Here is a 60,948-nt window from a genome sequence, read left to right as displayed (position 1 = left end):
ACCCCGTTGTCACCGCGCCGATACCAGGGCGCCTTGGAGACTAGAAGTCAGAGAGGCGAGACCTCTAGAGGACCCCGGCCGGCGTCGCCGGCGCGGATGCCGGCCTCTGCGACCTAGGAAATCCTGCAGAGCCCCCAACAGGCGAGCCCTGCCGAAAGAGCTCCAAAGCAAAATTCTCTGGCTTGCCCTGTGCCGCTTTCGCCGCTAGGAGACGCCTATAACCCACGTTTGTGGAGAGAGTTCCTCTTCCAAACACAACTGCTATTAAAAAAAAAAAAAAAAAGAAAGAAAAAAAAAGAAAGCAGCTCAAGTGTTACAGTGGATCAGTGGATGTAGTGATTATTTACAGGCAAATCTGGTCATCTCTCCACGTTCTCATCTCCACCTCTGGAAGTTCTCTGGCTCTCAGCGAACGTCCAAAGTGCTCAAACTTCATCAATATTTTGAGAGCACAAACCCTCTCCCCCAAACAATTTCTGGATCTGCATTGTCATTCAGCCGCATGTCTCTCACACGCAAACACGCGCGCACACGCGAGCGCACACAAGTGTTTCCGTACGTACAAATCAAACATTAGAAAATTACCGTCATTTAAAAATATGCTCCAAGATTCTGATGAGTCAGCTTGAAGACCTCAAAACATTTCATTTCAATCCTGCGGATCTAAAGAAAAATATGGGAGGGGGATGGGAGGAGTATAAAGTACAGATGCAATGCTGTTATTAATATTCAGATACACTATAATCTCTTTTTCATTGATCCACAGGTCCTTTTATAAACTGCCGTTCCATTCTCAGCCGCAGACGTGATGCTAAAATCATTTTAACTGCAGCGGTTTTCGCTCGGCTTTGGCCAGTCTTCAATTTAATGCAGCTGGAAAAGGATTAGCCATTTTTGCTGGCATCCTTCCCTTCTAACCGCTCAAAGGCAGGACCCATCTCCATGAAAGAGCCAAGGGGGCGGGGGGCTAGGGCAGTAGACACGCAGTCGCGGGACTCGCAGGGACATGCCTCAGTCTACAATCAAACCCAAGGCCACTCGCCCTCCTTAATTCCCTGCCAGGAAGGAATGGCAACGTACCTTGGGATCGGGGAAACGACTCTTCTTTTCCTGCAGGTTGTGACGGTGTTACTCACAGGTCATTCATTCAGGAAGCCCCAAGGGACCTTCTTATCTTGTGGCGTAAAAAGGAAACTGAACAAGGGGTGGTTTGGTTGAATAAACAACCTTCTACAGCCCATTAATTAACATAAAATTATGTTTAAAAAAACATTTTCTCGGAGAATTAACATTCAATCCACTCTTCAGCATTGAAGAGTTCGCGCTGTATTTTAACTTCATAAAAACTGGGTGCTTAGATGCGCCGCTTTCCCCCGGCGCCTCGGGAGTGAGCACTCAGCTCGTCAAGCGCATCCTTCGGGACCCAGAAGGGTATGTGGGAGGTGCTCGGTTGGGGCTTACACAGAGCGGTGCGCTGGACCAGGGAGGTTAGATACCAGCACTGTGAATGTGCAAGCGCGTTCGCAGATACCCGCAGCGGCACACACTCGAACCCCGCGTGTGCACGGCCCCTGGCCACGCACCACCCCCAACCCCGCCCCCGCCCGCATTCCCGGCCGCCTAGCTGTCCTCATCCAGCGGTCTTGACCCAAGCTGGGCAAGAATCGGTGCACCGGCCTAGTTTAGGGCGCGGGGGCGGCGGGGGGGGGGGGTCCTCCAACTGTCAGAAAAAGCAGAAAAAAGCCTGTGCGCGCCGCCGCTGCGCCGCGCTTGGCCGAATGAGGCGCAGAGATATTCCAGGCGCCTTGCGGCTCCCGGCGGAGCTCAGTGCCCGATGCCCGCGAGTCGGACGTTGAGCGGGTGGGCTTGAAGGCAGAGCTCTAATGAAACTCCTCAGTCATTGATCAAAGCGCTCACAGCTCAAACCAGGTCCCCAGGCAAATTAATCTATTTGGTAAGAATATTGTGGATATACGTTTAAAGGGAAAACGCAAGCCTAACACGACTGCACGTCTATAGGAGGTGCCAGCCCTCATCCCTGGGCGTGAATCCCCCGGCTTTTCAGGACCAATCTCCGCCCCATACTCCAACTGCTTCACCCCTTTCCACACGGCGCTTTCAGACCCTCACACTTAGTTTGACACGGGCCGTGTTATGTCTGTTTTTCAAATGTCCTGCCAATCTCGCCAGAGTCCCTTAATTAGTAACCTTTGCCAATTAGTGGCCCCTCTGCAACTTTTTCCTGTTTTCGGTGACTTACTTCCAAGATCAGTAGCAAGGAAAATACCTTAAAGGAAAAAGAATGTTAGCGTCATTGGAAACCCCGCTCCTGGGAGACGATACCGCTGCTGCTATTATGTTTTCGCATTTGCTGATGCAAACAGGGGAACCTCTTTATTCCCTTTCCATTACCTGCTGCTGGGGACTGGGAACTTTCCGCGGCAGAGTCCCCAGCTAGCGCCTCGGGACCTGCCGGGCTGTTCTCGCTCTCACACTCACACTCACCCAGGCAGCCGGGGCGCGGGTTCTATCCCGCCCGGCCCGGCTGCCTAGTGACGCGCCTGCTTGACGGCCAGTTTGGCCAATTAGCGGCGGCTCGGTGGGTGGTGCTCCTCAGCGATTGGTTGGCAGAATGAGGGCGCTGCGCAAAAACAGAGAAGCGAGGCGCTCGGAGCTCAGAAACTGCCAGCCGAGATCACAGTCTCTACGGCTGAGGCAGAGGAGGGAAGGACTGAAAGGAAGAGAGACAGGTTAGAGGGAAGAAGAGGCTTGGTAAGGAAATAGAGGAAAAGCAACTGCTCATCACACTTACAGAGAGGCAAACGGCGGTGGAGATGAGGACAGAGAGAGACAAGACTATGAAAGCCAAAAATCACAAATAGAACGAAAGAGAAAAAAATGCCAAGAAGAACATCCACCCGGAGAAATGAAGAGAATGAAAGTTTTATGCTGCAGAGCCATTCTGGGCTTTTCCGGCACAAAATTCTCTAGCTGTTTTTAAGCTCTTTTGCATTTGCCAGCCCATTTGCCAGCCGTTGACATTAAGAGGCATGTTCAGCGGTGCCAACAGCATCTCCTCTTCCTTCTCCTCTTCCTCTTCATCTTCCTCCTCCTCCTTCTCCTTCTTTTCCTCCTCCTTCTCCTCCCATCAGCAAGAAGACAAACCGAGGACAGTCTTTAAATATCGAAATTTCCTCCTTGGGATTTGCCAGCGCCGCGTTGCGCCAAGACTGTCGGAATAAAGGAGGCTGACTATTGTATTATTATTTTATTAATTGGTCATTGGGAAGATTACTGATGAGGAAAAGGGACGCCCGTCACCCTTCCTGCACTAAGATTGAAAAATGAGGCTGAATTGGGGGAAACCCTAAAATGAAGCGAAAGGAATAAGATTGTTAAGGACAGAAAGCCACAGGAGACCCCCACATAGCGCACTTTTATTTTTATTTTTTATTTGAGATTTCTTTTTTTCGTGGTGGTGGGGGAAGTGATTGGGTGGCTGACTGGCTGCGGGAAGCTGCTTCCTTTCCCTTTGGAGATGATTGTGCTATTATTCTTTGCCTTGCTCTGGATGGTGGAAGGAGTCTTTTCCCAGCTTCACTACACGGTGCAGGAGGAGCAGGAACATGGCACTTTTGTGGGGAATATCGCTGAAGATCTGGGCTTGGACATTACAAAACTTTCGGCTCGCGGCTTTCAAACGGCGCCCAACTCTCGGACCCCTTACTTGGACCTCAACCTGGAGACCGGGGTGCTGTACGTGAACGAAAAGATAGACCGCGAGCAAATCTGCAAGCAGAGCCCCTCCTGCGTCCTGCACCTGGAAGTCTTCCTGGAGAACCCCCTGGAGCTATTCCGGGTGGAGATCGAGGTGCTGGACATCAATGACAACCCCCCCTCCTTCCCGGAGCCGGACCTGACCGTGGAGATCTCTGAGAGCGCCACGCCGGGCACCCGCTTCCCCTTGGAGAGCGCATTCGACCCAGACGTGGGCACCAACTCCTTGCGCGACTACGAGATCACCCCCAACAGCTATTTCTCCCTGGACGTGCAGACCCAGGGGGATGGCAACCGATTCGCCGAGCTGGTGCTGGAGAAGCCGCTGGACCGAGAGCAGCAAGCGGTGCACCGCTACGTGCTGACCGCGGTGGACGGGGGAGGAGGGGGAGGAGGAGAAGGAGGCGGCGGCGGTGGGGGAGGGGGCCTGCTCCCCCAGCAGCAGCGCACCGGCACGGCCCTACTCACCATCCGAGTGCTGGACTCCAACGACAATGTGCCCGCCTTCGACCAACCCGTCTACACTGTGTCCCTGCCAGAGAACTCGCCGCCGGGCACGCTAGTGATCCAGCTTAACGCCACAGACCCAGATGAGGGCCAGAATGGCGAGGTCGTGTACTCCTTCAGCAGCCACATTTCGCCCCGGGCGCGGGAGCTCTTCGGACTCTCCCCTCGCACTGGACGGCTAGAGGTGAGCGGCGAGCTGGACTACGAAGAGAGCCCAGTGTACCAAGTGTACGTACAAGCCAAGGACCTGGGCCCCAACGCCGTGCCCGCGCACTGCAAGGTGATCGTGAGAGTGCTGGATGCTAACGACAACGCGCCTGAGATCAGCTTCAGCACCGTGAAGGAGGCGGTGAGCGAGGGCGCGGCGCCCGGCACAGTGGTGGCCTTGTTCAGCGTGACCGACCGCGACTCAGAAGAGAATGGGCAGGTGCAGTGCGAGCTGCTGGGGGATGTGCCGTTCCGCCTCAAGTCTTCCTTCAAAAACTACTATACCATTGTGACCGAGGCTCCTCTGGACCGAGAGGCGGGAGACTCCTACACCCTGACCGTGGTGGCTCGGGACCGGGGAGAGCCTGCGCTCTCCACCAGTAAGTCGATCCAGGTGCAAGTGTCAGATGTGAACGACAACGCACCGCGGTTCAGCCAGCCGGTCTACGACGTGTATGTGACCGAGAACAACGTGCCGGGCGCCTATATCTACGCGGTGAGCGCCACAGACCGTGATGAGGGCGCCAACGCCCAGCTAGCCTACTCTATCCTCGAGTGCCAGATCCAGGGCATGAGCGTCTTCACTTACGTGTCCATCAACTCAGAGAACGGCTACTTGTACGCCCTGCGCTCCTTCGACTACGAACAGCTCAAGGACTTCAGCTTCCAAGTGGAAGCCCGGGACGCGGGCAGCCCCCAGGCGCTGGCTGGCAACGCCACTGTCAACATCCTCATCGTGGATCAGAACGACAACGCCCCTGCCATCGTGGCGCCCCTTCCAGGGCGCAACGGGACTCCGGCACGCGAAGTGCTGCCCCGCTCGGCGGAGCCGGGTTACCTGCTGACCCGCGTGGCCGCGGTGGACGCGGACGATGGCGAGAATGCCCGGCTCACCTACAGCATTGTGCGGGGCAACGAAATGAACCTCTTCCGCATGGACTGGCGCACGGGAGAGCTCCGCACGGCACGCCGGGTGCCGGCCAAGCGCGACCCCCAGCGGCCTTATGAGCTGGTGATCGAGGTGCGCGACCACGGGCAGCCTCCCCTGTCCTCCACCGCCACCCTGGTGGTGCAGCTGGTGGATGGTGCTGTCGAGCCCCAGGGTGGGAGCGGGGGCGGTGGCGGGGGGTCAGGAGAGCACCAGCGCCCCAGCCGCTCCGGCGGCGGGGAGACCTCGCTGGACCTCACCCTCATCCTCATCATCGCGCTGGGCTCGGTGTCCTTCATCTTCCTCCTGGCCATGATAGTGCTTGCTGTGCGTTGCCAAAAAGAGAAGAAGCTCAACATCTACACGTGTCTGGCCAGCGACTGCTGCCTTTGCTGCTGCTGCTGTGGCGGTGGGGGCTCGACCTGCTGCGGCCGCCAAGCCCGGGCGCGCAAGAAGAAACTCAGCAAGTCGGACATCATGCTGGTGCAAAGCTCCAACGTACCCAGTAACCCGGCCCAAGTGCCGGTGGAGGAGTCCGGGGGCTTTGGCTCCCATCACCACAACCAGAATTACTGCTACCAGGTCTGCCTGACCCCTGAGTCCGCCAAGACCGACCTGATGTTCCTTAAGCCCTGCAGCCCTTCGCGGAGTACGGACACTGAGCACAACCCCTGCGGGGCTATCGTCACGGGTTACACAGACCAGCAGCCCGACATCATCTCCAACGGAAGCATTTTGTCCAACGAGGTAAGGCTGAAGCGAAAGGACCACCATCTCTCATCTCCTCCATCTGAAAGCCTCCTCTAGCTCAGCCCTTGTATCTCTGGTGCACTGTGTATTTATATTTAGGATATTAGTTTGTTTGTATTTTTATGGGGACAGGAATGGGGGAATCACCTCTCCTACCCCTTCGTGTGTAACTTAAACTTCGTGTTGTCCCTAATTTTCTGCGCTCCACCCCTTCACGTTTATTTTCATCGCCCCCTCTCCCCCCTTTGGTGCTTTGCCACCTTGGACCTTCCTTCTTTCCTCTGGCATCTTTCCTTTAAAATCCTAAGCCCCCTCTGAGTCCTTTCTCTGCTTAGAAACCTGGGGGTTAAGGGGGAAGTGCGCGGGGGGAGAGGAAAATGGGGTGGAGGGACTTTCTGGCTCTGCCAAAGGTCTTTTTCGCTTTGCATTTGTCCCAGGAGTTAATAAAGTTAACTGTTTTGCTTTGTTTATCAGTGCTTTCAGTCGCGTGTAAAAGTAAGCTATAGATTGTTTAACTTTGCACAGTTGTCTAAACTCGAATGCATGTTTTAGTGAATGAGTTATCAGATCCTTGTCCTCTGAACTCGGGTTCCAGAAAAGCCTTCAGTTCTGCTCTGGACAGCATTTACAGACGCTCTTGAAGCCGAACGCCCACACAGTGTGAATTTGAATGAAGTTGCTTTGGCACAAACCCCTGTAAGCGTAAACTAACGGAAGGCTTAAACAGTTGTTGTCTTAAATACACCTTTTAGCTAATAATCGCCTTCTTGCCACCGTTCTTGACAAATCACTGCTATTGGCTTTCTTCATCAAAGAATTTGCCTTGTCAATTCCGATTTCTTCTTATAAGATGAAGAAGTGGCGAAGTTGAAAGGAGGGAGGGAGCGGGAGAACAGTCGATTTATGTAAAAGAAAGTTTGGACCGGAAAAGGTGTGTGGGTGGTGGAGGCGGGAGGGGACTGCAGAGGCTATTGGGAGGGGAAAAGAATTGGGGCCAGGATGGGAGGGAGGATTATGAACTCCCTTCTTGGCAGGTTATTTAATTTATTTGAGTCTTAGATATTATTAATTGACTTTCATGAATATTTGTACAGCTCATTTGTATCTTAAGCACATTTTGAAAATAAACAACAAAATAATTCCATAAAACATCCAAACTTTTTGCTTATTGAGCGTGCTGTTTTTCTTGTGTCAACCAGTATGCACCTAAACACTTTTTTAGACCACTGAAAGAAAGACTGCAGCATATAACTAGGTTGACTCTAGTAGAGACAACAGTTTATGAGCCCCAGCTATGAGGTCATTTGCATTCTCTCCTTAAAACACATACACACACACACATTTAAAATTGGCCTTTTATTTCTGCAATTTTTTTAACCTTTACTGAAAATCTATATTGCAGTATCTCTACATATCTTCTTGCCTTTAGCCAGCAATCACTAGTCCAAGGTTTTAGGACAGCTTAGAAACTCATCAAAATGTACACAATTACTTAAGCTAGAATTCATTCTGAACATCAAAAGCAGACTGTCAGTTAAACCCTTAGCATTCAAATGCTCTTGATTTATTTATTTTTTTTCTAGACTAAACACCAGCGAGCAGAGCTCAGCTATCTAGTTGACAGACCTCGCCGAGTTAACAGGTATGGACTTTTTTTTCTAGTTTGGTGAATGGACAGTTTACTATCTACTAAAAGTGGGAATTAGGTATATCATTCAATATGAAAATAGAAACCGGATAAAATATTTCCAGTTAGCGCAGAACATAAATATTCATTATGTTGGGTTTCCTAGACAATAAAGTAAAAGTAAAAAATAGGGGTGTATTTCATTTATATATAACTACTAAATGTAGTTGAATAGTTTGTCGGTTTACACTCCTACACTGCTTCTGATAATCTTCCTGTTCCAGGTATATATATACATGCACACACACACACACACACCCCTCTTCTATGAAAATGATATAAACATATGCTTAGTTTCAATCATAAAATCCTGACTAAACTACATGCCTTAAGGACTCAAACTGACTTATTATGTTCAATTTTAGAAAGTTAGGCTTAAGGTTAAGAAAACAAGCTTTGCACAGAAAAGAGACACCTGAGAGCTTGAGGCATCTGCAGCACCATCGGTGACCATGTGGTGGCAGAAGAATGTTTTCTTTGTTTCTTCACCTTTTTTTATTCTAATCTTCACATTTTTGTACTTCTAGTTCTGCATTCCAAGAAGCCGACATGGTAAGCTCTAAGGACAGTGGTCATGGAGACAGTGAACAGGGAGATAGTGATCATGATGCTACCAACCGCGGCCAGTCAGCTGGTAAGTGTGATTGGAGTGCAATGCTGACTTTTATGGTGTTTTTTTTTTTAAATAAATCCTGAAAGGATGATGTTCTAGGTAATTTTTAATGTTAGTAAATCTACAGAAAAATGATGCCATCCTATGATGATAATTGTACACTCACAGAGGATTGTAAAAATGTAACGTTCCTTTGGAGAATGAAAGTTAGAAATTCATTGTGGCATCTGTTAGAATATGAAACATTCTTCCTTATATAATTTTTTTAATGGAATTATATTGCGTACAAAAAGTTGTGGATTTCTCATTTGGTCCAGTCCTCAGTCTTCAGTCAATTAAGGTATTATTAGACTTGTTTATGGATGAGGTAACTGAGGATAAATGGAATTGACTGACCTGCGCAAAGTCACAGAGGATAAGTGGATGACTGGAGACCAGAATCCAAATTTCTTGCCTTCCAGAGAGACATGCATTTTGCATGCCACCAAATAGTAAATGAGAGAAGGAATGGTGATTAAAAGTCATGAATAGGTTGAAAGCAGGATTCCCAATCCTGAGTTCTTAGGCTTCAGGACATTAGTAAGCATTTGATAATGTATATTTTCTGAAGCATCCTAGGTTTCCTCATATTTTCAACAGGATCCGTGACCTGTCAAAAGTTGAACTCTAGGTGTATTTGTATGTGGGCTTACTGTTAGTCACTGATCGGGGTTGTAACGGGATACATAGTTTTTACTTTGTTTTACTTTATTTTACTTTTTCCTATATAAATTTACTCATTGTGTTTCACGGGATCCTGATAACTCTAATTACTAACACTTAAAGAAAACACTTATAAGAAATGAAATATGTACCTTAAAATAATTTAAATCATTTCACAAGGTTTGGGTTTTCTTTCCATTTCATTCACATCCCAACTATGAAGGGTGCTTGTTGGAGATATATATATATATATTTTAACTTTTTCTTTTCCAGTTGAGTTTTGTGTTTATCTGACACATAAAGAAGTGCAAAGGCAAGTTCACTTTTGCAACTTCTGAAAATGCCCATTGTTGGACCATCTCTAGGTCCAAATTCATTCACTTAAGCTTTGAGCTTTATTTGGGTTAGTGGTGTAAGCACAGAGTGAGAGTCCTCCTCGATCCTCGAGAGCCCCCATTCCTGAACACACTCCGTGGACCTCTGAACGGTGCTGAGGCAGTGTGTCAAAGGGCAGTATCCGCCCCATGGTCGCCTGGCAGCGGTGGTGGCTGCAAGCCTCTCACTTGGCTAATCTGTGCTGTGTCTGAGGCTGCATTAGCCTTGGGAAACGCAGGCAGGAGGAGGAGGGAAAAAAGGCTGCTCAAGGGTCTCTTTATATTGCTGCAAGTCATTAATATGCAGACCTAATGAGACTTGAGAACTGCCAAGAATCCCCGGAGGTCCCTGCCCCTTGCGGGCCTTCATGCTAAGTGAACAGAGCATCTATTTAGTGTCTGGGAACCTGACAACAAACCAGATCTTGCCAGAAGTTTATATATGAGTACAAAGTCCCTTTCATTTTTGGCCTATATATGGCATATGATTTATTGTTATCTTTTAAAAGCTGTACACTTAGAATTGCTCATTCCTATTCTATTTTTCAGAGTTTGTAATTTAATAGTCAGCCTTTTAAAACTTTTGAAGCAAAATGTTTAATATTTAAGAAAAAAAAAGTGTATCCACGTCTGCTGCATGTTTCTTTGGGTGCATTTTATTTCTTTCCCACTCCCCCCCCACTTTGTTTTTTTCTGTAGCACTTCAATCTCAATGAACATTTCAATTAGTTTAGTCCCTCAGACATAATGAGACATAATAGCCTAACTGAAGAAAGAGAAATGAATAAACATCTGCAAAAAGTGCTAAATCTGGAAGATGGATAAGCGATATATTCTTATCAATGAGCCTTCCCAGGAGCTATTTTATTTCACAGGCACTCAGTGTTGCCATTTTGGTAATGTTCCTTTCAAAATATTTGAGATGTCAAAGCATATGAAAGGAAATTTTAAAAGCTAAATTGTGTTCCAGAAAACATTTAAAAGCAAGGCGGTTTTTATTTTTCTTATCAAAATGACATTTTTTTTCCATCTTTGAGTTCTTAAACATGTGAAAGTATTGCAGAACTAACAATCTGTGTATCCATTTTGTTGGCAGTTACAGGGCAGCCACACTTAATGGGCACAACAATGGCTGTTTTAGAACTGTAATAACACACTTGGATTAAGAAGTAATCATGCCTTTGTGTGCTGAATTGAAGTTGGATTTAATATGTTTTTCTGATTTTGTCATAAAAGTGATTTTGAAGTGGTTACTTTTTAAAGTGTAAAACCCTAAGTGGAGAGAATTAAGATGCATTTACTTAATGAGTTTTTTCAGTCCATTTGTGATGTTGTGTATTACAAACTTCAACACAAAGTACCTAGAATAGTTTCTAAAACTTAATCCTATTTCAAGTAAATAACATCTGCTTTATTTCCTTGCAAAACCAGATACTTAGGACCTTCCAATTTTGCAATATTTAGGAAATATTCTTCATAGCACATCCATTTCCAGGTTTAGGGTATTGAAAATTTTGTGCTAATAAACAAATCCCACTCAGCTAGATTTTGAGTGGGGAAAGCGAGTTTATCAAAGAAAAACAACACTGGGAAGATATAGATTCTGAATCCTCTAGTTTGTACCTTATTTCAGATTACATTAGATACATTGTCAGGCTTAGCGTGTCACCTGTTTAAACTTCCTAACTTTTTATTTATTCCCACTTTCTTTTTCTATGTTAGTGTTAACTTTGTATTTATTTATTTGGATATGCCTTGTATTTATTCTTCTATGAATAGTTTTCTTTTTTTGTTCTTTCTTCCCCTTCCCCCCCTTGCTTTTCTCCTTTCTAAGCCATTTGCAGTCACCAATCTTGTTCACAGAAGGGCTTTAAACACGGAGGCAGCTGCACAGAGAATCACATAAGCTTTTTCAGTTTTCCACTGCACCTGGCTCCATGTGTGAAATTCTTCGGCTTGACCACTGCTCTGTGGCATTTTCTCTCTATAGTCTTGTCAAGGTGCTTTCCGTTTTTTTCAGGGCACTATTGATGTATTGGTTAGATATGGCAGAAGTCCAAGGAGATGTGGTAAATGCTTGCATAAATCATCACAAGAGGAAAAACTGACTAATCACAGCTTTAACAGCAAAAAAACATATATATATATTGGACTTAAAAGCAATATATTTTCAGTTTTATAATACCATTAGATTAAAAGGTAGCCTTTTTTCTAGTTTAAATGATACAACTGATACAACATAATTAGTTATATATTCTTAAAGATTTTAATATTACTGGAGGTAGATCTAAGGAGATTATTTAGTTATGAGAAGTTTTTTCCATTTATTAAAGTACTTACCGGTGCATACTAGGATTGATTATGAATTTATTTTTAATAATTGTGTCTTCTTTAAAAATATATTGAAGAAAAGAACCCTAATAAGTGATGATTCAGTTAAGTTACTTGTTATAGTTTATCTGAAAATTTTCAAATTTCTCTTCTTGTAAATTTTTCTTGTAATTGCAAGAGAACTAGTATCTAAATGTGTTTATTTTTTGAATTACCGTGAGATTTATACATGACACATGGTCAACATTTGGCAATAATTTAAAAAATAAAGTGATTTGAATTGTCAGTATTTACAGATTAATAAAGAAAAGTATAGCAGGAAATGCATTAAGCCATTGCCCTACTACTACAATATCAATAAGAGAGTTCCTGGTTTTCATAAAATACAAATCTCCCTTTCCCAACTCCAGTAAGAACTTAGATACTGGCAATCAGTTTCTGGATTTGTAAATAAAGTGAATTTATACCATTGCCTCCATAAGCAAAAGCTTTCGGTTAAGGTTTCTGGTGAAAATGTGAGCTACAACTTGATAATGTGTAGAGATTTACAATTGGAAAAAAATATAAGACAAAATATTGAGAGAACATGGAGAAAATACAAGCATTTTAAAAGATGATAGGTAGGGAGAACATTTTGATGTGCATGTTTTGATTTTTTTCATGAGTGAATTATGTTGTTAAATCTCTGTTCCCAAACCACATTTTCCAAAAAATTATAGCAATTTTTGTGGTTACAGTTAACATCTCTAATTTCTCCAGTGTTAAGTAATTACAGGAAGACTTGAAATTTCCTCAAAAAGTTGTGTTGATTTTTTAAAAACTAATATATCATATTTTGAAAAGAAAATTTTTTTTCTGAAGGCTTAATGCATGAGGAAAAAATGTACACATAATTTTACATTATTATATTCGTCAGAAAACAGCACAAATTGAATACAGTTACATTTCTGAAATCACAGTTTGTTCTCAGCGGTAATATCACTGCCTCTGACTATAAAGGACAAGTTACTTGCTGGTTAAAAAAGATGTATTTTAAAATTTGTCTAAATATATCTTTGCATAACAGGCAGTCTATCACTTCAGCTGTCATGCTTTGTAGAACAGACCATTTCTGAGAAGTAGAAAAACATAAATAACTAGGATAAGAAATTTCAAATAAAATATATATGTTGAAATGTTTCTTGGAAATTACCAAAACTTCAGAACTCAGGCTCGGGCCTGTATTTTCCTGCTATACAAAATCCCACAGGTTTTAAAGTAAGGGCATTTGAATAAAACAAAAAATGCAGTTAAGTTTATTTTTTCTTGACCCTTGGCTTTCAACTGATAAAAAATTCCAAGAGCAGTGTAAAAGGTATGCATTTTAAAATGCCCCATGGACTGAAATAACCTGGCATTCTTGTCCCTCGTGCAGTCATTTACCATCACAAAACATAAGTATGCCTCTGTTTATTTGGTCATTAAAATCATATATGTAATGAGACTAGTGATAAATGAAAAAAATAAAATAATGTTAGTCTTTCAAAGGCTCCCTAAGGTGAGGACCGGTAACGGGCAAAGTTTATTTGGTTCTCAAACTATATATCTATCTGCATTCTTTTTTACTGAAGTATAGTCAGTTTACAATGTTGTCTCAATTTCTGATGTACAGCATAATGCTTCACTCATATGTATACATACATATATTCATTTTCATATTATTTTTCAAACTATATCTCTTAAAGAAGTGAAAAAACATTTTCAACAAATATTTCTAAAATTTACTTGAAATTTATTTATATGCTATGTATGTGATTAAAAAAGAATTTTGTTTCTATGTCTGATACTTTCCTTATGAGAAATTAGTACACTTGTTTTGCCCATAAACCTGGTGAAACACAATCACGCACAACGCGCGCCATCCTGCCTTTCACTCTAGTTATATAAAGCTATGTTGTCACGACGAGGACCCTACTTTAAAAGGAGTAGCTCATGAATTTATTAAGAACATTACTTACAAGTGTTTTTTTCCCTTTTAGGCGAGTAACAGTGTTCTTGCAACAACAAAATCTTTATCATATTTCTCACTTTTCTTGTTATGCGCATGACATATTTTTGTGCAGGTTCTCAAGTCATGAGAACTTTATTTCATCATCTAAAGGAATATTAACTAGCCTTTAATAAGTGAAAGACACCAAAAACCAAATACTTGAAGAGAAAAAATAATGAGCACAATGGAACATAAACTACTCATATAAACAAGCTCTACTAAAAGTAGCTCTTAACATAATCAAGCATCTTAATGAGTAGAGACTAGTTTACTAAAATTTTTCTGTGTGTGATGATCATGTTCAACATTATAAGAATACTTAGGTACAGAGCTCAAAAAGCTGTAAAAAGGTTACTAATGGTCTCATGAGCATTAAAAAATAGTATATTTGAAAGGGTTATATCAGTTGTGTGATAAAAAATGTATTAATTCCAAATTTTGCATTAGTACCCATCTTTATGAGGATCCAATAATATAATTCTGCCTTAATATTTGAATTTTTATGAACTTCATATTTAATATGACATGAATTTATGTTTGGAATAAATAATTGCTCATAATTTACTCTTAACGGTAATTCCGTCTATCAAAAAGACCTTTTATTTCTCATCACACTATAAACAGGGAGCATTTAGAGTACAGTGTGTCAAAATACAGATCTCTGATTCTACAGCTTCTTCCTGCCTCGTATGTCAGTGTGTGTAAGGGACGTTCTCCTTCCCTTCCTCTTTTTTTTTTTTTTTTAATCCTATCTCCTTGCAGGAAGAGGATAACTGAACTTCTCTGGTGTTCAAAGAAGAACTGACATGTTTTACATGCTGTTCTTAATCTGGTTCTTTATCCTGGCTTCAGCTCGGGTTGACCTTCCTCAACAGTTCACTGTTAGTCATTTATTTCCAGGCTTATGCATGACAATTATCAGTGGAATGTTGCAATAGCAGTCAGACTTGGCATCATATATAGTTTAACTTAAAATAAAAAGTCATTATAAAGTGAGATAAATATATGATAAGAAGCTTGGTGTTATTTCTTTAACCATAATTTATGTAATTAACTCTTCTTAACTCCTTGAGAATAATCTAGAGGGTTAATAATTGTTAATATTTGTGAAAAATAATTATTTTATGTATGAAGATAGCAAAATGTACACACAAAAATGTATATTAGTAGGTGACAGAAAGCTGGAATCCCATCAGGAATTTACAAACTAAAACTTGCTCAAGAGCTCAAATCACTCATGATACTTATAGAAGAAACAATCAAGGGTGTTCATTACATAAACATGACTGTCTGTTGGTTAAAAGAAATAATTCCTGGTTTTTCCACACTAAGCATGCATTTGAGAGGTTTTTACGTACAGACAAATTACACTTTAGTTATTTCAAATTGATCCTATTTTAAAGCATATTTAATAAATAGAAAAATGTTAAAATGTGATTTTGGTTTATGTACTTATTTTCCCACATATTGCTAATTATCAGAATGAATAACAAGTAGTGTTCTAGAGTGCTCAAAAATTGTGATGCTTTGCTTAAGAGACTGAATGAGATTTCTTGAGCCATAAACATCGTATTTAATAGTCTTGTCAATCTATGGGAGACAGTGAAACGTGAAAATGTCATTTGAAATCGTGGTATTCTGAGATTAGTAAGCAAACAGGTCTGTGTTGTCTAGGACAAGTGTTTTCCGATATAGAACAAGTAATAAGGTATTTGTCAATAGCCTCTGCAGCTGACTCATACTGCACTTGGTTACCTTGGTTTCACTAATTACAGTCATTTGTCCTGGGTTTGTCTAAGGCGGTAAATGATAAGTGGTGTGTAGTAATACGGGCTACCAGAGTGTCACTGAGAAATCACTTTTAGGAAGTCATTTTTCCAGGAACCTCAGAAAGCATGCTCTTGGCCACTCATGAAATCTTGTTTTATTGTTATTTACTGGTTTATCACTATGTATGCCATATGTCGGTTGAATATCACTTTTTGCTTCCTGTCCAGATTTTATAATCTAAATATCATTACTAGTGCTTCACATATTTCTTCCATTTTTGTCTCTAAGAAAAAAAATATCGATGACATCATAATTGGAGACCATGGATTGAGAAAGCTTTCCACTTGGGTTTTTTCCTCTGTTAAGAACTTCACCAGAGATTTTAAAAAATATTCATTCTATTTCTACTCACTATTTTCTAGTTATTTAAATAATTTAGAGCCAACTTTTTGTCCATATACTCTGAGTAGTTTAGAAACATCTATCTCAGAGAGCTCTTTGGCAAGAGTCTTAACCCTTGACAAAATAATACAGAGAGATTTTTGGCTCCTGTCAGGTTAAGACGAGAAAAATTTGTTAAGATACCCTCACCCATTACTTTCCATGCTGCCTGTAATTTTTCACTTCTAAGCAGCTGGTGGTGTTGTGAAGCCCACATCTGCAGTCTCTCTTTTCCCTGCTCCCAGGTATGGATCTCTTCTCCAACTGCACCGAGGAATGTAAAGCGCTGGGCCACTCAGATCGGTGCTGGATGCCTTCTTTTGTCCCTTCTGACGGACGCCAGGCTGCTGATTACCGTAGCAATCTGCATGTTCCTGGTATGGACTCTGTTCCAGACACTGAGGTGTTTGAAACTCCAGAAGCCCAGCCCGGGACAGAGAGGTCCTTCTCCACCTTCGGCAAAGAGAAGGCCCTTCACAGCACTCTGGAGAGGAAGGAGCTGGATGGACTGCTGTCTAATACACGAGCGCCTTACAAACCACCATATTTGAGTAAGTATTACATAAAAGGCTGTATCAAAGTATTCCCTTTCAGGAAGTAACGTTCAACATGCCATTCTTCTTTGTGAAAATAGAGGAGTTCAGGTTGTTCTCAGAAACAAGGATAAGAGTGACTCGTGGACGCAGGCAGCACTTGACAATAGAAAAATGAATATGCTTAACAGGAAGTCAGGCTCCTGTGTTAGGACATGTTTGTTGGCAACAATCAAACATAACTTCTGATGCTGTGGAAAACATTTTTTAAATGATCTTTCTGTTTCCTTTGAATGCTGCTCACCTGCTTACTTGATTTCCATGTGTTTTGAAGGGCTTATTTAAGGTGGAAAAACATCTCGTGGAAAAACATCTCTTGACACTTGAGTCATTGAGAGTTCTCATTTTCTTATCGATACCAGCATTATGGCTTAATCATCCTTTTTCCATAATGACATAAAACACGTTAGGCTAAATTCAGAAATCAGTGCAGCCGTTACTTTGCTGGTTCAATGTAATTTAGTGATATGTTGGCATGGATTCTAATGTTTTATCAGAATCAGAGGAACTTCGTGATGGAAGCATATCAATATAGCAATATTATTCAATTATTTAAAATAATAGGATCTTCTAACACTGAGACATTAAGAATTGTACTCAGCTCCTTCGATATTGGGACCATAGCCTCTAAGTGGATTATTTTATACAACCAATCTGAAAAGCAAAAATACTTTGAGATTCTTTAGTAGATTGGAGATTCCTTTGAGGATCTTGGTAATGAAATTATTCCATTTACTCTCTGCTATATGGAAGCCTTTTCCTTTTAGTTAATGGATAAATACCACTGATGATTCAGTATTTTGGTCAAACTACATAAACTAGCATTTGATAAGGATGAAACCTGTAACAATTTAATCCAAAGACAATTTTTAGCTTGCATAGCAAATCCAGTCTACATGATGTTTCCTTACTTTCATCTTCTAGTGCAAAGAAAGCAAAAAACAAAAACGGAACCATAAGTTAGAAACAAAAATGAGACAGATTGCAGATGTATCATTTCTATTATGACTTATGAAGTGGGAAGGAAAAAAAAACTTAAGCGGAAGAAAAAAACTAGAAGAACATTTACTGTAGCCCTTACATGTAAATGTGAAAGGCGTGGGCTGAACACACTGAGGATGTGACTCCTACGTTGGACACTGATAATAAGAGTAAACAAGTGTCATATGGTTAGAGTGGATCTGTCACTGGATACATACATTGTGATGGCAGCAATGATTGAATGGTGTTTTTGGAAAGATTGTGTTCAGCTTTTCAAATTATTCAGAAATGCCATTACCCCAGCATGATATAGTATATTAGTGTTTCAGAACCAAATAATTATGCCTCTCTATAAATTATCAATATTTGTTCTGCTTTGTTTTTTTAAGTTATAAAATTTGAGAACACAAACGCTTAAGGAAAGTGTTGAAATTACCATAATAACTAAATGTAATTTGGATGCTAAGGTCCTGTTTAACTGACACATCCACAGACACGAGTGATTTAAAGTAGCCTAAAATCAAATTTTAATAAATAGGAACTGTGATTCAGTCTTTGTCCCTCAAACTAAATTCTGGATTTTAAGTTTAATTATTATCATAAACCAAGCTTTTCCAAATTCTAAACAGCATACTCTCACTAGTGTTTCACTTAAAGTAAGAATGTATGTTATAGAAATATATTATCAATAACTTCAAGGCAAAGATTCAAAGTACATACGATTCAGAGTAATTCAAATATGTATTTCTAGATAACTACAAATATTTGCTGTTAGCATATATTAACTGGTAAGTCTATATCAAAGATGATGAAAAATCAATTCACCCTCTTTAACTCTTAGTGAGTACTAATCTTGATGAAGTTTCACTTACACTGGAGAACTGAAATTTTGAACAAATTTTTTTCTCTACTGACTAGTTTTTCTTTTTAATTTTAAAAATCATGGTAATAATTTTTGTTAATAAAAATATTAATGCTGCATATATTTTAATGTCAATTTTTCTACTTTTTAAAAATCTGGTATTTTCATTTAGATCCCTGATTGAGATTATGAAATAAGTCATCAGTTATATGTTTGCTACAAATCAAAGAATGCAGCTATTATTTTACCAAAAAAATTAAGGTTTATTTGCATATTATTCAGATGTATATTATAATTAATTAATTTTGAATAACAATTTATGTTTTCTGTTTTAGCCAGCTCACACTGCTCAAAATTCAGGGTTTGGGATAAAGTGGACTGGGACGAAAAAGAAGCAGAAAAATAGCTATTTTGTTGTTTTTACTGACACTCACCTTAGTTCTTCATATAATTTTAATCATGTCTAAATTTTTTTTAATGTCTAGTGTTCGATGTCATCTTTAACTCACACAGTTATCTTTAGAATTACTTTATGGCTCTGATTTAATAGGCATAGTCAATTTGATGGTTAATCTAACCGTACAAACTATAAACCAAAACAATCCATTCCTATTTTGTCCCCCAAATTCATATGGTGATAGTTGTTAATACGTGTATCATTTATCATCAGGAATAGAAATATTCTTATCTTCTAAATGGAAAAGCATGTCCCTTATGTAATTAAAGAAGCTAAAAATTAGCACTAATTACTTGTTTAAAAATCAGAATGTTTAAACAATTATTGAGGTAGCAGTTTTACTTTTGCTAAACATACATTTAGTTTTTTTAATGAACACAATGTACATTTTCATGTTAAGAAAAGTAAGCAGCTGTATGTTTCTTTTTGTAAAGCCTTAAAAAAGCTTAATGCGGCTACCACTGTCATTTACAACATGATGACAGGGAAATGGGGATCCATTTAATAATAATACAAATGAGATCATTATCTATACCTAACACCTTTCCATTTCTATACCTCTGATGGCTAAAGTTAAAATTAAAAATGGCAAGAAACCAACTTTTACACAAAAATATGTGTATGCATGTTAAAAAATGTACTTTGTGTTTCTTTAAAAATGCCTACATACAATTATATTTTCTCTTTTATATAATTTATATGGAAGGATCCATGAAGAGTATACATGATGCATTTAATGAAATGGAACTTATTTGTTGAATCAGGAGTAATTTTGAACATATCAATTAATACTTGCCTCATTAGTCATAAGCTCTTTATAAGGATGCCTCATCTTATTTTTGTTATAATGTTGCAGATTTCTAATACTCTGATAATAACCAAAAGGATACACTGAAAGTTTGAAGAAATAATTTTAAACATGTAGAATATGATCATATAGTCAACATACAGTATTTAGATTTATCTTAAAATGTTAATAAATTTTAGCTTAGCTTTTCCTGTAATTTTTATCAGAGTGATAAAAAATATTAAAGTATCACTTTAACTTGTAATAAATAACATTTCATTTTAACAGTTATTAAAATGAAGCAGAAAAATCATTGGGAGTTTAAAAAGAATGTTATATTTTTTCATATGGAATTCAAAAATTTTTAATTATAGACATCTTATTTAAAATTATTTAGCTTTTCAATGGGCACAGTTCAGTTATGCACAAAACAATCTGGATAGCCTGAGAAAATAAGAAACATAAAAACAATTTAGGTTTAAGAATAAAACTGGTTGAAGTTACATTATTAATCTAATTTAGAAAAGCCCAATAGTTAAAACGATACCTTTAATACTAGTTTAGTAATCATTTTTGCTTATGATTTTGGCTTTATATTTTGAACATCATTTCTTTAGATTTTTTTGTCTGTAAACAGGGATATCTTTCAGTTCAAATCAGTCAAAGCAATACCGTTACTTAGAATTATAAGGATTTGTTATCTTGAAACCTGTTGATTTCTTGTCAAAAACCTAATCGTTCCCTAAAAACTGAAGATAATGGCAAGATAAATGGCCAACGAAATTTCATCTAAAATGTATTTGTAAAATCTTTCATTTGTTTAAAGAATCAGACAATAATAAATTATATTGAATAAAGTGAAAAAACTACATTGACATGATGATTTTTTAAATCCTAAATCCATGAAATTTGCTACATGTATACCATACAATGTTTAGACTAGTCCGAATATGTCAAAAAAATCACTCTTGCTGTCTCCTGACATAACTTTGTTTTTGCCTACTTTTGAGCCCTTTTGAAATTTCAACACAACTCACCCATATCATAACATAAGAAAGGGTGTCAGAACTTTGAAACATTGCATTTAAAATATTAATGACACTTCACCTAAACTTCTTTTCAGTAACTCGCATTTTAGGAAAAAATTTTTGGACATCTGTATTATTTCTACTGAGTACTTCAAGTTTCAATTTGATTGAAATTAAGAGTGTGTTCTGTTTAGTCACATCTCTTCCAGCCCCTTCACTATCTTAGCCTGCCTTTGTGAGTTTTCCTAATTTGTTGAAGTCAGTACAGTAAAGGAGCATATAGAGAATCCACAATAAAATGGCTTTTCTTATTGGTACAGAGTACCCTCATATTTCCATATCCCTTGTGGTGGTTTCTCTGGGATTTGTATATTCCTCTAATGTCATAAACATAGCATCACTTTATCAAATGTTAAATTCTACAAAAAAATATTTTAATATATGGCCTTTTAAGCATTTTTTTCTCATAGGTCCATACGTTACTAAATGAATGGACATTTTTTTCAGGATTTTTTTCTTTTTTAGTACATATGTTAGTTTCAGTTCACTTTTTCTCCAATTTGTGCTACTTAAGGAAAAAAAAATCCTACTTTTGAGATTTTTGTTTTCTCATTTTAGAAGAGAACGTCCAGATTTGTGAGCCTAACTAATTTTCTTACTTTTTTAGTTTATCTCTTTGTGACAAATCTCTGGTCTTTAAATCGCACTAGTCCTTCTATTTTTCCTTTACATCCTTTTATTCTGTAATTAATAGTTAATCTCTTATAATTAAAATAGTTTACAGACTCAACTGTGTGAGCAGGAAACAAATGATAACTCAGGATCAGAAGAAACCCAAGCCCAGTTCATATTTTCTATAATCTACTGTTGGAATTAAATGTTCACTGGACTTTATGAAATTTTGCTTCTTTGAAAAATGATAATCTATTCACAATTCATATCATTACTCCAGTTAACTGATGCAGCAGCTAACTGGAACCTTCCTATAACTATAGATAAATGAGATATTATAACACTGTCTTGTTTCTTCTCCTTTAGTTGTTGAGTAATGGTTTTCCTGAACTAATATGATTCAAAGTAAAAGCTATAAAAATCTTTCTGAGGGGCAGCTATGAAACAGAGCGGTTCATTTTACATCCACACATCTGGCAATTTCTGTAGGCAATTTGTTTCTTACTTATTCAGACAGCAGTGCTTCTCTGTGACTTATCACATGTCATTTAAAATTTGTGCCTTTGGGTGCATTGGAACTAGTTAGTATCCAATACTCTCTTGGCATATTTAGACTCATTACCCAACTATGCATATTACAAATGCTAAATAATTATGTGATGGAAAATGAATTAATGGATGAATGAGTGTTTCTGAAGTGTCCAAATTTTCTTTAATGTTGTCATCATAGTTTAATTTACACACATTTCTACACACAGTTTTTGATATCTCTAGGCTAACTTTCTTCTTCCAATTAAAAAAATGTTTTAAATTAATCGAATTTCTCTCTAGATAGTACCTATAAATTTTTATGAGGGAAAGTAGATTTTGAACTTATTCAAAATATTGAAATACACCCAACTATGGCGTTTGCAAAATATAATGGTGTTTTTCAATACTTTGAGACTTTAAACTTCTGATTTATTCAAAGAACTTATTTCATATTCTTAGGAGGAATTAAATTTTTTAAAATTTCTTGACTCTCTTGGAATTTGAATTGCTCCCCTTTCTCTCCAGGTCTATAAGGCCATCTTTTATATATTTTACTTACTTTCATACTTTAACTCTCATCTTTCACATTTTTATAAAGTTAATATATATACATATATGCTTTTTCCTCTGTTACAATCACTTACTTTTCTTATTTAGTTTCCAGGTAGGAGTTATTTATTTGCATGTTATTAAGAACATTTTTGAATTCATAGATACATGGTTAAATAAAATAGTGTACATTTAAGGGTGTATAGAGAAGGCAACTGATAAAAGTTATTTATATCTTTTTCAATATTTTACACTGCTTAGTAAGTGATTCATCTACTATTTAAAACAGTTTACTTGGTGCACACTTTGCATTTTATTGAATGAACATTAAGCATATTAATATCATTTATACACCTCATTTTTATATTACAGATAATTTTCATCCTCTTTCTTATTTTGTACATTGGAAGTAAATCCATATAAGCATTTGTCCATCATGTGAGACTAACAAAGGAAGATTATTAATTAAAATATAAATAGAATTATTCAATGGAAAGGAATATCTACTTGGGAATTTTTCCTGCCTCATCATACTGAAGATTTATGGGTCAAAATTTAAATGCATTGAGTTATAAAGCCATTGTAAATAAGTCTGGAATACACAAATTCAATTGCTTATAAATATTATTAAACATTATTCAATACTCAATGTGCCAGACTTTTTTTGAGTGAGTCTGTGTCTTCTGAAATCCATCTAATAGGAATTAGATAGAGGAATTAATTAGGTAGCGTCATTTAGATAATATAGCATGGAAACTGCTTCGGACTATAAGGTTCATTCATTGTTCAAGATTAAGTAATAATACTGAATCAAGACTAAACTCAGCATAATGTGAGTCAGTTTAATGTTTCCCAAAGTGTAACAGAAATCTTGGAAGTTTTATATCGAGGTTCAATAAGACTTCCTAATTACTGCATTAGTGATTTCTAACCACCTATATCAGTTTAAGGGGGACAGTATAGATTTGAAAAAATTGAACCGCAAAGTGTAATTACATACAAAAGGACATGAATAAAAACAAATTGTAAGCTAGAAAATTTGCAGATAAAAATCAGGGTTTTATTTCTGATTCTTTAACTGATACGTTATATGACATTATATTTAACATAATACCTAGGCACTTAACCCTATTCTTTGTTCTAGAGATACATTTTTTTAACTGTAGGGATTGAAAAGATTATATGTGAACTTTATTTCAATAAATTTTTATAATCTGTACAATAAAGTGTTGTCCAAATTTTCGAAGCTAGCTTTAAAGTCATTGAGTTCAATAAGTGATTATAAATAAATTTTCTGTGTTCTATTTTAGTGATTCTGTTGTATGGATACATTTGCAGATATATACATTCCATAGAGAAGCATTATATCTTTAGTTTAATTTTTAATTATAGCTATCAATTACCAGAGAAAGAACAAGCAGGGATTATGCTTAACAGAAGAGTAAATTTATTTAACTAATGGCTACTTCATTGTCAGAAGCTGTTAATATGATAATATGGTGCTTTTCGAGAAACAGATAAGTGATACAATCAATTTTGGTCTGTTTCTTTATTTTTTAAGGTACTGGTTGTACTTTTTGAGGACAGGTTCCCATTACATAATGTAGCGAAATTAACTGTGACACTGTAGAGGAAATAGATGCCTGTATAATGAGGAAGACATTATTTTTACTGCTTGTAAAAATGTTGTAATCTGTAGGGCTTTTTTTCTCTTTCATTGTTGGTGTTAGTCAGAATCCTACAATAGATTCCAATATTTCTTGTGTTGGATGTTGAATTTTATATTTTACACAAGCTAGAAAACTAACTTTAGTTTGTCATCAAGTGGTTCATATGTATGCCAATCCCTGTTTCAGCTGAAAATTGGATAATTACTACATTATTCCATAAAAGCATATTTGTAAATGTTTTTGTCGAAGTTTTCAAAAGTAAGTGTTTTGAAAAATAAAAAGAGATCTAAGCCTAGAATTAATACATAAATAAAATCAATATCAAATATATAGTTCCTGGCCTAAATTTTGAATCACCCTGGATAAAGAAATAGCCAGGATAGAAAGCTTCTCTCACACATAACTAAACACCACTGGGTTTTGTTGCAGAGTGCAACATATGGTAGAAAGTTCTGAGTCAAAAATGGCAATGGTAGATAAAGTATATATAGTAAGTTGTCTTAATGATATACACCTGATGGTGTGTTTAAGATAACATACATCACATTTAAGTTTAATCAAAATGGTGGTAGGAATAATAGGTCCATAGATATGAGAGTTAATGCTATAGTTTGAGAATTGCTATCATTTTATTCTTAAAAAATTTATAGAAAACCCTGCAGGCTGACCTGTGAAATTAGTATAAAGTTCTTGTAGCTTTTTCTTTTACCATTCATTAATCTGATGCCAGAACTAATCCCCTTTCTAGTCACCAGCAGTGTAGGTTTAGGGTTTACTTGTCATAGAATTACTCATCAGATGATTACATTGGAGGTCATGAAATCTTGATATATTTTGGTGTGAATATATCTTGATTCTTGATGTTCGTCTCGATCTTTTTGATAAGAACAATGGTAATAGAGAATGATTCTATGTAGAGCCCATAAACTCTACTAAATTATATTTTTTAACATTTTTTAAAATGATGGATAATTTCAAGCTTATCCAAAAAAGAGAATAGTTTACTAAACTCTCCACATTCTCCGGTTAAACAATGATCAATTCTTGGCCAAATTTGTTTCATCCAAAAGCTAACACACGTTCTTTTCACTCAGATTTTTTAAGCAAATTTAGAAACCCTAACTGTTTAACCCATTAATGTTTCAGCATGTTTATTAAAAATAGAGTTTAACATAACCATAAGAACAGTACTCCTCCTAAAAAAATTTCCTTGCTATCATCAATTGTCTAGTTATTGTACAAATTTCTATAATTTTCTCATAACTAGTATTCACATTTACAATTAATTTGATTCATGATTAAAATAGGTTTATTAATAGCAACCCATTTTTATTTTTTATTTTAAAACTTTTGATTAATGTACAATATGCATATAGAGGAGTACAAAAATCACAAATGTAATACTCAAGTTTTCACAAAAGGAGCACACTTGTGTAATCAGTGACCACATTGACTGATTAGCCAAAACATTACTAGTATCTCAAAAAGTCCAGCATTCTGTCCCCTTTCAGTTACTACCACCCAAGGATCTGTCTACCACTGTCCTGGGCTCTAACTAAAGATTTGTTTTTCTGAGTTTCAAAGTGTACATAATTTGAATAAATGAAATAGTGCAACATATTTGAGTTTAACTAAACTGTAGTAGCCAGTTATTCTCTTTGATAATATAGGGAAAGTGATTATCATAGCCCAAAATATATCAGGGTCTAAGCTAAACAGACAATTTAGTTAGGATAGCTTCCCCTTGGATGTATCTCTTACTAACTTTGGTGTTCTGGTCGTGTCTGATCTTTCAGAAATGCTTGATACTTGTTGTTAAATCTTCCTATTGATTGAAACATAATCTTCTGTTAATTTAATGGTGTTTTACAGAAACAAATATTTAAATATATTTATCTGAATACCAAATTATGACAAAAAAAAGTAGAAAAATTGAAATGTCTGTGTTTCACCTTTCTTTGAGTCTAGTTTAGAGGGTTGTGGCAAATTGGAAACTATTATGCTTGAAGGGGACTGAATAAAGTAAAGAGATTAACATTTTAGAAAATAGTCTATGTGAAGAGAGTCTAAAAGGATTGAGGGACTGTGGATTGAGAAGAAAAGGGGAGAGGTTACAAAACAAACGTTAAGTGTTTAAACAAATAATACACAGATAAGATAGTGATCAGTTAATCTGTCTTTACTGAGAGCAGAAAAGGGAAAACGGATCTATATCACATCCTGAGCGACTTAAACTACACATGAGGGGAAATATCCTGACCCTGACATTGGTATTTGCTCCTGAGAGACGTGGAAACACATTACCTAGAAAGCTTTGCAAACTACAAACGTGTGCGTATGCCAGCACTGATTTGGTGGAATGGCACTTTCTAGCCCTGTGCTGTGTTTCCCACAGAATGCTTTTCTGACACTGGACCGACCCGGTTAAAGGAGAGAAGGGGATGAGGCTCCGTTTTACTGGAAGACAAAGGAAGGGCAATGGAGAAAGCCTGGGTTTTTATCTATTTCTTTCCCTTCTGGTTACTACATGAATGATTTCTTATCTTTCATACCTTGGAATTTTGAAAAGGAAAACTTTGGTTTCTTAGATCCTTTTTCGCCCTCACACATTGAATTGTAATGTCTAGGAACAAAAGTTAAGAAATCATAGTTTTAGAAGGAAATTTGGGAATATGTAGAGTGTAAAAACTAAGTATTAAAATGTCTATTATATATATGCAATATATAACATAAATTATGACTATTAAAATTGTACATTACAACTTAAAGATTTAAGGCTTCATATTATATATAATAATAATTTATAGAAGGAAGATAGGTGACTGTAGATTTTAAATATTTATATGAAAATATTTTAAATATCTTTGTCTAATATTGAATCTTTACTGAGTTGGCTTATTTCTCTTATAATAACAATTTTCCATTTTTGGTATCATATTATCTTCTGCTGAATTTTAAGGGGAATCTTTGGTGTCAGTTATTGAAATGGCTCACAAATAAAAATGAACAAACATCATTAGTGATTGAAGGTCAAGTTGCCTAACTCTCCTCAAACCTAGTAGTAATATATGCTTCCTTAATTATTTTGTAAGATTTAGCAAACAGACTATATATGCGCATTGTATTTTAGGCTGATATTTTAGAGAGTAAATTAAAACGTAGCATGAACTCGGTAATGTGGAGGCATGAAATACTCACACACTTAAGAAAGGAAAAATAATCAAATGAGGGAATTCTGTTAGCTAAACATTAAAGCTAAATTTAATAATACTTGCATCTGCTACGGAGTGCCTATTTAAAAGCATGAGACGATGAAATAAGGCATAACACAGGCCCCACTTTCATAAATACACAACCAGTTTTACAAGGTGATAGTTATTCTCACCAATCACAGGTCGTGATATAAGCTCTGTGAATTTCAGGCTATAGTAAATAATTTTTAAATTATTTTAGAGTATTTCATGATTATATAAATGTACTCAACTTCATATAACAAAAGTTTTTTTGGTATTAGACAATGCAGAAATGCCTTTTGTTGATAAACTGGAGTGAATTCTAACTCCTTTGAACTTGAATTAAGCTAAGGATTTGAGAAATCTATATTTTAAAATTATATTATGAAATGGTAGGAAGATACTTATTTCTCAAATTATAACAACAGAATATTGTGTCTTATTAAATGTTACTGGGAAAGACAATTTTTTAATGCAAGTTTGCATTAGAATTATTTTTAGGATAATATTTGACATGTAATCATTTCATTTTCATCTCTCATAGTTGAGCTTGAAATCTAGAAATATAATTCTTGAGAATTTAAATTGCTTACTTTGTAGGAATTCTTCATAGGAATTGTGATTTCTTAATGCTGATTTAAAAAGTGTGCTCATTTATCTAATATGGGAGAATATTACTTTTACTTTAAATAAAAATGTTTAACATAGTACATTGCTTTGAAGTTAATTTTAAATCTATGTCCTTTTACTAATCTTTTGAAGTTTTTCACATTTCAGTTACTTTCTAATTTGAGGTATAGCTGTCAGTCAGTAGGTCCTATTATTTGTCGTACCATTCTTTCTTGGAAAGTAGTACCATGGCAGCTTGAAACTGTAAAAGAGTTTTTAACCAGATGTTTTAAGCAGGTCTTCCCAAGCTACTGACAAAAACAGTGTGACCTACATTCAAGAAAACTTACTATTGAAGACTACTGTATTGCAGGCACAGTGGTCTTCTGCTTTGTTTGCCCTAGATCTAGATTATATAAATGTTCTCAAGGCCAGCTATATAGGAAAATGATCATTGCTTGTGAACTTATCACAGACTGATGCGAAAGTAAGATCAATATCTTAATTTAAACTATAAATGTAATAACTGAATCAATTGAAATCCTCCTGAGAGCTCTCCAAGAGAAAATACTGTGAGAACTCAGCTTGAGAAGGTAAAGGGCATCAGATCAGCTTCACTGCTGGCCGTCACACATAGGTTCAGGCATCCTCACTTGGGGATGGCGACTGTGATACCATACCTCCTGCACAGATCAAAATAACTCGATCAGGTTGTCTTGGCGTCATCTGCTCTGGGTCGTCCTAGAAACATGCAAAAATACGTTTAATCACTGACCCCACCCCCCCCAACTCCATACCTCATACAAACCACCGGTCTTCCTTTGAGATAATTTTGAAAAAAAAAATAAATGAACCAACCTCGGGCATATTACAATACAAGTGAAAAGTTTTCCACTTCCTTTACTGTGTATATGAAGCACAAGCCGCTCACTTAGTTGGATTGTGGTGTCCTTAGACCTGAAAAAATAGTCTTACTATTTTCAGGATAGGTTTTCCTAAGCATCACTCATTTATTCGTTTTGACTTTATGATATCTTGGAGCTTTTCATTTCACAGGATTTCATTTTCTGATTATGATCTCAAAATATGAGTGTTCTTCGTTTGGACTCGTAGCCTACTGCAGAACTCCAAGAGTGAGTCTTTATACTGGTCCTCATGTCAGAGAAGTGATGTGTAGTTAGGAACTACAGCACAGGACCAGTCTGTCAGGGTTCAAACACTCCTCCAGCCAGTTCCTAGCTGTGTGACCTCTATAATTTCTTTAACCTTCCTGTAACTCATTTTCCTCATTTCTGACATAGATCCTCAAAAGCTCATTGTGGAGATCAAATTATTTAATGTATTCAAAGCAGTGAGTGCCGGGCCCAAAGGAAGCACTCATTAAGTGTTCAAGGCAACTATATATTCAGTTAAAATTGGAACAATGACATCAGCCTGGGTATGGAGAAAATTTAAATTCTGCGTTTAAATAGAACTAATTATGCTTTCTTTTACTCCCTGAGAAAAATCAGACTCCAAATGTTCTTTTCATGATATATCACTATTTTACATCTGCAGTATGTGTTCTTTCACAGAATGCATGTGTCTTAGAAGTACAGATCCCGATCTTTCTTTTTCATCTGTGAAACCAATAAAGTGGGTAGAATAGAACCAGAGGTATAATGCCCAGTAAAGACTAAGTTTTGCTTGTTTTAGAACGATGTTAGCCACAAAGCATGACTATAACTTTAAAAATTTCGTATTCTCATTATTTTACTTGTGCGTTTACAATGGGTGAAGACATTTGATTACATATGACAAATAGTAAAAATAATCAGACAAAAATACTCTTTTTTGAAATAACAGATTTTTAGTTAATATAGACAGCAGCATATTACATTTGATGATTGTAAGGAAAATAAAGAAATCATATTTCTTCAGGCCAAAATTTTTAAAATGATACTAATAGATGTCTGTATCCAGTTTGACTTAATCTCCACTTGGACAACTGTACTAACTCTTTAGGGTAAATTCTGTTACTTGAGTTCTGCTATCCCTGTGAGAGAGACACAAATACCATAAAATTATCAACGTAAATATAAAGGGCCTATTAATATGGAAAATTGAGTCTTTCTAGAAGATATACAAAGGATATCTATCTCTGCCATAAATCAGTCTTTGAACATGAAGAAGTCCAGAGATTTTCCTGCCTCCTTTTTCTCCCCTAAAATCCTATTATCTGATAAGTCTGATTGTCTCAGTCAGCCTTATATTTATGTTTTTGTAGCTTTGTCTTTCAAAGTCAGACAGAACTAGCAAATGATGTCACAAGCCTATTTGAGAAATGCCTGAAAAGCTGCCCAAATTTTACTTTCTGTTTATGGCTTATTCATTGGTTTCTCTCAAGTGTAATTCTCATGATTTTCTGATTCTCTGTGTTTTCTGTCTTCTGCCTTCCACATCAGTTTTGCATATATATCACTATTCTGCCTAAAATACAAGATGCCTAACAGCTAAGTTCCAGGGCCCAGTTGCATGCATCATGTGTTTTTATTTCTTTTTTATGTTTGTGTCACATATGAGAACAAAAAATTCTCCTTTTTTAAATAAAGTAGTGAAATTTCCTGTATTTAATAGTGTTGTTTCCCAACTATAGAAGAAAGGAAATCTTAAAAAGATTCGATTGTTTTTCATTTAACATATCTGTGAATGATGTTGCCTTGTCACCTGTATTAAGCATTGTCTCTCTTCTCAAAATGCACTTGTTTTCAATGATTCTATCTTGTTTCAAGTTGTCTTTTTAATCTCATTAACAGTTGAACAAGATATTTATTTTATTAGAATAAAACGGCTTTGGTTATCTTTGGGAAAGATCCCTTGGAGTGTAATCAAGGAAGTGTGTATAGAACTCTACTCTGGGGCAATATTGGAGGAATAACTGCGTGGTTTTAACTGATAGACAGAAAGGAGTACAGAACTGCATGAACAAAAGTAGGGAATCTGAAAGCAAACAAATATGGAGAAATGAATATTCTAGGTTGCCAAATCTATAAAATAAATTCAGCGGGGATAATAGTGGAATTTAAGGTTTGGAAGTTATGTTTTGGACAGATTCAGACAGATTTTGAATAAAAACACACATACTAATAGTAGCTAACAATTGTTAAGAACTCACTATAAGCCTGGCATTATTCTAAGAACTTTTCAGATACTAATGCATTCAAACCTTACAGTAACCAAATAAAGTAGGTATTTGTACTGTCTCCATTTTGCAAATTATAAAATTAGGAGAAAGAGATGTTGGGGAGCCAGACCATGGTGCCTGCTGGCTTATAAGGGAGAGCCAGTTTCTTTCTTCCTCCCTTCATCCCTTCCTTTGTCTCTTTCTTTCCCTTTCTTTCTTTCTTTCTTCCTTTTTTTCTTTCTTTCTTTCTTTTTTTCTTTCTTTCTTCCTTCCTTCCTCCCTTCCTTTCTCTTTCTTTCTTTCTTTCTTTCTTTCTTTCTTTCTTTCTTTCTTTCTTTCTTTCTTTCTTTCTTTCTTTCTTCCTTCCTTCCTTCCTTCCTTCCTTCCTTCCTTCCTTCCTTTCTCTTTCTCTTTTTCTCTCTTCCTGTCTTCTTCCTTTTTTTCTTTCTTTCTTTCAAACACCTGATTCTAGAGTACGCCTTTGTGATCAGTTCACTACTTGAATCCTAGGCTTAAGGAATTGGACACTCTTTAGAGCAAAGTCAGTAAGGATTTGTTGTAGGGGATTGTATGTTTGTTTTTGTTTTACTAACAGAGTGTTACCAAACTTTGTAATAATAACCCCGATGGAGAATGAAAATGAAAGGGTTAGAGAAATTTTGAAAAAAAATTAAAGTACTAGAATTCTAAATGTAACAATAAAAGGTAAAGAAAGTAGTTATCCAGGATGGTTCTTAAGTCTTGAGACTGGATGATTGAAAGAAGACGGCATTCTCAATCTCACAATTGTGAGACAGTGTAAAAAACAAGTGTACCTTCTTTTTTAAAGTAAGATTTTTAGAAGTAAAAAGTAGGTACTAGAAAAGATGACATGTAAAAATACTAGTAGATTAAGATACAACAGGGGCTATTGTTGGATAGGAAAGATTTGATCAAATGTACGTGACCTTTAAACACTTTAAATACGTTGTTTTAAATGCTATAATTAAAATTGTTTCTATGTCCTCACTATTTCTGTGACTTGCAGATCAGATGTTCCTAGGGTGAGATTTGCTGTGTCTCTCTCTGAAAAAATTATCCCTGAAGCAGCATTTTGTTAAAAAAAAAAAAGACATATATAAATCCAATACAAATCTTATAAAGTCAGTTTATTATTAGTCTGTGATCATCATATGCCTTATTTTCCTTTGTTAAAATTTGTAGAAAAAAAATGCCCCATGCTTTTCTGTAGGTTCCTAGCTTTTACCGCTGCTGACCAGACCTGAGGCTTAGGACAGTAGGACAGAGTCATTTCTTCCCGTAGCTCTTATCATCATGTTTTTTTTTAATCACGATTATCCTTAGAGTTAGGTTATCAGCCAAAAAAAAAACATGCAGGCAGTCATTTTGTCTACAAAACATTTTGTCACTGTTGGAAAACTTAGGGTGATGGAATGCAAACTGTTTCCAGATATGTGAAGTGTAAACCCTGGATCCTCGACTGGGGTCTGAGAGAAGACACAGGCATACTTCCTTTTGCAGCCCCAAACCCAGTCTTTTCTGCCTAATTCACCAAAATTAATGAAAACCCCTCTCCTTTTCCATCTGGCTTCTACTGTCAAATAATTAGAGGAGTTACTTGTATTTATAGACACTTGCCTTTAATATTCTCCTCTTTAAAGATTTTAAGAGGTTTTTCTGTTTCAGCCGCAATAACATTCACATATTTATTAGCTTTAAAGGTTTTTTTGTTTAAATCCTGCCTGTGTTTTTTGCTTCGTGCCATTCTATGGCCGTCAGTTTCTTGATACGCTGTTTTTCCCAGGCTCTTGTACTCTGACACATTCCACTCTCCCTCGGGAATGCGCTCTCATTTACAAAACCACCTCCCGCCACATCTGCTTGGCCATCTTCTCATCAATCAAGATTCAATTCATTTTACCTTTAATGAGAAGCCTTCCTGGACAAAGAGATAAATATATTTTTCTTGTAACTTCTTATAGATTTTTATATGTAATTGCTGTTTTCAAAATATCTTATAAAACAGTTGTTAGCCCATTGGACTGTTAGATCTTTTAGAGAAGAATCCATGTGTGTTCATTTTAGAGTCTCAAGTCCCGGAACCTTGTCTGCCTCAAAGCAAACACCCATAAAGGCTTATTAGACTGCATCAGCGAAACGGTAAAGGAAACAAACATCCTGAAACCAAAGAAGCAAGTGCCTTTTTTTCCCTTTTTAGTTATCTAGGGATCTTCCTGATTTACCTAAATTGATACAATTATAGTGCTCTCCGAACGGCTTAACAAGCAAATAAACAGCCCCTCAAAACCTGACCATTTCCACTTACAACTTACATTCCCTTGGATTTCATCATCTTTCAACCTTCCATGATTTTCATGTTCTTTTATTCTGGCCTTACCTGTGCTAAGACTAGTTCTTTTATTCTTTTTTTTTTCTTTCCCTTGATCACTTTCTTTCTGATAATTCTTTAATCCTCATATTTCAGTATCACCAACTGCCAGTTTTACTAGTTTATTTCTTTTCAATTGTGTCACATGTAATTGACAGACACACGTAAACGTTAAATAAATACGAAGTCATCTAAAATGAACATAGAGGGGGATCCAGCGCAGATACGTGAGTGGGAGCAGCAGATTGTTGATAGCACAGCAGAACTCTGACTGGACGCACTTTGGCTAGCTCTCCTCTAGGTCTCTGGGGTTTTCATGGAACTGTTTTTAATTTTAAGTCTTTAGTATTTTTACTTATCATCATTATAGCATTTCTTATTTTCAGACTTTTTCTGTATGGCATTGTCGCAACTAATGAGTATCTCAGATGCTTCTTTGAAATAATGATACAAAATTTTGATTTTGTTCTGTAAGAACTTGATTATGAGACATGTAGGTAGCTTTGTACATTAGTCATATTTTAAGAACAATATAGATATATTATATATAAGTATACTTTCTCAGTGTTGTTTAATCGGAATCTCTTACTGGCCTTACCAAAGGTTGATTATTTATAATTTGAATTGTTTCCTAGAAGTATTGTGCTATTTTTCATAGATAGTAAATGTATAACATGACTTATTTTTATTTACTTTATTAGGCAGTTAAATATTTGCAGTAATTAAGCTGAACCTTAACCAAACACAAAGCTTAAAGTTATAGGATGTAATATAACTGTTTAAGGATTTAAATCTTGTCATTTAATTAGAATATGACTAAAATGATTTTTAATATTTAACAAGCATGACACGATTTTATTATAACAACTTAGCATTTTTCTGATTTTTTAAAGCTGAGTTTGATTCACTGCTTATCAGTTTTCAAATCTCTAATTATCTGATTCTAGATTAAATTGAAGGAGGTGGTTTAATGAGTTTCTAAGATAAAACCAAAATTAGAATGATACTTAGGCTTAAATTTTAGAATAAATAATAAAACATTTTGTTTTTATGCAAAGGAGAAATAACATTTTATCAAATATGCTATAAATGTATCTCACAAAAGCAAAGATTTCACTCAAAACCAAGATTAAAATTTAATCGTAATACAAAGAATTTAAATGGCAATTAAGATTATGTTCACCTATGATGACAGATAACTGATTTTCATTTTTTATTTTTATCTCCTTTTGAATTCTGACTTCTTAATTTTAAAATCATTTTACATGAAAATGTATACAAAATTTATTACATGAAGTACAGTGCTACCAAATAATTAAAGAATGCAGTGCAACGTTTTTCTAGAAAACACAACATAACATTCTCTTCTGTGTTAACTAGTATTATCTGTGGTATTATGTAGCTGATGCCTTGAGGATGAGGTTTCCAGGTTTATCAAATAAAAATACATGACACCCACATATTGCATGGGGTGTATGTATACTAACAAATTAGTCATTGTGTATCTGAAATTCAAATGTAACTGGACTGCCTGTATTTTATCTGGCAACCCTGCTCAAGGAGTTATTGAAGCCTACAGTCTTGGGGTTCTAACCTGTTTAGTATGCAGGTGATCTTCCGGATACAGAACACCAGTGGTTAGCTTTTGCTTTTCAGCATGTCAGATGCATTTCAACTCCTTCTGAGTCTGCAATTCCTGTTTTTAATCTGCTGTTTGCTTTGACATAGAAGCAACTGAATTATGTTAGGGTAAATCAGATCATCAAGTATATTAAATAAATAGCCAAACCTTTACACACAGTTTCTAAATTATGTGTATTTTGTGTCTCTTTTTAAAAATAACCTCAAAATTGTGCTATTAGTATTTTATTTACCAGCCCAGAAGATTTTCCACTTATTTTCATGGTTTAGCTATCTGAGGTTTTAGTTAAATTCTGAAATCTTATCCCTGTTTCAGTAGGCTATTAGTGGTTAAAAAATTAGATACACAGCTATATATTTTTTAAATGAATGTCTTATGAATTTATTCTTAGGTTTTTCCCATCTTTCACTGTTGGAATTTCTACTTGGTTTTCATATGAAAGACGAAGTTGTGCATGTCACTAGTAATTGACTTAATAATGTGATACAATGATATTGTTGGTTGTAAATAGGTCTATACAGACATAATACCCTTATACTTATAGAAATAACCAATCCCATTCAAGAATTTTCCATGTCTCTACTTTGAAAATTAATGTTAATTTCAACCTTACAGGAAAGTAACTAATTTGATTTCCTTATAATGTCATTTTGAAGGAAACTACTTGAAATACAAATATCTAAATATCGATAAATATTACCAGCTCCATAATTTTCAAAGAAATAAAAGGAACCATTCATTCTTTGAAGAAGCATATGGATATCTTGTTAGAATTTAGATACCCGTAGTAATGGTATTTGTCTACGTTAAATGAAAGATCCTTTGTCTTTATTAAAATAAGATGTAATTGAATGGATTGTCTTCAAAAGGAATTGCAAGGGTACTTCTTTATTACCAATGTGAAGAATGTGATTTTTCAAATAGTTGTGGAACAAATCACAGGGTTTATATATTAGTGGATTATGATAAAGCATTCCAGAAAATTTGTCAATGATATTATAAACATGAAGAGAAATATATGTTAGAGTTCCACTTCCTAAATACATCGCAGTCTAGGATCAGTGCATTTAAAACATAATTCAGTCTCTAGACTTGATTTTAGTATACCCTGGAGGCAAGGGGGGTTTGTTTGTCAAAAAGAGCCTGGTGTGGTGGCCAAAGTGTTCTGGGTAGGGTCTTGTCCTATTATTTTTTCCCCCTCAGGGAAAATCTGTTATACCTACAAGGCATAATTTTTTACATTTCTAGATAAGTTTTGAATACATCCAGTCAGTCTATAGAATTCTATACAAGTACATTGTCATCGTAAGTTTTTAAAACAATATTTTAACATGAAAGTTTAATTTTTTAGCATTTAAAAAACCAGATATTTAGAATACTGACAATTCTTTTATCTAGAAGATTACCATATACTTTTAGATATCTTTCTTCAATCAATTCAGAGAATGATAATAATCAAATTGTCTAATTAAAGGAATTAATATACTATACAGGTTTCTGTTATAGATTTCAAAGTATTCTTAATTAATATAATTAATTAGAGATAAAGATTTCTAAACCAAATAAAATTGAGTTACTATAATTACACCTACCCTGTTAAAAATATTACTGGTAGCTGGCATGGTCACAGTAACCCATAGAGTAGATATTTCCTGGTGAACCAGTTGTAAATGTACTGTTGCTTTAATAAGAAGGTCATTTGAAATTACACGTATATTTACATGCACACAAACACAGAAAGCTATATAGGAATATCTAAAAGCCTATGGATCCTCTGTCTAGAAGGAACTCGGGGGACTCACTTCCTCATACAGAGCTTTGCAAGGGTAATGGTATTCTGTTGTACTGTGAACTGTACTTGCAGACAAACAGAAGCAAGGCTGTTAAGTCTTTTAATTAACAACAAAATGTGGTTTAAAAATAAACTCTGAGCAAGAATAAATTTTGAAATTTTCACAGGTAGTAAATTCAGGGCTTTGCACAGTGCATCAACTCTGCTTTCTCTTGAGGGTAACTTCCAGCTGATAAAATTAATTCTTTCTTTGCACACATCATTCTTAGTGAGGAAATGAAGTCCAATACGTTTTTATTCCATGGCCTCAAATTGATATACAGTCGCTTTGCAATTGAATAATAGCAGTATTGGTAACGAGATTCTTAGGCAAGATGGTGACTATTTAAGGGTGCCAGAGTTGCCATAGCTAGAAGGTCTATTAAGAGAATATTATGCTCAATATGTTTGTCTCCTGTCTTAGAAAGGACCCATTTTACTCATTAATTGATGTATATGTTTTAGTCCACGAAACTACACTTACCAATTTCTTATCTCTTAAAATACCCATAGATTTATCTTTTAATTTAATAGACATTTATTAATTGCAAATTATGTTGTGAGCATTGCATACATATATAGACTAAACTGAAAATACACACATGGCTTTACTACATATTTCTTACGTGAACAGTCTGAAGGGTTATTTGAGTCATTTATTTCACAAAGTTTGCTCTCTAAAAGACTAATCAAATTTACATATGAGAAGCACCTCCTCCAAATAAACTCTTGTTTTCTAGATATATTCTATAATCCCTTAATTCTGTCAAGCTAGAATAAAAAGGCATACTGCTTGATGACAGGAAAAAAGGAAATTTAACAAGAGGATGGTGTGAACATTATAAAATAAATAGAAGAACTCAAGTTTATGCTGTACTGAGCAACTACTATTGGACAGAAAAACAATCTATATCATATTAACAGAAAGCCTTCAGTCTTTATAATTCATAATAAACCACAGAATGTAATCAGTGTTTTTTTTTTACCATATATATATTTAAACAATTTTTGTAATTTTTGTGAGGAGGTAAACATTTATAATATGAGCAATATACAACTATATTTTAAAAAATAAAAGCACATATAAAGGTGTTCAAGTAGAAGATAAAAGATAAAGCAGTGACCCACTTTTAATAGTTAACACATGCTCATTTCTGAACTTTAGGGTTAAACAGAAAAAAAAGTCCTTTAGAGACATTTTTGAAGATTCTCTTCAAAACGGTTCAAGAATAAGACAGAGGAAAGTTAAAAGAATGATTATTCAGCTGGACTGAGCTCTAATGGGGGCTTGCTTTTAAATGATCTTTCAGTTTATGATATGCTTTCACACGGGGAACAGAGAGCAGGTGCTTCTGACTTCCACAAGGGGAACGGGCTGAAACTCTCCTACGCTAGATTCACTTGACACACACAGTGTCCTGACCGGGAGGCTCGTTAAACATTTGAATGAGCTCGGAATCCATTACTGATCTCAGCCTCTAGAAGTTTTTCACTGTAGTGGAGAGTTTCAGTCATCTGGGATATTTGAAGGCTGTTCTTTCTTTTAGCTGCAGAAGTAAATAGATCACTTCACCAGCTTTATTTATTATTTGAGCTCCTGTGGTTCACACAGTCATAAAGGATAAAAGGTATTATGCTTCCTGCTCTGTAAATAGAGGAATGTGAATTTTCCAATAATCCAATTGTCATTTTCATGTATTATACAAAATTATTTTTCACCAGACTATTATTAAGCTATAATATATGAAATAAATGGAAAATCAGTAATGCTATTTTTCAATTATTTTTGAGACATACATGTTTAGAGTCATTCTTCAGTCATTCATCAAAATTTTTAAATGCTCCACAGCTTAATATTATACTTTACAAATTGCCAAAGGCAACAACAGGATTCCACAATATAAGGAAAAGTGTGAATCTTGGAACTTTTATTAAAATTGTATGTGTATGCTGAAAATATACATACATAAATGTTAAATATATACATATACATATATATGCTAAATTATAAAAAGGTAGGTATTTGAATCTCTTCTCCATTGAGAGTAATTTTTCATCTGTAGTTCAGACAGTAAGATAAACGTCTTAAATGTAACATTTCTGACTCACCATGAAGAATAAATGCAGTGACTGAATAAACAGAGGTATAAAGGGATACTAATCCTCCTTTTCCTTTTCATTTGACTGAAAATAGAATATTTCATTCATGTCAAGTGACCAATTCCCTACACCTGCTGATGAATATAGCTAGGGAAAAACGCATTTGTGAAATGGAAAGGAAAAGCAGAAATTCTCCAACTCTGCTTTGACAACGCCAAAATATGTATGGGCTATCAGAAAGCCTAGAGATTCGACGTATTTGGCCCACACTCTAGCCTGAAACGCTTCAACAAATGCATAGTTCACACTGTGGAATAATTGTCCCTGGTACAGGCTCTAAAATGTTAGAAAATTGATTTCCTTTTATATTTGTGCGCTGCTTCTCCAACATTAACCCTCACAGCCCCTGAAGAATAATGATTATTCAGTATTTAAACTCACCTCCCAAAAGCCTTGAAACAAAATGTCTGTGGCTGTAATTTTAGTAATAATATAATATTTTATTTTCTCTGGTTTGTCTAGCAATCCTTAACACTGGGGAAATTGTAGCTTTTCAAATAAAGTAAATCTTCCCCCTCCATTCTAATTTGTTATGACTTTCAGTCTCGGTCCTTATACTTGTCCTATTCAGATTTGCATTTCCTGAATTAAAAGTTAGGTGGGGAGAGGTCAGTTTAATGCAGGGCAAGTACATTATTCAGACAACTATGGGAATAGATGCACTTTAAATAAAATCACTGCACATGTCACCCTAAGCAGTAATAAAATATACTTTTAAGCTTATGTTTATATTTCAGTTGTTGAGTTTACTGTAGACTAAGCTTCTGTGTTCCTGTAACTCTGAACCATTTTAATAACACAATTTCTTTCCATATTTTGATCAAATCAAACGAACATACTATCTATGCTAATAGCTTTTCTCATAAATCATCTTTTAACTTAATTAGAAATATTTTACTGATTTAAACATGTGTTAGGTTGACTTATTTCTGCATTTATACTAAGGTGCAGCTTTTCAGTATATTCATTTTTCACTCAGTGAATTAGTTTATAGGTTGAGTATGGGTCACACCTGAATCTCTTTTGTTTCTGAAATACTAGAATGATGTTTCCTATAAATCAGTATTTTCTTTTCTTTCCTTTTTTTGATTGTTCAATCAGTATTTTCTGATTTATATTGCTTAAGAAAAAACTTCAACCTGCAAGTAATATCTCTAACTTATTTTGAGAAGTAATATTACGTATAGGGTGATGATATTTTCTGGGTTGTCCAGAAAAGCACAAGATTATGTCTCGCATCATTGTTAATAGTGCTCCCTCTCAGTCACGTAGTTGTTCAGTTTAGACAGTATATTTTTTGGTGATCATAATTATTGTTCCATTTCATTTTATAAACCTGAATTTCTATGATGGCTAAATATTTTGATTTACTGAAGAATTTTAAATCTTAATTGCTATAAGGAAAATATAAATTATTTATCAAGATTTTCATGGAGCAGAAAGTTTGAATTCAAGGGCAAAGGAAAATAGGATTTGATTCTTTTACAAGAGTGACGTTTCTATTTGCTTGCAGAATATTCTCTGTAGCATTATGACCAGGTAAGTTGTAATAGCTACCATGTAGTCCCTTGTAGCAAACTCATTTTATAATTCTTGATATTATAAAGCAAATTATGTTTTGATTATTTTCAATACTGGTCACCACACAGACCATGTATATATTCGTTTTCACTTAGATTTCTGTCAGTCAGTGGAGGTACCTGACTTTTACAATTTTAATTGTTGTGTTTCTGCTAAAAGGTGAACTGATGAAGGAATGCTTAATGGTCTGGTCAGAAACTGAGTTAATTAGAGAAAAAATTAAGAAAAATATATACCTAGAAAATCTACTTGAAATGAGTGGAAGTACCATAGGAGAGGGATTGAAATGGTCACTATGTTCTTAAGCTAAAATAAAAAAGCCACTATGCACTGGATGGAAACAATTAAGTTATGCTATTTAGGGTAGTTCTTATTTTTAATGAAATACACATATATGTGATTTTTAAAAGATCACAACTGAACTATCTTGATTTTTAGCACATTTGTATTATACATCTCTTTCGTGCCAAATACTGAACTAGAAGATGCAGCTTCCTTCATGTGCACATAGGCAGATATTACAGAAATTACAAAGATTATGAATAGGTGGGAAGAAATATCCTTTACCACTATAAATACATAAAATATTTAAAACCATAAATTCCAAATGATTGAATTTGGACATTCTGCTTCATGATTCAATATGTTTTATAAGACTGGACCAAATTCAATAATACCTTTTACTACCCTTCACCTGTTTCCTCTTTAGGAAAAAAAACAAGTTCCTTTTGGGGAGAAATCTATTTTTAAAAAAAATTATAGGCCATAAAAAATTCAGTTTTTATATAATTCTAAAAAATAGATAAAATAAACCCATAAAATGTTAACCATTCTTTAATTTTTTAACTACATTAACACTTTCTGGCACAGTTTTCTCTATTATATATAGATTAAATATAATTAATTTAAAGTTTATCAAATTAAATATATAACCAGTAATTCACAGATATTCTAAAGACTTATTCCAGAAATGTAAGGGCCAAAGATTTTTCTTCTACTCTGATTGTTCATAAGTAGTGAAGTAGGGATTGATTTTAAAAAGTTGATCTTCACATAATTGTTGTTCGATGTATAAAGTGCGCATTTCCCACGCAAAACCAATTTGCATAAATGTCAAAATTGTCATTTTGAGAAAGCCGAACAACAGAATGACTCTGACTATTAGAAACCAAGGTGACACGAAATATTTCGCCACTACGTGGGTCTGGTACGGACAGACAACTTGTCTCCACTGTATTTGCTTCTTTTACAAAAATGTGTCCTTCTAAACAGCAAAAGTCAGGCTCTTTTTCTTAGAGTATTTTTTTTTTCTTTTTCACAGCACGGAAAAGGATATGCTAGTCAATTCTACAGGACTTACCTGAAGCAGCATGATTTGCACAAAGTCGACCAACAAAAGCATCAACTTTTCAACTTCATTATCTTGGCCATCCAGTTAGTTGTGTGTAACTGAGTATCAGATTGCCGACGGAGTCATCGTGGCCAATTATAGGACCCAATTGCTCTCAGCAGGCCTGAGAAATGAGTTGAAACGTGCAGAACTGTAGAAACTTTAGGCAACTGATTTTGCCTCTCCGATCAGTGTGTGCCTGTTTACAGGACTATATATCTTTCTCTCTCCAAATGTCACTGAGCCCTTTCGATGTTTATATTCACCACGAGAAGCCAGTCGTAAAGATAAAGGAAATTTGTGCATTATAAATGCAATATCACTGTTTTAAACTTGACTGTTTTATATTATTTTTGTGTGATCAAGTGTTCCCCAAACTATTCCAACTTTACAAGAGAGATTGTGATTATGTTCTTTTCACCTGTGGGCTATAAAACATGTTGTATTCTGAAGACCCACAAAATATCAAAGACATTCTGTAGTTTATACACCGTGTTGCAAAGTGTTTACTGTACGATTTCAAAGCTTCTAAATAAATATAAAATATATATATATATTATATTATATAATTTTCCTAAAATGTGGTACAACTCAGTTGGTTTTTAAATGGATTCATACAGTCCACATCATACAATAAAGTGAAAGGTAATTCAGGGTCCCAAAGATAAACTTACTAAGAAAAAAACAATCATTAACAGTTTCCTCTCAGTTTTCATCTCTTATTCAACCCTGTTTTTCCTTGTTTAAAAGAAAACGAAGCTCTAAGCTACAAAATTTTGTCAAGAACTCATACTGAATTTTCAATGCCAAAGATACAGCTGTCGACGTTATCACAGGAGCACTGAATATGTACTATCAAAATATCTAACAATCTACGTTGTTTCGATTCTATTTCTATGGCTTTGAATTTAGAGTCATTTAAAGCTTTTATAAGGAATCTATAAACTCACCTGTATTTGTTGCTAGGAAAAAAAGAAACACTGGGTGTCTGTACATTTTGTGGTGTAAAATATGTAACTGAAAATTACTATTTTAAGAAGTCCTCAAACATGTCACTCACACAGAATTTTATTTTACGTAGTTTTACATAGTTTTGTGACTTCTAATAACTCATGCATATAAAAATCTATAACTCTATATGAATATATAGAGACATAAATATTTGAACTGGTAAAGAATAACTATAAGATATAAAGGATCTCTAAATTTAAAACAAATTAAATAAATTTGGAGATAGAAACATGGTACATTACTGCTTCAGTATTATGTGTGGAAATTTTATAGCTTAAATGTAGTCAGTGTCTTATTAAGGAGAAAATTCTTCATGAGTCAGGCTTGAAAAGTGAAGCTTGCCCTTTTCCTTTATGTCAACAAAGTTAATTATTAAATTCAGTAAGATGAATTTTCCTTCCTTTTACATATTCTCCTTTTTGCAGACTGTTATTTACTGCTTGTTGAAATACAATTTAGACAGGGAAAAATCAGATTGTGAGATAATCTTCTAAGCAAAACCCAGATTTGTCACAGCTCTCCTCTAAAAACCCCTTCAACGTTATATCTAAATGTTTGCCCAACTCAAATTACAGGCTGATTTTGAAATATTTCCCTTAATTTTTAACTTATGTTCAATGATAGTTTGAGCCATGCTATGTTATTGAAGAACAGACTAAAACTTAACACATAGCGAATGTTTTCCACCTAATTTTATGCCATTTAAGTGGGAATATGTTCCTAGATTTAACATTAAAATGCATACATATATTCCTAGGACCTCGATGTGTATATTTGAGTGATACCTTGGTATCACTTATCTGACTTATCAAAATAGGTATTAATATGTCATTATCCCAGTCAATTTATGTATCAGCATATGTGTAATGTTCCAGTCTTTTGGGGACCCTTTAAAAATAAATGATGCTAATCCGTCATGAATGACACAGAAAGCACATACCTTCACTAGGTGCAGCAGTAAAATTTTCTCAAACTTTTGGCATTACTACATTCGTATTTTGAATGATGGACTAATTTAGTAACGAGATGTTTTTATATAATTTAACTGGGAAAAAAGTCTATTTGTTGCAATTACTTTTCAAACAAGAAACTTATTTTCTTGTTGAGTCACTCTGCTTTAATTAAAACTTTTCACTCATCATTTTACAATTATGGGGGGAAAACCCACTTCCACCTGCCTTCTTACATGCATTGAAAATAAGGTTATACTCACTTCATATGTAATAGCTATATTAATTCATTTGACTTAAAGAAATTTGCTTAGTAAACTAGTCTTTTATATGATTGTAATTTCCATTGAACGAGCGTCTCATACCATATATTTATGTATTCTTTTTTAATATATTCTAGTAACCAGTTATATTAATTTACATTTTAGTTCTTAAATATTATCATCAATCTACAAAAACAGAAAACAACAAATAGAATTATTTAAATCTAAAATACTAATGATTTTAGGACAAATAGAATCTGTGGGACAAAGAATTATTTAAACATAAAATACTCAATAATTAGGTTATTAATCAACTATTTTATTGATAATAAATCAGAAGTTACAACAGAGTAAGAATATGATTTTATTAAATTGGCTAAAATGTTATCTACCAATGCAGGGGCCTGTAGGATGGAAAGATGCAACCAAACAATAATGAAGTTCTACTTAGTCTACTCATCTTAATAGTCAACCTTCCATAATTTTATGCATATCAAAGAAAAATAATATCCAAATTATTAGGCAGTATTTCATCAGTTAATTTTTTCAGAAAAGAATAATCATGACATTTACTCCTTGTTAAGATGGTTAGTTTTAGAGTAGTAAAAAGTGAAAATGTTTTCCTGTGGAAACAGTGTCTTGATGTTTCAAAGGTATGTCAAATGACAATTCTTAGAAATATTTCATCCATATGTAAAATTCTAATTTTTAACTTGTGAACAAAATTTTTTGAAATCAAATACTTAAATACCACATCAGAATTACTTTACAGATATAATGATGTCTGTATCATGATAAGTGTATCATCTTTCTAGAGAAATACTAAGGAAATATGTACATTTTATTTAATGAAGATATTAAATGCAATGCCTTTATCAAACATTGCAAGTTAAGTGCTACAGTAGAGGATTTAAATATTTTAATTACTTTTTCCTCCTGTTTCATTCCCTAATAGTGTTATAATTTGCTCTCAGATCTCTTGAATTGTAGAAACCCTCCTGTATCTTCCGTAAAAGGAGGAAAGGAAATCCTCACAGTTCTTGACATCAACTTTAATAACTGTGCATTAATGGTACCATTTTACCTTCCAAATGTTATTTACTGGAGTAAAGTTCATCTTTAATATAATTATTCAGTCAGAATGTTGCAAATGTTAAGCAGGATAAAGAAAATTATTCATGTTACTGACTGATAATAGCACTGTTATTTGTCACTGCATGTGTTTTTTTTCTCCCCTTCATATTTCTACATGTGAGTTTAATACCCAAGGAATTCAAAAATACTGAAAACACTGGTAGACTTGAGATTTTTTCTGAAAATCTTCTATTTTTCATATTGCAGTTTCTTGGGTTCTTTATCTTTTTCAATTCTAATTTTGTAGTGGTAAAGGCTTTGCACTTAACATCCTTTTTATGTTCCTTTTTAACAAGGAAAAACAGAAAATGACAAAATCCATATTTTTTATGCCATGGAGTAGTAAAATTATTTTATATATTGTTAGTGTTTCAAGGAATAGCCCTCTGCTAGGTCAAACAAAATCCTTATACAGTAATTTGTGAAACTACTGTTCGGTAGAGTATTTTTGTTTTTCCTTCTAAAACTTGGTATAGGTTTTAGATTATAGCGTTCTATAAGAATGCCGGTAGATGGATGCCGCCAGAGTATTGCAGGCAATAATATGATTAAAATTCTAATCCCTTTAGTGTGCATGCATGTATTTCTAACCACTGCTATTTTTTAAGTATTTGTAAAATTAGAAAAATGGCTTTTATTTCTTGAAAACTTGTCACATGTTGAGTTTGAAGTTTTACACTCCAGATGTTTTTGAGTTGCATGAAAATGTTGCATTAAGGATGCAAAAAAATGAAATTTTCACATGAGACTCAAAAATTTCTGAATGATAGAACTCAGACTTCCAATACAACCATACATCCTTGAGCTGAAAGTAAGCAGGGGGTTCAGCTCTAAACACATTTTTTTGAGACAGTTATCTGTGAGTGAAAACAGGGTATTATAACAAAAGATGAGTTTAAATCTTAACTATAGTGTTTGTTACTGTGAATGCTATAATACTACATAAGTAAAATGAGTGTAAATGTAATATATTATTTTATACTGCTGTATACATATGAACTCAATAAACTAGGATACATATTATGCCATTTTTCCATGCATGGATCTTCCACTGACGCCTGTGGGAGCTTTGAATAAAAATCAGTGGCAAAATATGGCCCTAAGTTTAAAAACAACTAATGCCGATTTAGTAATTTTAGTCTTAATATAACAGGTCTAAGGGGACATCTGTTCAAAACTGAGTCTCATTTGAAGCAACATATGCTAGGTTGAAAGGATTTCACTGTATTTATAGTTTTGAAAGCAGGCATTTAGTTCCATATGATTCTCATGATACCCACAATGAATATTTTAAATATATATTTTTTCCACCTGATGTTATATTTTCTTTTTAATTTTTAAGTCATAGTAATAGCAAGGGTCCACAAGGATAAATACAGAGATTGTATATAGCATTTGAGTGCCTTCAAACAGTAAAAAAAAAAAAAAATTTATTTAAAATTTTAAAAACAAACAGTTTCATTTTTAAAGTTGATGGAAACTTTAAAAAAAAAATCACATGGGTATCATTTTCCAAGAAGATATGAATTAAGGTATCGACTTTTCTATGATGTAAAAATAATCTGAAGGAGTCTTACAGAAATTTACTTTCTGAAATAGCTAAAAGTAATAGAAGAAATGTATGCTTCTTAATCTCATGTGTGGTTTGTATAATTTATTTTCTTGAGTTCAAACTACACATATCTGGACAGAGTTTCATTTTATGAAGCAAAAGGGAGAAGATTAGGTCTTCGAACATTTAATAAAGCCAACCCTATGGTGGAAAACAAGTGAATAAAATATACAGGAATGATAGTCCTCTTACTAGTATCTTTTCTGAGAATCATATCATGAACTCTTCTATTTAAACAAGATTATGAATTTTCAGAGGTAAAATTAAATTTTATTAAATTACAAACATACATTAAGATTTGACAATCTTAGGACATGGAACGTTGGAGCATCTGCTTTCAAGAAAATTCTAGTTTGCTTTGGGAACCAAAGACATTATAAGAGTATATTAAATAATAAAATGATCAAATAATTAAATGATCAAAATTTGTGGTCAAAACCCAACAGTGGGTCATGAGAGCAATCCACTATATTAAGACAATAGCTTAAAATCAAAAGTAAGTCAATAGAATAGGAAAAAAGTAGAATAGAGAAGTCTCAAAATACATCATTTATGGTAAAAGCCAATAGTTCTTTGTGAAACATTTTTTCAGGTACATGTGTGAAATAGGTCACAGTGTGAAATGTATTTCTTACTGTGAATCATTGCCCTAAATGTTCGAAAAGCGCTGCACCATACGATCTCTATTTCAAATTTAAACTTATTTAATGCTGTCGAAGGACTGGGAAGATCTTTTTGAAAAGTTACTTCACATCTGAATTTCAGTCTTCACCTTTGTAAAATATGGAGCAGTACTCTTAGTTGTAGAATTCTTGTGAGAATTAGGTGAACTGATGTATGTGAAATGCATAGCACAATGCTAACACACTCTAAGTGGTATATTATATTATTAATATTATTTTCCATTACCTTATTCTTGGTTACCTAACGTATGGAATACAATCTGAGAATGGAAATAACTCCTTTCTTAAAATTCCAGACGGCTTTGGAGTTGTATTTAAGCAGTGTTCATTTCAAAACTTCAAGATGAAAGTAGACTTGATTTTGCTATCTAGTCATCAGCTCAGTCCATCTTTGCCTATTTATTGGTGGTGTGGAGTCCAGGAAGTCAAATCTCAGTTGCTGAGGTCCAGTCATCTCCTTCAACTTCTTCCTGAAAATCTCAAGTTACCCTCTATCCCTACTAATGAAAAATATATATGTATGATTGCACTAGGACATATTTACCTGATTTTTTGGCCTGACTCTGATATGCTTTTTGAAAATCTTTCAATTACCATGCAAATAAATGTTGGTTGGAATTACTACATATTTGACAGAATCATACTTTTTGCATATGACTTATTATATTATAAAAATTAATTTGGGCAGTATTCACTATCTGCTTGATAGAAATCGGATTTCTTTTCATTTTAATGGTTCTAATAGTAGACTTCTTAAAGTTGTCATTTTTTAGCTTGGAAGACTCTGTTCTCTAGAGTTGCCCTTTGGCTGTGCAAAAAGTTTAAGATTTTTTCTTTTTCTCTTTAATCAGTTGAAAGTTTTATGCCTTTGTCATGAAAAATAGGATTTAAATTTATCAGCTAAAATAAGGAAGTTCATATTAATCTTGGACTAAATTAACATGTCTAAGGGAACATTTATCGTTTAAAGAAAATTTATTAATCCATGTAAAAATGTCTATTGAGAAAATTGTGTAGATGAAGATACTTTTTATCTTATTTCTCTTAAGTTATGTACTTTTGAGAACAGCTCATAATCACTGGGCAACTCCTCAACCAGTCAACCTAGGAGGAAGGGACATTTCATTAGCATTGCCATCACCTAATCTGGAACACAATCCCCATTCCCTCCCTCCCCTTGCCAGTGCGAGTGACTCTTCTTTAATTATGACAAAGGGAAGAAAACAATTGTCAACATGGTGAATTGCATAAACCTGAAATTCTGAATTTTATTCTAAAAGTGTGAGATTTCTGTCATGCTCAGTTGTGTTTCCTAATTAATAATGGAGTGTACAACCGCTTTCTAAGTTTTCTGGCAATTATTTCTCTCAAAAAATGATATCCGTGTGTGTGTGTGTGTGTGTGAGATGGCTGGAGTTACCAATCAACACAAGAGAAACTTATATACATGAAGAGATAGAATTGTATTATAGGTAAACAAATTCTGTGGCCTTCTATTAATTAATGTTTGGAATATCAAAATGCATGTTTAGAAGATAATAATATTTGATCATCAACAAGCTGGCTTGGACTTTTCCACACACTCGGGCAATCAATGATCAATTTTTTTGACATTGTGTGAAAACCACCCTTATTTATTACTGGGCTACATAGACCACAAAGACACAGTTACAATAAAATATGCCAAGTAAAGTTAAATTAGAGAGAGAAAGTGAGAAATGAGAAAGAGAAAAATAAAAAGAATACAATCATCTTCATTCTCCAGTAAGTTTTAAGAGACTGAGAAGCAGTTTTGATTTCTGAAGTCCATGTAGTCCTATACATATGTAAGTTAAAACAAAAAGAAAAGTAATAAAAATAAATGATTGTTGAATAATTCTAGTTAAAATACAGCAAATAATTAAATAAAGTGGAACAGTATGCCCCAGGAAGAAGTCAGAAAGAGAAGAAAGATATACATTTTATTTACAATACAGTTAATACCGAATGTTTTCATTGAGATGCCTTGGTAGATGCTTGCTTTGTTTTCACCGTTTCTTTGAAAACATGTATGGATTTCTATGCCAGTGTTTGCAAATGTTACTCAGTTCAGAGGTGTCTCAGTGACCTGTGATCATGCACTTGTAATTATAGAAACCAGAAAGGAAACAAGTGGCGATACCATGAACAGATCACGTGGAATCATGTGACACTGACATAACATTTCACAAATCTCTAAGACAAGGAGGCCGCACTGTGGTTATCAGTTAAGGGTATTCCTGCTGGGGTGGGAGGCAGATTTTCAACTGAAAATCAGTTACGTGGGATGAGCAGGTATTAGGTATTTTTAAAGTGTAGGTATTAACGCAGCATTTCAGTTTAAGATGTAACATTTCTTTCAACCCTCTTAATAGCAGAGGCTATTGCCTAAGTGGATCCTGCTGTCTTTAAACAAGACAACATGAAAGAAAGAAAGAGGCTTATGAGGAAGGAAATCTTATTTGTAGAAGATTCTGCTAACTTTCTCCTTATCACTCAAGTTTTACTGAGCTTGTTATCCAAGTGGGACCTGATCTGCATTATATATTCACATTCCTAGAGAACTTTAAGTTTTTATCTTTCTATGAAATGGTAGTCTCTCTCTGCATTGCACTTTATTCTCTGTGTGATCACTGATGATTATTATCACTATTTAAATGATATCTCTTAAGTACATTTTTTTCATTAATTATGCTTATTTGGAAATCATTCTAGAAACGTGTAATATGTAAATTATAAATATTTTTTAGGGTTTCCCACCCCCCGCCCCCGTAACTTTGGCTAGTGTATTACAGTGCCAAAAGTGGGCTTGACCAATTCAAAAAAGATGCAGTTTAAATTAAACTCTCTGGTTCTTTTTGTGATACATCCATGACACTTTATAATGAAAAGGAAGAAATGTGAATAAAAATAAATACAAGACATAATAATGATAAAAATTTGTTCATTTATCTTCCCTTTGCATCTGATTTTGAAGAATGTTTTAGGAACTATTTTTAAAGAAGTCATAACCCCTTCATGTCGGTTGGCTTGTATTCATCAACTAGTACATGAACTTTCTTAGCAATTAATCTGATTTTCTGTTTTTTTTTAAAGTGGACCCTGAAAAAGAATAGAATTTTAGTGCAGAACTGAGCCTTGAGAATATTCTGGTCCTTATTCTCCCCATGAAAAAGAGGAGACAAATATAGACCAACTTACGGAAGAACCTAACCCTAACCCTAACTCTTCTTACCCCGACCCTTTCTCTGGACTCTTGAGGTCTTAGTCTGTGCCAGGATACGCTTCCGGTCTTTGTGTCTTACTTTAACTTGAAATCCTGGGAATAAGTCTACTTAAACACACACAAATAAGTCACAGCATCTAGAACTTCATTTTATATTTTAAAATTTCAGTGCTCTCCCTGCCACATGCTCATTTGTAAGGATGATTCTCACGTATAAAGCACCATAAAATTTGGACTAAGAAACCAAAGACTGTTCTGACTGTCCTTTTCTGGTTTATATTTAGAATGTTGTTTTAATATATGCATTTTTATTCCCCTTAACAACATGTTATGTTGGCAGCGAATAAGCAAAACTAGAGTCAAACAAATATGAGTACATCTCCCAGGGAAATCAGATTTAACAAACTGCTGCTTCACCAAGAATAGGGCTGAATAACCTGATTTTACAAAATCATTATCATCCCACCTAGTAAGTTCACCCAACGTAGCTCAACTTCAACTAATTTATCCCAATGCTGAAAGAAAAATAAGGTAGGAAAGGGTAGTTTTAACCGTCAGTTATCCACTCTGTTGATGAGGGAGAGAGTGCCACGCTAGGGTTTGGGGATGGGGAACACACAACATCTGACCCTGGACAGACGGGTGAAACTGACAACAACTATTGGTCACATATTCTCCCAGCTTTGGGGGAGAAGGACACCACACAAAACACAGGGCCAAGGGGTGAGGTTACACTCAGGGACAGAGGGGAAACCAGGGGCTAGAAGAAGCAGGTTTTGAGACGGAGGTGTTCTCCTTGGTTCTGACTGGAGGATGGGACTGGCTCGTTTGAATTCAATGGGGCTGGCCTGGAAATGAAACTCACTGATGAGGAGAATGGTTTGGCTGAGGGATCTTATCTCCAGGAGGAAAATGCGGAAGGTGAGGTTTGGTTATTTAAGGCACTCCTGGTTATGCCAGATGTCAAGGCAGTGCACAACACTGGGCCTTAATTTTCATTCTTGGACCATAATTAACTCTTTGATGACTTGACATCAGTTTTTACCTTGGCGATGAACTGAGATTTCTAGGGAGTAGGAAGAAGTGCCTCTTTAGGACGTGAAGCAGGCACTTGAAGAGGAGGCGGGCCACGCAGCAAGGTGGTTTTCAAAAACGTGAACTTTAGAGGCAGTCCTTTTGTGGCCGATAAAGGAAATTGAGGAATCTGTGTGGCTTTAGTATAGGGAGTGCTTGTCCTCAGGGGATGTGGCTTCAGATTAATCTCTACCTGTGGCAATAGCAGGGCATCCATTTGCTCTCTTTGGAGCTGTTTGAGGGGGCCATTGTGCCTCAATTAAACTGCATGTCTGGGGCTTAGAAGGGACATGTAAGTTGCATTGAATGACTTCTTCAAGAGCACAATATTGTCTGCTTTGAAAAGTGAAATGAATGCCTTGGTCACTATTAATGATCTCTGGAATTATGAAGGGATGAGGCGTGTTCAGGAGAGGCCTTGAATTAGGGGATTGGTACAGGTAATAACAACTGTTGCCTTTATTTATAGTTTAGATCTCTGTGAGGCAAGAGATTGTCAGACTCCTTTACCTAAAAGCGGTCAATTTTTACACAACACATAAGAATTTATAAAAATATACAGATGGGGCCATTTACTGGCCAAGGTCTCTGAGGCTAAGATGATTGTCTGATGTGTGGCCAGCTGTGCTGACCCTTAGCTCCTGTCACTTATCAGGGACACCTTGGATTAGGAATGGAAAGCAGCAACATTCCACTGAGCTCCATCCTATATAATGGTGGCAATATGGTCCACAAAGTGTATAAACACCTATTAATGGTCACTCAATTGCTCCCAAGGGACTCTCTGGGACTGGTCTGACCTCCTCTAGCACTGTAGCACCTGGCAAAGGATGGAGGAGAAGTGAGGCTAGCCCCTTCTGCAGGTGGGATGTGATCAGAGGGTCCAGGTTGGCTCCAGCCTCGAGAAAGGAGGCCCCAGTCACATTGCAGGGCTGGCGGAGTGCTGCTCCCATGACCTGAGGCATAATGGCCAGCTTGGTGTGGAGGAACAGGTGTCCAGGGTCTGTGAGAGACTGCTTTCAGAATTGCTGAGCATGTGGCCAGCCATCACCACTCTAATGGTATCTGATGCAGGCCGAGGAAGGCAGTTTTTATGGCAATCCTAGGTGGTCCAGAGATGCCAGATGCCTTGAGAAGAGGTTGCTAAAGTCTCTACAGTGAAGGAAACTCTAAGACACTAATGAGAGCGCCTACTGATCTCAATTTGGACAGATTCTGGAGCCTTTGATTTGAGCGTTCCCCACTAAAGGTGGGATGATTTGCAAGTGACTGCATACATGGGCTTCGTAAATAAGTAATGCATTGCCTCCAGAACCTCCGAAGACCTAAAAGATATTGGATTTTATAAACATTGTAGATGCTGAGAAGAGTCAGTTGCTGCTTCTTGCCAGTGTCTAGATGGAGCAGACCGCAGTTTACCAGAGAATTTTCAGGAATTTAACAGAAGTGACAGGGTCCTGCACTATGTGGAGGGCAACGGGCCATCCTCTTTTTTGTGAGCTCCTTTTTGAGAATTTATATTCCTAAATGTATATGTCTGACAAACCTCCTCAGAAGACGCCATCAACGTAATATCATACCTGGGCTCCTGGAGAAGGGGGCATGCAGTTACTGTCTTAGCAGCAAAGATCGTGTGTGACAGCCAGGCTACTGAGGTGCTCTGGGTAGCCTGAGAAAGGTGGATTGTGTTATTTTGGAGATGAGGGCAAACTGTGGCTTAGAAGTTGTTGAAATAGGCATTGAACAGAACATAGTAGACAAATCTATAATAGCAAAATATGTATTGGTTATTGATTGGGTTGAATTGGTAATTTAAAACAATAAATTGTCGGTTATGGTGGTCTTATTGGATTGGACCATAGCATTAAGGTTGTGGTAATCCACCATGAGATGCCATTCATTCTTTCCAGGATTAAGAACAGAACAAATCATACTGTTAACTGGAGAAGTAGAGGGGATAATCACTCCTTCACTCAGTAGGTCTTTTATGTTTCAATACTTTGATGCTTTGTTTTAATTTACATTTGGTCATATTAATTATTTTAACTGGGGAATGGGGTCCATTGGCTCCCATTTTTTCCAGGAGAATTCAGTGCCAAAGAATTACTTTAATTACAATATATTTCTTGTTATGTCCAACCATTCATGCCCACTCTAGAAGTGTGCTAAAATTAGGGAAATGGGTGCTATGACCATGGGAAATTTAGGAACATTAATAGTTTGGTGATTAAAGTGGTGCTTACTGATTTGTCCTTTATTTTGTATTCAGTGATTCCTCTAACATTATAAGTGGTATTATATTTAAATTTAGTGGGATCCAATGTATAACTGTCACTTAAGTCCCAGTATTGATTAAATCCAGAAGAGTTTGCCATTTGGTACATTTGAACAGACATTAATTAATTCAGAACCTATGTTACAGAGGCACAAAAGCCAGTTAGCGGTGTTCTTATCTTTTTGTTATATTCTTTTAGTAAGTTTTGGATTTCTAAGGCCAAATTCTACACATTTGTTTTAACTTTTTTGTTTTCTCTCTTTATAACCAAGATTCAGTCCTTCCTTCCTACTTCCTTCCTTTCTTTTTTTCTTCCTTTTGCCACTGGATTCATTTGATGGTGGTGGTAGTAGTGGAGATTCTTTGTATCCTGCTCTTATGTATGAGATTTTCACTCGAAAAGCTTTAAACCAGTATCATCAGTATTATAACCTCCCCCAAGGCAATGGCTGCATTATAGAATTTCAGGAGTCCCTTTGCTTTGCCATAGGGGTGTCAGGGGTGTTTTTCCTTATTATCCTAAGAATTAGGATCTTTGTTGCAACAGAGAAACAGTCAACAGAGTGGCACATTAGAAGGGTTCTGGGCCCCAAACCCAGAGGTCATTGTTCAAAATCAGCCTCTGTTATACCCCTATGGGCTTGCCTGCCTGTCTTTCGTTCTTCCTTCCTTCCTTCCTCCATCCCTCCCTCTTTCTTTCTTTCTTTTTTTTTCTTTCTCTTTCTTTCTTTCTTTCTTTCTTTCTTTCTTTCTTTCTTTCTTTCTTTCTTTCTTTCTTTCTTTCTTTCTTTCTCTTTCTTTCTTTCTTTCTTTCTTTCTTTCTTTCTTTCTTTCTTTCTTTCTTTCTTTCTTTCTTTCTTTCTTTCTTTCCTTCTTTCTTTCCTTCTTTTTTCCTTCCTTCCTTTCTTCATTTCTTCCTTTCTTCATTTCTTTCCTCTTTCTCTTTGTGTAATTTTCTCAGAATATTTTGGATTTATAGTCATGTAAAATAGATATGGCTTTCAGTTTCTGTCTCCATCTGATCACTCTTGGGGCAGACCTTCTGGGCTGCTGAGGGGAAAGAGTTTGGGAGCTGAGCTATCTCAGCTATCTTCTCCTCCCGGGAGTATCAGGCAGTGTTCCCGGGGTCAGGGTCCACCTCCAGGAAGGTTTTTATGTTGACAGTGCTGGCTGGGCAATTAAGCCATGCGATCAGATTAGCCTTTGGACCTAGTACTCAGCAGCTCTAACAAAAGCCCAGGCACGTGGATCAGGGGCTTTTTATTGGAAGAGCAGTTGTGTCACCACCTCCGTTGCTTCAAGAGGGGTTGGTACCCAATGCTCCTTCCACTTCTCATTATTATTGTTTTATTTTATCATTGCCTGGGCCATAGGTTTCCAAGGTTAAGTACCTTGATACCCTTGGTGGGGTCGGGAGAACACACAGGACAGCAGCATGGGAAACGGTAGCACAGGTAGCTAGCTACCTGGCCTGAATGGTTCTTGTTAGATGATTTGGATGCCCTGCTTAATTATTCCTAGGGCGGTGATCTCCATTTCCACAAAATTCACAGTGCACCACCCCTGGGTTCCTTCTGAGGGTGTACAATCACAAATAATGTCCATATGGCTGCCCTAAGCAGCTAGTGATGGATACCAGGTTAGACACAGTGACCAGAGAGTTCTAGCTCATCCATGGTAAGGGGAACTCAAGCACCAACTGACCGGTTAAGGTGCTGTGTTGCCTCTTTGTTTAAAGGCAGGTGTCCCAGAGATCCCCTCCCCCCACCGCCAAAAACAGACTGAATCTGAAAGCACACCATGCCTACGTTTAGTCAATTAACAACTCTTCTCCTCTTGAGGACAAGAACATTTTAGGGTGGGAAGAAAAGGCAACACCAGATACAGACAACACAGTGCTCAACAGACCACAAAGCACAGGTCCACTCCACCAGCAATCAGCGGCTGAATCCGAGGCAGCCTTCCCTGTATCATGAAACCACTGAGCTATTGAAGAGCAGTTGATTCAGGCTGACTGAGCGTCCTTGGTCATTGTTGGACCATTCTGTCAAAAGTTACTTTCCTTGACTCCTGTTCACTCTATGGGTGAGGGAAGGATTCCTACCCTAAAGTCAGGGGGATGGAGAGGACCAAAATCTCTGAGAACTCCTGAAGAATTTCAGGTTTTGATCAGGCTTGATTCAAGCCAAATTTGTCAGAAGTTAAGCTTAGATTTTTTGAAAGGTTTTTTATATCGTCTTCTGAAGTAGAACATTTTCATAAATAAACTTTTCATGAGTGCAGTTTCCCCAACATCTTTGGAAACTTATGAGAAGATCTTTGTCATCAAGTTCTGAAATTACATAGCATCCTGTCATTTGATGTGTAACTATTTTAAATCGTATTGTAGGTACTTAGTAACTCTTTCAATCTAAATGCAAGCTTTTCAGTTTTTGGAAAAAGTTTTGGATTATTTCTTTCATCATTTCTTACCCTTATTTTCTTCATCTTTTTTGGTTCCTTATTTGGAAGCTGAAACTCCTCCACCAACCTACCAATTTTCTTCACTTTTTCTTTCCTATTTTCTATATTTTAAAAAACTACTTTCTGGGAGATTTTCTCATGTTTATCTTCCAAGCTTCTATTGAGCTTTTTATTTAATTATTTTATTATTATTTTGAACCCGAGTTCTTTTTGTTTTCTGAATATTCCTATTTTAAGCTATTTTGAACTGTTTTTCATGTATGCAATATTTTCTCTTATTCATCTCAAGGTATTGATGATGGTCTGTATTACATTTTATTTTCCCTGAATAGTGTCTCTTTCCAAGAATTATAGAAGAGATTTTTTTTGCAAATGTCTTGTGATACCTGGCTGCCTGCTCATATTTAACAACATTATTTGAAAAAAAATGCTAAAGGCAAACACTCTGCTTGTTTGGAGGGCCTGTGGAGTATCTTTGTCTGTAGGATGATCTGTCTGGACCATTTGATTAAGAAATCCCCCATATCAGTATGTTAGATATATTTTTCTTCTTGGGCTAGTTAATACAAAGAGAAGTATTTTGGGGGTTTCTGCCAGGAGGTATAAGCTTGGGCAATGGCATTCTGAAAGCTAGCTGGGAAAAGATGCACGATTCAAAATTTCTTGGTATGATCATCTCACATTAGACGTGCCTGCTGTCTTCCAATCTAGGCATCTCTGTTTTAACCTCCTTGAGAATAAATCTCGTGTCTTCTAGCCAGAGGGGATAATCGATCAGCTACACGTACTGTCGATGAGAGTAAGTTGGAAGTCTAAATGCTTCTTAATGACATTTTTGATCCTTTTTATTTTTATATTCACTCCCACTTCAGAACTAATTTGTTCTATCAATTCCTAAGCCTTCAGAATTTTCAGTGGGATAAATCAGTTATCTTCTTTATGCTCTAAACTTCCAGCTAAAGATTACATATTTTCAAAGCTACTAAGTCAATTATAACTTACTGATCTACTTCCAAACTTAGAAAATGTTGTCACGGTTGTTTCCCTCACTTGTTTATTTGTCTTTTATTTGCTCTTGTACGTTTAAAATTTTCTTTTTAATCTCAGTGAAGTTTTAGGAAGAGGGAAGTTTAGTGCCTGAATTCACCTCTTCTCTGTCTTCAACTGGAAGCTTGAAAATGAAATTTGAGCATAATGAGCAAAGGCTTACAAATCTGACAGAGAATGTCGTGAAGATTCATTAGATTACTGAGGGTTTGTGAGATTCTTGCTAGCGTATTTTTTGTTGTTGTTAAGGCTACATAGAAAGCAGTGATATGTTTGCTATTAGGTCACATTTAGAAATTGATAATCTAAATTTAAAATTTAAATACTTCCTTTCAAATCAATAGATGAGATCATAAAACATGATATGTAATCCCATTTTCCCCAAATGCGACTATTACAATAATTTATTTTTCACTTTTGATTAGTAACAACTTTATCCTTGAGAGCGAGTGGAATTTTAGATCAACAATGTTAACATCAAATACGTGATATGCATTGCGATATCTGATATTGATTAGAATGGTGAGTATTTACACAACTGTCTTTAAGGTTATAATTACACATGAAAATACAATTTAAACCCCAATAGAGCTTTTCTCTCATTACATTGGTTTATTCACCATATTACTCTGCTTTGAATAGTGCCTGAAATTAGCGTCCAAATAGTATCAGGCGACTTGCAAGCTTCAGTACTTGAGGTCAATTTAATTACACTGTGCATGACAGAAACGAGGCCATTTGGGTATTGCCTTTGCCACCAGCAATTGACACCTGAGTGTTAATGAGCTGGTAATTAAGAGCTGGCACACACAGACACATTTTACTGTTTGGGACTAGGATAACCATATGCTACATAACTTCGGTGCTAAGTATTTTGTTAGCTCCAGAATTTACACAATTATGCTTGTAAGGTTTTTTTATATCTCAGTTTTCTCATGGTAAAAAAAAGATAAAAACAGTTATTTTAAAGATTTAACTAACTGTACTCATCATTTTCAAGTTATGAAACTTTCTAAAACTAGCAAGATTATCATTGGAGAGGAAATATTTGCGAAGAAATAGAACTGCAAAATTTTTGTAGTAGCAATTACTTTTAGTTTAAAACCACATTTACATTTATTTTGAAAAGTCTTTTGTAATATTAAAAAGTACCAAAAGCAACTTAGTATGAGTGTATATATGTGGAGTAGGCAGCCTCTGGGATGGCCCATAATGATTTCCATCTCCTGGTATTTACGCCATGAGTAGTCCCCTTCGTTTGAAGTTAGGTGGGATACATTCTATTCTTCTAAGGAATAGAATGTGGTAGAGTGAGGGAATGTCACTTCTCATATTAGTTCTAAAAAGGTTATGACTTCCATCTTGGGGAATGTCTTGTGCTCTCTCTCGTTCTCTTGTGGACTGCTTGTGGAGATGTCATGAGGACAGTTTTGTGGTGAGACCCATGTGGCCAGAGATCAAGTCCTATCAACAACCATGAGAGTGAGCTTGGAAGCAAGACCCTGTCCCTCAACTTGAAGAAGCCATGTCTTCAAAGGAGATCATGGTTCCTTGACTGCAGTCTCAAGAGAGGCCACAGCCAGAGGCATCTGGTTATGCTGCACTAAGGATTGTGCGCCACACAAATTGTGAGATGATAGTGTGTTTTGGGGTATATTGTTACATGGTAACAGATAACTAACACACTGTGTAAGTGAGAATCCTATTGTCTGCTACAGCAATATGAAGTATTGATTTTTCTGGTGTGATGTGGCCATTTTCACAGATAACTCATGTAATGTACTTGCTCTGTTTCTTTGATGTCCTTCTCAATTTTCAGTTCTCCGTTCCTCTTCTCCTCCCTACCTCGCCAAAAAGTGCCCATCACTTCTGGATTAATCTTCTATTGGCTTTTAAAAAAACTGTTCTTATCAGATTAAAAAAAGTATTAACTTTTAGTGAATTTCAGTTGTGGGAATTACTTCTAATTTTCTTTTTTGAAAGAGTTTGCTTTTCCATCCAACCCTCTGTAGGACATACAGCCTTTTATATGCAGATTGGTATAATTACGCTTTGAAATAGCTTTGAATTCCCTGTAGCTGAAACTGAGAACATGAAAGGCCAAATGTTATATCAAACTGAAGGATATAAAAGTGCACGCACATCAATCCAAAATGAGATATAGAAATGAACAGCTCTTTACACAGTGATGTCAGTTTTTGACAGATTATTGAAAGATCTTTATAACTGCTGAGACTGCCTTGGGTTGGATGAAACCTCTGCCTGGGGATAACCTTATCAGTTTGTATTTTTTATTCTTTCGATACCAAAAGGTGAGTAGATGTTAAGTGAAACAAGAGAAATACTCTCTGACAAAAGCTTTAAGTCTCTTCCCCAAAGATGACACCTGGCCCCGAATTGTAAAACACAGTGCGATCTGGTGATGGGATCATCAGGCTACAGATGGCAGCCTAGATGAGGAGGTTACATTTTAGGAAGTTGATAGAGAACCCACGTGGCAATCTTCACCTCCGAGAGATCACAGTGACAGACAAGGGCCTCTTCTGCTCTGGAGGAGAGTTTATTGTGCCGGTGACAGACCCGCCAGGAGGATTTAAAGCACCTACATTCTTTCTTATCACCAACAGGAAGATAAAAGAAACACAGTGGATTTTTGTATGTTTAAAACCTTGACATTGACACTATTTATTTAAAAACAGATTAAAAAAAAAACCCCTAACGTTATGCTGAAAGTGTATGTCCTGTGAACATTTACTACATCCTCTGCTTTAAGTAAATTACCTCTTAGAATTGTTCTTTTGTATCAAGCATGAATAAAATTTTTTTTCCTACCTAAAAGGCATATCGTCTCCTGAAATTATAATACAAGCAAAAGAATAGAATATCCACTCTATTTGGTTTGTCAAGCAGAAAGAAATATATCTCAAAACTGAAGACAAAAAGGCCCT

The 60,948-nt window shown here is 35.9% G+C and overlaps 1 protein-coding gene across 1 annotated transcript; it reads left to right on the top strand.

Annotated features, from left to right (window-relative positions):
* The first annotated feature begins 3,043 nt into the window (after positions 1-3,043).
* PCDH10 (protocadherin 10) lies at positions 3,044-43,642 on the top strand. Its single transcript, XM_006211586.4, has 5 exons — positions 3,044-6,166; positions 7,753-7,811; positions 8,384-8,490; positions 16,362-16,667; positions 42,176-43,642. The coding sequence occupies exons 1-5, from the start codon at positions 3,539-3,541 to the stop codon at positions 42,193-42,195; spliced, it is 3,120 nt and encodes a 1,039-aa protein (XP_006211648.1). The 5' UTR covers positions 3,044-3,538; the 3' UTR covers positions 42,196-43,642.
* Positions 43,643-60,948: the final 17,306 nt, after the last annotated feature.

This window comes from Vicugna pacos, chromosome 2 (genome assembly GCF_048564905.1).
Source record: "Vicugna pacos chromosome 2, VicPac4, whole genome shotgun sequence".
Taxonomy (NCBI): domain Eukaryota; kingdom Metazoa; phylum Chordata; class Mammalia; order Artiodactyla; family Camelidae; genus Vicugna; species Vicugna pacos.
Note: the sequence above shows the minus strand (reverse complement) of the source record. Positions and strands in the feature narration are given on the sequence as shown.

Coding starts and splice junctions, on each gene's coding strand:
- PCDH10 (XM_006211586.4), top strand. CDS start 3,539: ATGATTGTGCTATTATTCTTTGCCTTGCTCTGGATGGTGGAAGGAGTC. Junction 6,167..7,752: donor GAAGCATTTTGTCCAACGAG/GTAAGGCTGAAG, acceptor TTTTTTTTCTAG/ACTAAACACCAGCGAGCAGA. Junction 7,812..8,383: donor AGACCTCGCCGAGTTAACAG/GTATGGACTTTT, acceptor TTGTACTTCTAG/TTCTGCATTCCAAGAAGCCG.